At 40.4% G+C, this 70175-nt stretch overlaps 2 protein-coding genes across 5 annotated transcripts; one reads left to right on the forward strand and one right to left on the reverse strand.

The window, feature by feature from the left end:
* The first annotated feature begins 22517 nt into the window (after positions 1-22517).
* LOC130544275 (acyl-coenzyme A synthetase ACSM4, mitochondrial-like) lies at positions 22518-44563 on the forward strand. The gene is given in 15 exon segments (XM_057315304.1): positions 22518-22693; positions 26383-26632; positions 28597-28807; positions 29802-29874; positions 29876-30007; positions 33917-34060; positions 34880-35036; positions 37205-37284; positions 38982-39105; positions 39823-39903; positions 40039-40140; positions 40617-40744; positions 40841-40940; positions 43207-43326; positions 44468-44563. Coding segments are annotated over 14 exon segments (1740 nt in total). The 5' UTR covers positions 22518-22693; positions 26383-26431; the 3' UTR covers positions 44555-44563.
* Positions 41077-54174, reverse strand: THUMPD1 (THUMP domain containing 1). 4 transcript variants are annotated; one of them, XR_008960446.1, is made up of 6 exons: positions 53633-54174; positions 51569-51743; positions 50346-50594; positions 49141-49589; positions 43130-43164; positions 41077-41708 (listed from the first exon to the last, which is right to left on the reverse strand). XR_008960446.1 is itself a non-coding variant. In XM_057315306.1 (5 exons), exons 1-4 carry the CDS (start codon positions 53861-53863, stop codon positions 49168-49170), a joined length of 1077 nt encoding a protein of 358 aa, XP_057171289.1. In that variant the 5' UTR covers positions 53864-54174; the 3' UTR covers positions 41077-43164; positions 49141-49167. The 4 variants fall into 4 exon arrangements, 2 of the variants coding, with proteins under 2 accessions (XP_057171289.1, XP_057171288.1); XR_008960445.1 differs by having other exon boundaries at positions 41077-41910; XM_057315306.1 differs by having other exon boundaries at positions 41077-43164.
* Between the last annotated feature and the right edge of the window lie 16001 nt (positions 54175-70175).

Raw genomic sequence — 70175 nt, forward strand, 5'->3', positions numbered from 1 at the left:
GTTCTCTAATCATAATGGAATAAAATTGGAAATCCACAACATAAAGAAATTTGAAAAATTTACAAATATGGAAAAATCAACGTGAATACACACTACTAAATGATGAATGGGTCCAAGAAGAAATTACAAGAGAAATTTGAAAATACCCTGAAATGAATGAAAACAAAATACAACATACCAGAACTTATGGTATGCTACTAAAGCAGTGCTAAGAGGGAAATTTATGGTTGTAAATGCCTACATTCAAAAACTATGAAAGATCATGAGTCAATAGCCTAATCTTTCATTTTAAGAAACTGGAAAAAAAAAGAGAAAACTAAATCCAAAGCAGCCATAAGGAAGGAAATTATAAAGTTCACAGTAGGAAATAAATGAAATAGAGAATAAAAAAACAATAAGGAAAGTCAACTACAGTACAAAGGAAAAAAAGAACAAAAGAAAATCAACTGAACAAAAAGTATTTCTTGAAAAGATTAACAAAATTGACTAATCTTTAGAAAGGATGATCAAAATAAAAAGAAGACTCAAATTACTAAAATCAGGAATAAAATAGAGATGCTGTGTTTATACTCCTACCACAGTGGAATTTGAATAAAAGTTGAATAAAAGTTCCATTTGCATAATTATGCTAAGTGAAATAAGTCAGTCAGAGAAAGACAAATATCATATGATTTCACTCATGTGTGGAATTTAGGAAACAAAACAAATGAGCATAAGGAAAAAGAGAGAGAGGCAAACCAAGAAAGAGACATACTACAGAGAACACACTGATGGTTACCTGAGGTGCAGGGATGGGTGGGCAGTTGGGTGAAATAGGTGATGGGGATTAAGGAGCGTACTGTTGTGATGAGCACTGGATGTTGTTTGGTGTGTTGAATCACTAAATCCTATACCTGAAACTAATATTATACTATATGTTAACTAACTGGAATTTAAAGAAAAACTTTTATAAAAAGTTCTATTTACTCCATACCCTCAACAACACTTGTTATTATGAATCTTTTAAACTTTAGTCGTCCTGGTAAGCATGCAGTATTATTTCATCATAGTTTTCATATAATTTTAAGGGCCATGTAGTAGTTCATTCTGTCAAGATGATAAAATTTTTTAATTTACTAATCCCTTATTGTTGGAGGTTGGTTTTTGTTTTGTTTTTCAGTTTTTTACTTTACAAAACACTTGGACAATCATCCTTCAACATAAAATTTTTTTGTGTGCCGATATCAGAAATAAAAAAAAGAGTTATCACTATAGATTTTACACATATTAAAAAGATATGGGCGCCTGGGTGGCTCAGTTGTTTAAGTGTTGGCCTCAGCCGGTTTTGGCTTAAGTTGTGATCTCAGGGTCATGGGATAGAGCCCCACGTCCGGCTCTGCACTCAAGAGGGAACCTGCTTGAGATTCTCTTTCTCCTTCTCCCTCTACCCCTCTACTGATCTCTCACACTCTCTCTCTAAAATACATAAATCAGGGAGTTAAGATGGCGGAGGAGTAGGAGACACCGTTTTCAGCCGGTCCTCCGAGTCGAGCTGGATAGGTACCAGACCAGCCTAAACAACCACGGAACCAGCCTGAGACGCAGGAAGACGCATCTGGATCTCTACAAATGAACATCTCCGGCGCTGAGTATTGAGGTACGAAGCGGGGAGACATGAAACCGTGCACAGATATCGGAAGATAAATGGAAGGGGGAGGGAGCCGCCGCCTTCGGGCGCTGGGAAGCGGTAGCCACTTGCACGGGAGAGTGGGTGGGGCTCACGGACTGCACCCGCAAAACAGCAGACTGAGACCGTGAGCCGGGTGCGTGCCACCAGGCATCTCGCGGAACACCGGAATCCCGGTGCGCTCACTGGATCCAGACTGAGACCGGGAGATCCGGGAGCGGGCGCGGGGCGGCTGGCGGCTGGCGGCATTAGAAACACAAAGGACAGAGACGCGCCGGCCCTGGAAGTGAGGGCTGGGACGCCGGGTGTGGGGCGCACATCCCGGGACGCTGCAGGGTTGAGCAGCACCAACAGAAACAGAGTTAAAGTGGCCAGAACATTAGTAGAGAACGGGCCGCAATCCCTCTGTTCCGTGACAGAGGCTGAAATTTGGCCGCTGCTGCTCTGACTCTCAGAAGAGGCACAGCAAACCGCCAGGGAAAGCCGCCAGACAACAAAAGCCTGGAAATACCGGCTCAGGGAGTGCCCATCCCCATCCCCCCTCGCCGGGACGCCGAGACTCTACCCAAACAGGGCTGCCTGAGTATCGGCGCGGCAGACCCCTCCCCCAGAAGGCAGGCTGAAAAATCAAGAAGCCCACAACCCGGGCGCCTGGGTGGCGCAGTCGTTGAGCGCCTGTATTCGGCTTAGGGCGTGATCCCGGCGTTCCGGAAAGGAGTCCCTCATCGGGCTCCTCCGCTGGGAGCCTGCTTCTTCCTCTCCCACTCCCCTGCTTCTGTTCCCTCTCTCGCTGGTTGGCTGCCACATAAATAAATAAATAAAATCTTTAAAGAAGAAGCCCACATCCCTAATATCCCTATAAAACAAGGGGCACGGCCGGGGACCCAGTCAATAATTTGGGCTCTAGAAACCCCGCAACCTCTCTTCATCAGAATGACAAGAAGGAGAAGCCCCCCCCAGCAAAGAAAAGACAGTGAGTCTATGGCCTCTGCCACAGAAATAATGGATATGGATGTAACCAAAGTATCAGAAATGGAATTCAGAGTAACGATGGTCAAAATGATGAGTAGAATTGAAAAAACTATTAACGAAAAGGTTACTGAGAATATAGAATCCCTAAGGACAGAAATGAGAGCGAATCTGACAGAAATTAAAAATTCTATGAGCCAAATGCAGGCAAAACTAGAGGCTCTGACGGCCAGGGTCGCAGAAGCAGAGGAAGTGAAGCAGGGTTAGTGAATTGGAGGATGGGTTAATAGAGGAAAAAATGAAAATAGAAGATGGTCTTAAAAAAATCCACGCCCACGAATGTAGGTTACGGGAGATTACTGACTCAATGAAACGATCCAATGTTAGAATCATCGGCATCCCCGAGGGGGTGGAGAAAAACAGAGGCCTAGAAGAGATATTTGAACAAATTGTAGCTGAAAACTTCCCTAATCTAGCGAGGGAAACAAACATTCGTGTCCAAGAGGCAGAGAGGACCCCTCCCAAGCTCAACCACGACAAACCTACGCCACGTCACGTCATAGTGCATTTCGCAAATATTAGATGCAAGGATACAGTATTGAAAGCAGCCAGGGCAAAGAAATTTCTCACGTACCAAGGCAAAGGCATCAGAATTACGTCAGACCTGTCTACACAGACCTGGAATGAGAGAAAGGGTTGGGGGAGCATTTTTAAAGCTCTTTCAGAGAAAAACATGCAGCCAAGGATCCTTTATCCAGCAAGGCTGTCATTCAGAATTGATGGAGAAATAAAGACATTTCAGAATCGCCAGTCACTAACCAATTTTGTAACCACGAAACCAGCCCTAGAGGAGATATTACGGGGGGTTCTATAAAAGTAAAAAGGCCCTAAGAGTGATACAGAACAGAAAGTCACAGCCAATACAAACAAAGACTTTACTGGCAACATGGCAACATTAAAATCATATCTCTCAGTAATCAATCTTAATGTAAATGGTTTGAACCATCCCATAAAACGCCACAGGGTTGCAGATTGGATAAAAAGACATGACCCATCCATTTGCTGTCTACAAGAGACTCATTTCAAACTCAAAGATGCATTCAGACTGAGAGTAAGGGGATGGAGTACCATCTTTCACGCAAATGGACCTCAAAAGAAAGCTGGGGTAGCAATTCTCATATCAGATAAATTGGATTTTAAACTACAGACTATAGTTAGAGACGCAGAAGGGCACTATATTATTCTTAAGGGAAGTATTCAACAAGTGGATATGACAATTATAAATATATATGCCCCCAACAGGGGAGCAGCAAGATACACAAGCCAACTCTTAACCAAAATAAAGAGAAATATAAATAAAAAAACATTAATAGTAGGGGACCTCAACACTCCACTATCAGAAATAGACAGAACACCCTGGCAAAAACTAAGCAAAGAATCAAAGGCTTTGAATGCCATACTCGACGAGTTGGACCTCATAGATATATATAGAACACTACACCCCAGAACCAAAGAATACTCATTCTATTCTAATGCCCATGGAACATTCTCAAGAATAGACCATGTTCTGGGACACAAAACAGGTCTCAACCGATACCAAAAGACTGAAATTATCCCCTGCATATTCTCAGACCACAATGCTCTGAAATTGGAACTCAACCACAAGGAAAAATTTGGAAGAAACTCAAACACTTGGAGACTAAGAACCATCCTGCTCAGGAATGACTCGATAAACCAGGAAATCAAAAATCAAATTAAACAATTTATGGAGACCAATGAGGATGAAAATACAACAGTCCAAAACCTATGGGATACTGCAAAGGCAGTCCTAAGGGGGAAATACATAGCCATCCAAGCCTCACTCAAAAGAATAGAAAAATCTAAAATGCAGTTTTTATATTCTCACCTCAAGAAGCTGGAACAGCAACAGAGGGACAGGCCTAATCCACGCACAAGGAAGCAGTTGACCAAAATTAGAGCTGAAATCAATCAAGCAGAAACCAGAAGTACAGTAGAGCAGATCAACAGGACTAGAAGCTGGTTCTTGGAGAGAATCAATAAAATTGACAGACCACTGGCAAGACTTATCCAAAAGAAAAGAGAAAGGACCCAGATTATTAAAATTATGAATGAAAAAGGAGAGGTCACGACGAACACCATTGAAATTGGAAGGATTATTAGAAATTTTTATCAACAGCTATATGCCAATAAACTAAGCAATCTGGAAGAGATGGAATCCTTCCTGGAAACCTATAAACTACCAAGATTGAAACCGGAAGAAATTGATTCCTTAAACAGGCCAATTAATTATGAAGAAATTGAGTCAGTGATAAACAGCCTTCCAAATAACAAAACTCCAGGCCCGGACGGTTTTCCTGGGGAATTCTACCAAACATTCAAAGAAGAAATAATACCTATTCTCCTAAAGCTATTTCAAAAAATAGAAACAGAAGGAAAGCTACCAAACTCATTCTATGAGGCCAATATTACCTTGATCCCCAAACCAGGCAAAGACCCCCTCAAAAAGGAGAATTACAGACCGATTTCCCTAATGAATATGGACACCAAAATCCTCAACAAGATACTTGCTAATAGAATCCAACAGTACATTAAAAGGATTATCCATGATGACCAGGTGGGATTCATACCTGGGATGCAAGCGTGGTTCAATATTCGCAAATCAATCAGCGTGATACATCATATCAACAAGAAAAGACTCAGGAACCATATGATCCTCTCAATCGATGCCGAAAAAGCATTTGACAAAATACAGCATCCTTTCCTGATTAAAACCCTTCAGAGTGTAGGAATAGAAGGTACATTTCTCAATCTCATAAAAGCCATCTATGAAAAGCCTACTGCAAATATTATTCTCAATGGGGAAAAGCTGGAAGCCTTTCCCTTAAGATCAGGAACTCGACAAGGATGCCCACTCTCGCCACTATTATTCAACATAGTACTAGAAGTCCTTGCAACAGCAATCAGACAACAAAAAGGGATCAAAGGTATTCAAATTGGCAAAGAAGAAGTCAAAATGTCTCTCTTTGCAGATGACATGATACTCTATATGGAAAACCCAAAAGAATCCACTCCCAAACTATTAGAAGTTATAGAGCAATTCAGTAACGTGGCAGGATACAAAATCAATGCTCAGAAATCAGTTGCATTTCTATACACGAATAACGAGACCGAAGAAAGAGAAATTAGGGAATCCATCCCATTTACAATAGCACCAAAAACCATACGTTACCTTGGAATTAACTTAACCAGAGACGTAAAGGACCTTTATTCTAGAAACTATAAATCACTCTTAAAAGACATTGAGGAAGACATAAAAAGATGGAAAGATATTCCATGCTCATGGATTGGAAGAATTAACATAGTTAAAATGTCCATGCTACCCAGAGCAATCTACACTTTCAATGCTATCCCGATCAAAATACCAAGGACATTTTTCAAAGAACTGGAACAAACAGTCCTTAAATTTGTATGGAAACAGAAAAGGCCCCGAATCTCCAAGGAACTGTTGAAAAGGAAAAACAAAGCTGGGGGCATCACAATGCCGGATTTCGAGCTGTACTACAAAGCTGTGATCACAAAGACAGCATGGTACTGGCACAAAAACAGACACATAGACCAATGGAACAGAATAGAGAGCCCAGAAATGGACCCTCGGCTCTTTGGGCAACTAATATTTGATAAAGCAGGAAAAAACATCCGGTGGGAAAAAGACAGTCTCTTCAATAAATGGTGCTGGGAAAATTGGACAGCTACATGCAAAAGAATGAAACTTGACCACTATCTCACACCATACACAAAAATAAACCCCAAATGGATGAAAGACCTCGATGTGAGACAGGAATCCATCAAAATTCTAGAGGACAACATAGGCAGCAACCTCTATGACATCGGCCAAAGCAACCTTTTTCATGACACATCCCCAAAGGCAAGAGAAACAAAAGATAAAATGAATTTATGGGACTTCATCAAGATTAAAAGTTTCTGCACATCCAAGGAAACAGTCAGAAAAACTAAGAGGCAGCCCACGGAATGGGAGAATATATTTGCAAATGACACTACAGATAAAGGACTGGTATCCAAGATCTACAAAGAACTTCTCAAACTCAATACACGAGAAACAAATAAACAAATCAAAATATGGGCAGAAGATATGAACAGACACTTTTCCAATGAAGACATACAAATGGCTAACAGACACACGAAAAAATGTTCAAAATCATTAGCCATCAAGGAAATTCAAATCAAAACCACACTGAGATACCACCTTACGCCAGTTAGAATGGCAAAAATAGACAAGGCAAGAAACAACAATTGTTGGAGAGGATGTGGAGAAAGGGGATCCCTCCTACATTGTTGGTGGGAATGCAAGTTGGTACAGCCACTCTGGAAAACAGTGTGGAGGTCCCTTAAACAGTTCAAAATTGAGCTACCCTATGATCCAGCCATTGCACTACTGGGTATTTACCCCAAAGATACAGACGTAGTGAAGAGAAGGGCCATATGCACCCCAATGTTCATAGCAGCAATGTCCACAATAGCTAAATCGTGGAAGGAACCGAGATACCCTTCAACAGATGACCGGATTAAGAAATTGTGGTCCATATATACAATGGAATATTACTCAGCTATCAGAAAGAACGAGTTCTCAACATTTGCTACAACATGGACAGCACTGGAGGAGATAATGCTAAGTGAAATAGGTCAAGCAGAGAAAGACAACTATCATATGATTTCTCTCATCTATGGAACATAAGAACTAGGATGATCGGTAGGGGAAGAAAGGGATAAAGAAAGGGGGGGTAATCAGAAGGGGGAATGAAACATGAGAGACTATGGACTATGAGAAACAAACTGAGGACTTCAGAGGGGAGGGGGGTGGGGGAATGGGATAGACCGGTGATGGGTAGTAAGGAGGGCACATATTGCATGGTGCACTGGGTGTTATACACAACTAATGAATCATCGAGCCTTACATCGAAAACCGGGGATGTACTGTATGGTGACTAACATAATATAATAAAAAATCATTATTAAAAAAAATAAAAATAAAAAAATAAAATACATAAATCAATCTTTTTTTAAAAAAAAGATAACAGGGGCACCTGGGTGGCACAGCGGTTAAGCGGCTGCCTTCGGCTCAGGGTGTGATCCCGGCGTTATGGGATCGAGCCCCACATCAGGCTCCTCCGCTTTGAGCCTGCTTCTTCCTCTCCCACTCCCCCTGCTTGTGTTCCCTCTCTCGCTGGCTGTCTCTATCTCTGTCAAAATAAATAAATAAAATCTTTAAAAATAAATAAAAAAAAATTTAAAAAAGATAACAAGAAAATACAATGAACAGTCTTATGTCAACAAATTCAACAACATAGATGAAATGGAAAGATGCCTTGAAAAATGTAACTTACCACACAAAATAAAACAAAAATCTGAATGCTCCAACATTTATTTTAATAACTGAAATAATTATTAACAACCTTACCAGAAAGAAAGCCCTAGACCCAAGTAGTTTTACTGGCAAATCCTATCAAACATTTATGGAAGAAATAACACCAAAATTACAAAAACCCTTTCAGACAGTAAAGGAAAAAGTAACACTGGATATTATCAGGTTTTAACTCTTTGCCAATGTGAGAAGTGAAAAATATTTCATGTTAATCTTACTTGTTCTTTGATTACTAGTAAGATTGAAGTTTTTCTTATGTTTACTGTCTTTTCCCATTTTAAAATCTGAATGTTTATCTTTTTCTGACTGATTTTTTTAAAAGTTTATTTATTATTTGAGAGAGAGAGAAAGCAAGAAAGAGAGCACACAAGATCGGGAGTAGGGGTAGAGGAAGAGAGAATCTCAAGCAGACTCCCCACTGAGTGTGGAGCCTGACACAGGGCTCAATCCCACAACTATGAGATCATGACCTGAGCCAAAATCAAGAGTCAGACACCTAACTGACTGAAACTGAGCATAGGTGTGCTGATTATGAAATTAAAAGTCCTCAATTTGCAGTCCTTCCACCTAAATGGTATGGCCTAAAATACCTGTTTACCATTAGAGCACTTTTGAGTTAAGCTATCATTGCAAAGATCAGAACTGTGGGAGGAATGGCACTAATCCAGTCATTCTTCTATACTGGAAATCGCTTACTAGATTTTCAGCAGTGCTCTGAGGCACAAGGAAACAGGATAGTTTGGTTTTGATGGAAAAAGGTGATAGGTCATATAAAACATGAAAACCATAAAACTCCACAACATAGAGGAGGCCCTGTGTAGCCGGATAAGTGGAGATAATGAAGCAAAACAAGACCTTTTGGCAAAATATTTCATTACAGACCAGGGCCTCCAGCATATTTGTTTGGGGCATAATCTGTTAAGGGAACCAGAAAAGTAATAAGACAAAGAAGCATGCAGTATCATAATTCCTCTCAGAGAGACTGAGAGTGTGTGGCTGGAAGTAATTTGGGATACTGTGGAAGAATCCCATAAAAGACACATGAGTGAAAGGAGGTAGTTGCTAACCACCCACCTAAGGAAAGCAGATCAGACCAACTGCAAAGCTTTCCTTCTGACTGACAGGGGCATGCAAGTTTGGGGGCAGAGCTGCTTTGCTTGGAACTCTGGGGATGAGGCTGCACACTGTCACCAAATATTTCTTTTTCATCCTTCCGCCATACAGCAAACAGCCTTTCCTCCAAACACATGTTGAACAAGTGTATAAAGAATATTGGTTAAATATTGGTTATAAAGAATTTTGGGCTACCAGAGGGGCTGTACATCTAAGTCTCACCCTGGCTGCAGGAAGGTGGAGAGACGAGAAGTGGAGAGATACCACAGTTTTTATTGTACTTACTTGAATCCTCAAGCTCTCCAGCTTGCTCCCTCCTCCCTTCTTAACAAAACAGAGAGAAAAAGAAGAAAAGGATGAAAGGCAAAGGATGTATTTGGTTAAAAAACAAACACCAAAACGCCTTTCCCCTGCTTATAAAATAAGGGTGATAGAGTTCCAACATCTCTTATTCACCATTCCAAAATCTGAGAAGCTCTGAAAAATAAAAGTGCTTTTCATATCTCATTTGGCTGCATAACCTGACCTATCAGGAAGTGAAACAAACTGAGGGTTTCAGAGGGGAGGGGGGTAAGGGGATGGATTAGCCCTGAGGGCAAGTATTGCAAGGAGCACTGTGCGTTATACACAAATAATGAATCATGGAACACCACATCAAAAACTAATGAAGTGCTGTATGGTGACTAACAGCACAGTTAAAAAAAAAAAAAAAGGAAGTGCAACTATCTATAGTCTTTATTTTTCCTAATCAGTAGGAATATTCATATATTTCAATGCAGAAATATTTATTAGTATGATTTCAAGATGCAACTCCAGATCCTGCTAGTGGAGTAGCATGGTTCCATATACCATATCACCTTTATAAAAACTGAAAAATAATGAATTCTTTTTCTTTTAAAGATTTTATATATTTATGTGACAGAGAGACAGCCAGTGAGAGAGGGAACACAGCAGGGGAGAGGGAGAGGAAGAAGCAGGCTCCCAGCCCAGGAGCCCGATGTGGGACTCGATTCCGCAACGCCGGGATCACGCCCTGAGCCGAAGGCTGACGCTTAACGACTGTGCTACCCAGGTGCCCCGAAAAATAATGAATTCTAAAACACATTAGCCATATACATTTCGGGTAAGGGACTTCATCAAGATAAAAAGCTTTTGCACAACAAGGGAAACAGTCAACGAAACCAAAAGACAACCGACAGAATGGGAGAAGATTTTTGCAAATGACATATCAGATAAAGGGATAGTATCCAAAATCTATAAAGAACTTATCAAACTCAACACCCAAAGAACAAATAATCCACTCAAGAAATGGGCAGAGTACATGAACAGACATTTCTCCAAAGAAGACATCCAAATGGCCAACAGACACATGAAAAAAGTGCTCCACATCTCCTGGCATCAGGGAAATACAAATCAAAATCACAATGAGATACCACCTCACACCTGTCAGAATGGCTAAAATTAACAAGTCAGGAAAGGAGAGATGTTGGCAAGGATGCAGAGAAAGGGGAACTCTCTTAACACGGTTGGTGCGAATGCAAGCTGGTGCAGCCACTCTGGAAAACAGCATGGAGGTTCCTCAAAAAGCTGAAAATAGAGCTATCCTATGACCCAGCAATGGCACATCTGGGTATTTACCCCAAAGATACAAATGTAGTGATCTGAAGGGGCACCTGCATGCCAGTGCTTATAGCAGCAATGTCCACAAGAGCCAAACTATGGAAAGAGCCCAGATGTTCATTGACAGATGAATAGATAAAGAAGATGTGGTATACATATACAATGTAATATTACACAGCCATCAAAAAAACCAAAATCTTGCCATTTGCAGCCACGTGGATGGAACTAGGGGGTATTACGCTAAATAAAATAAGTCAATCAGAGAAAGACAATTATCATATGATCTCACTGATCTGTGGAATTTGAGAAACAAGGCAGAAGATCACAGGGGAAGAGAGGAAAAAAATGAAATAAGACGAAACCAGAGAGGGAGACAAACCATAAGAGACTCTTAATCTCAGGAAAAAAACTGAGGGTTGCTGGAGTGGAGGGGGGGTAGGGGAATAGAATGGCTGGGTGATGGACATTGGGGAAGGTATGTGTTGTGGTGAGCGCTGTATACTGTGTAAGACTGATGAACCACTGATCTGTACCCCTGAAACAAATAACTCATTATATGTTAATAATAATAAAAAAGATTTTACATATAAATAAATAAATAAATAAATAAAATGTTGAAAAAGAAATAATATTCAAAGGTATTTCATAAGTTGCAAATGAGAAAATGTTCACAAAGCACCCAGAACAGTGCCTGACATCTGAAAAAAAGGAGTTCCATTTTCTTCTGCCCGTGTTTTGCTTGTGTGAATAAGGAGCCCTTCTTCAGAAATGAGCTCCAGGCAGGTTAATGGGGGTCAGATATTACAAATGAGGTATTGAGTGAAAATTCTGCAACTTATATAACAGACATAGATATATCCCTAATATATACAGAGTTCTTAAAGAAGAAAAAAGACCAAACTTGGTAGGAAAATAGGCAAAATACATGAATAAGTTTATAGGAAAAGATAAACAAATGTTCCTTAAACATTAAAAAAAAAATGAACTCAGGGTTACAGAACAGAGGGGATGGGGGAAGGGGTAATCGGGTGATGGGTATTGAGGAGGGTACATGTGGTGATGAGCACTGGGTGTTATACGCAACTAATGAATTGTTGAACACTACATCAGAAACTAACGATGTACTATATGTTGGCTAATTGAACATAATAAACAAACAAACAAACCACCCTTGGGCTCCTGGGTGGCTCAGTTAAACATCCGGCTCTTGATTTTGGCTCAGGAATGATCTCAGGGTCGTAAGAGCCCCACGTCGGGCTCTATGTTCAGCAAGGAGTCTGCTTGGGATTCTCTCTCCCTCTCCCTTTGCCCCTCCCCCTGCTAGCTCTCTCTCAAATAAATAAATCTTTTAAAAAAACACAAAAATTGTAATGCTAAATTTGATTTGGAAATTGTTTTTCCCAGTTCTGTGTACTAAAAAGGTCCTCAAAACAATGGCATCTAACAGTAATGAATCAACATAGAGCCTAGATCATGACTTCTAAATACCATTTCTTATTCAAGGAGATCCTATGAGACACTGATGTTTCCAAGTATAGAGCAGAGCAAATACCAGGTAAGCCTGGGACCTCTTGTTAGATCAGAAAGTAAAGAAGTAATGAAATAATGATGGGGTCATGTCAGAGGGACACAAAAGTCTGTTAAAAGGGCTCTCATTGATCAAATTTGAGAAAATGTAGGCATCAAAAAGAATAATCACTGCAACTGGTTAAAACATTGAAGTTTTAAAATTCCATGACTCAATAGTGATACAGGGGGTAGGAGGAGGAAGGAAAGTTCTTTTTAGAGCAAATGGCAGTTAGTAAATGTAGAAAAATGACAGAATTTGGAAATCAACATTTTGTAACCTCCAATGCAGCGATTGATTGAGATAAGGATCATTTTTGGACACTGTATCTTCTAAATGAAAGTTATTAGGAAATAGGATATTCACACAGACCCAAGTATTATCCCACAAATTACATGCTTACCTAAACATACCTTTAATTGAGAAATGTGTCTTATACCATCTAAACCAAGTAAACCCATTTAATATCATTAACAGAGGAACAATCTGACAGCATATGCCTAGTGACATGATGCAATGTATTGTATGTGGATTGCCTATGAAATGTTCTTGTCAAAAATATTGATTCTGGAATCTGATCTATTCCAATATAAACCTAATCTCCAATTCACATTAACAAGTTAAATGATACCATGAGGGTCTTAGTCCATTTGGGAAGCCATAATAAAATACCACACACTGGGTGGGCTTATAAACAATAGAAATTTATTTCTCATGGCTCTGGAAGCTCAAAGGTCGAGATCAGGGTGCCACATTGTTGAGTGTGGGCCCTCTTCTCATATCCTCACACAGTGGAAAAGGCAAGAAGGCTCTCAGGCCTCTGTCATAAGAGTGCTAATCCTATCCATAAGGGGAAATCCTCATTAAAGTAAACTATTAGCCTCAAAACTAGTAGGCTCAATTAAACTATTAGGTCATCCCTAATAACCTCCCCGAATTCCCACCTCCTAATACCATCACCTCAGGGGTTAGGATTTCAACATATAAATTTGGGGTAGGGGATGCAAATATTCAGACCACAACAATAAGGAAACAATCACACACATGCAGTATGTGAGATATTCAACAAGACAAAGGCAATGTCATGGGAATAAAAGCAGAAGAATTCCTCCAGGTTCGAGAAGACCGACAAGGCATAACAACAAAATGCATTACATGGATCTTGTTTGGATCCTGGATCTTAAAAAAAGACTATAAAAGATATTTTGAGATAACTGAAGAATTTTCGGTGTGGAATGGATATAAAGACATTCAGAAACTATGGTTAATTGCCTTAGGTGTGAAAACAGTATTATTGTTATACAGGAGAATGTCCTTATGTTTTAAGGATGAATGCAGAAGACTTTAAATGTGAAGTAATGTCTACAACTTACTTTCAAATTGTTTAGAAAAAAAATGTGTGTGTATACATATATAAACATATGTATATATTCATATGTGTATGTTTGTGTGTATATGTAAATAATGAGAGAAATAATGTAAATAAGGTAACAAGTTAAAGTATGCCAAAATGATTCTGATTCTAAAGATCTCCAAAACATACTTTGAAAACCATTAAGCTAGGCAATGTTCAAACTGGATTCCCCAAATTAGTATTTGATGTAATTAGATGGTGGCTGGTGGAAGCTCCTAGAAGCCAAAGTATAATCCATCTCTCCATCTGTGTCTCTCCTAGTGCCTCAATCATGGTAATATGTGAGCTTTCTTAATGCAGTTTCATGAATGGACTTGTTCCCACTGGTTCTCTTGTCTGGCACGTTGTGAAAGCTTTTATAATCTTAGCTCCTGCTTTATTTCTCCTGCTTTGTTTTTAATCTTACATTAAAAAAGACTTCCCTCATCTTGTATATCAATACAGAGAAAGTCTGATCTGCCTCAGAGACGTGTCTCAGGAAAATCAGTAATTCTTGACTGCAATTGAGGTGTGGGAGCAGGTGACTTTTTCCTTTGACTTCACAATCTCTCAAGGTAAATAGATTATTATTTCCTTCTCTTCTGTAAGCTAAAGGGTCTGGAACTCTGTGGTGCCCTCTACTTCTAAAGGTCCATCCCTCAACACCAACTGATTCAAGAGAAAACTGTACTACAATGAGAGAGCATGAACAACTTCCTGAAACATGAAAATAAAATACACACACTTTTATACAATATTTTAGAAGAGTAGGATGGTATAGTGGAAGAGATCAGAATTTATGTTTATGGCCCAGAGGAGGGAAGGATGGAGGCAGGGAGACTGTGAAGGAGGTCCCTTCCCCCATTCTTATACAACAGCAAGAGGGACAGAAAGAAAATGGCAAATCTAAGTGGCATTTGAGTGGTATATTGTTTTTAAACATATTTGCTGAAATCCCACAAAATACAAGGTAATTTTACCTACGGCGTATCATTTTTTTAAAAAGATTTCATCTATTTATTTGAGGAAGAGAGAGCACAAGCAGGGGGGAGGGGCGGAGGGAGAGAAAGAAGCAGACTCCCCACTGAGCAGGGAGCCCAACATGGAGCTAGATCCCAGGACCCCGAGATCACAACCTAAGCCAAAGGCAGACGCTTAACTGACTGAGCCACCACCCAGGCGTCCCTCTCCCTTTATTTTTATACAGTTTTTTTGAGATAGGAGCTATTAGTGTCCTTACTTTGTTAACAGGCTTGGGGAGTTAAACGGTTTTCCCTGATAAGCTGCTGAGTCAGAATTCAAACTCAAACTTCTGACTTCAAGTCCCATACGTTTTCTTCTTAATGTTCATTAGAGAGAGTAGTTTAAGGGAAAGAAACCTCAATGCTTTCCAACCCAGATGCACTCCAGGCTAAGGGAACAGTGCATGCAAAGGCCCTGAAGTAGGAACAACTTTTGGCATGTTCAATGAACAAAAAAGATGCCTGGAGCATGGTGAGCAAGGGAGAAAATGTGATGGTAGGTGAGGCTCGAGAGGTGAGCAAGAGCAAGAATATGAAGAGCAGTGGTTCTCAAAACCTCTCTGTTCATTAGACTCACTAGAGGTGCTTTCTAAAAATACAGATGACTGGGTCCCCTCTCAGAGAATCCGATTTAATTGGTCTGAGGTGGGACTCAGACACAGGTGCTTTGAAAAACACCCTGGAGATTCTGATAGATATCCAAGGTTCAGGCTTTAAAATACTAAGATTTCCAGAGAGTCTGAAGTAAAGAGAATACATGTGTAAGATTGAGGGTGGACACAGAAAATTAGTGAAATTTAAACAAAGTAAGCTGAAGAATCATTTCAAAAGAACTGCTCTTTCAAGAACATCCTCCACAGAGAAATGTGAACAATCTTAATTGCCTGACCTCCTGAGAACATAAAAGCATTGCCTGCCAAGAAAACTTAGCCCAAGAGGCACCAACTCATAAAATATCAAGGCATTCCAACTTTCAAGCTAGCTAACGTATATTGAATCTGAATGTGCCAGACGTGGTGTGCTTGGCACCTCTGTACAGAATTTCACTTTATCTTCACAATAATTTCATCCTATCTGGTAAATATTTTAGAGATGATAATACTAATCTTGGAGAGACTAAGTGTTTTACATAACGCCACACAGCCACTAAGTGGCAGAGCTGAAATTTGAACTCAGTTCTCTCTGATTCCAAAAAGTCTATGATTGTCACCACTCTCCTCTATGTGAACTCTAGTTTGCTAAGGTTACAAAATGGTCTGTCTTTACCTTTTTTAAGTACTGCTCCTCTAGGAAAGTTCTTTTGGGTTATGTTATGAAAGACTTTCAGAAATAGAAAGAATCTAACATATTCTGGTAAAAGGACAACTATGGTAGTCATTACCCAACTACCCAACCCCCAAGTAATGCGAGAATATGCACTCTGGCCAAGTGACAAGTTCTGGCCAATAAATGGGAATGATGTCTATCATTTCTAAGCTAGAACACATAATTGCTCACTCTTCCACACCTACTGGCAACCCTTCAAATAATGGTTGTTCCATCAGCCAGGTCACAGAAGACCCACGATAGGCAAGTAGCATGCGCAAAAAATAAGCAAACCTTTGTTGTTCTATACACCAGGGAGATCTGGGTGGTTATTTGATATACGGCATAGCATAGTTTATCCTGGTACAAACGGGATTATCTCTCAGTTTTATCAGGGAGGATAAATTACTAGTCCTACTAGGGAGGACAATTCACTAGTTCTATTTATGTAAGATACAGGCCTGCGAAGACCATGTGTATGCGTGTATATGTATGTGCGTGTGTGTGTGTGTGTGTGTGTGTTGCTAATAAGTACATTCAAAATTAAAAACTCCAAGTCCATTAGTGGAAAACACTCCTATAAATATTCTTTCAGTATGATCAGTTATTCAACCTGACAAGGCAGTTGATAAATGAAAAACCAAATAACAGCCGCATTCAGACCACAAACACTTCCCTGGAAGGAAAATGTGTATGTGAGCCAAGCAAGGGGAAAAAGAAGGTCTCCCAAAAAAGAGCCTACCCATATTAATGTTTCTGTGGGAGAAATACATGAATTCAGTCAACAAATACTGGGAAAGCTACTATGTGCTAGGCATTATCCAAAGTGCTGTCCCTCCTTTCATGAAGCTTATATTCCAATGGAGTAAGGGAGGATAATGACATGGCTCCAAAGACACTTAATTGTGCCAGTATGTTCTCTTCTTATTTCTCATGATCTGAGCATCCAACCAAACAAATGAGAAATGTGGTCAGCCCAAAACCTCCTTCTTGACTCAACATTTAGGGAAAAGTGTGAAGCAATACGTGTGATAATCTAACCTACACTGTCTGGGGCCCTGAAATGCAGGTCACTAATTTGGCTTAAACTCTTAAATACTGGTTTTCATTTCCCTTCATAGGAAACAATAGCTCTTTCTTCTTCTGGCTGCACCTGGTGCCCTGCCCACTGGACTAGAGAAAGAAATGGAGTCAATGTTTTGATCATTACACCTGGCATCTAAGGTTCCCTCACCCCCTTGGGAATCCCTGAAGAAATGACTCTCCCTAGGGCAATTACCCACTCAGGCCAGAAGGCTCAGGGGGTAGAGTTTAAAGTCAATGTTAACACCATTTTTTACTCTAACTGGTACGTTTGCATGAAAATACTGCAACTCAAGGTCAGGTATCGTTTAATGTATGTGCCATCTCATCCAAGGGTGAGAAAGACAGTAACAAACCCACCTCATTTCTTTTATTCTACTCTGAGCTGTGTGAATCTGCAACACGTATATGCCCAGGATCCTGCACAGAGTCTGGTACAAAGTATGTTAATGAGTAAATATTTGAGGAATAAATGTATCCTAAATAATCGTAGGTGTGTGTGTGTGTGTATTTCAGTTTATAATCTTACTTTAAAAATTCGTTAGTCCAAAAAATTCATTAGTCACCATTACAGGTTGCAAGAGCACCAACTCAATAGGCTGACAATTGATGATGATAACATAGAGAAAGAATCAAGTATTAAAATACGTGGCCTGAGGCAACTACTTAAACTCTCTGAGCTCCAGTTTCCTCATTTATAAAGTAGTACTAGTTGTACCTACTTCATAGGATTTTTGTGAGGATTACCTGAAATAACAGCATATGAGATCTCAGGAAATTATAAACTGCTGTACACATGTAAAGGATAGCTGTTATTACCATGTAAACAGTTTCTGTGCAAAACAGATCTCTGAGGATTTTTAGACTCCTCACATTTGGATTGTTGTGCTTATACAACCCTGAGGAGTGATTCAACATTCCCAGCCTCTGATCCAAGCAGTTTACCTAAGTGGGTAATTATAGCTTCTCTATTCTGATAGGATGTACAATCTCCCCCTTAAAACCTATGCTGGTGATCAGAAGGGGGAATGAAGCATGAGAGACTACGGACTCTGAGAAACAAACTGAGGGCTTCAGAGGGGAGGGGGGTGGGGGAATGGGATAGACTGGTGATGGGTAGTAAGGAGGGCACGTATTGCATGGTGCACTGGGTGTTATACGCAACTAATGAATCATCGAACTTTACATCAGAAAACGGGGATGTATTGTATGGTGACTAACATAATATAATAAAAAAAACATTAAAAAAAATAAAACCTATGCTGGATTATAATTACCATCTCACTTGTCAGGGATGAAGTATGCTCCCTAAAGGCCCAGCTAATGGTCCAAGCTGCATTGTTCATATAGTCCCTGAGGTCTTCTGCATAACAAGGTCCCTGGTGATTGTCAACACTGGAAGAAATCTTGGCCCTTCCAAAGGAACCATTAGAGGGCTGGTAGCAATTTAACAGTGGTGGCTTGTTATCTTTCCTTCGTAGCTTAAGTAAAAGGCTCCCATAGGACACCTGTGTAACCAAGTAAGAAAGCATAGAATACATAGTACCCCTTGTAGGAGGGAGAATTCAGCTCTTACAATCCAAACAAAGCATTCAAAGACCTCAGAGATGTTCAAAGAACCAAATGGATCCCAAGTGACTATGGCTGGATGACTGCACTCCAAATTTTGGATGAAAGCACTAAGGAGAGAGAATAACTAAGAAGTGGAATTCAGGAGTGAGTTGTCCGGGAATTAGTGATTGTTTTTCATGACATCCTTGGGAGAGAATACTGAGTACTATCTCATATCCCCAGGTCCTGGCCCTGATATTGGTGTATAACAAGGATTTAACAGGTGACACAGATAGCTAGGATTGTCTGCCTAGCAACCAACTTCTGAGAATAGCCTATCTCCTCAACTATATGACTATCATGACAGTGTCCATATGGAGAAACCTGAAAAACACTACCTCAGCCAAGTGATCAAGGTTAACATCATCAGTGACAAGTCACGTTAATAGCACGCACCCTTGATATGATGCAATGAGAATGGCATTTCACTGCTCTGACCTTCTTCCCCAACACCAGTGACCCCAGTCTAACCATGGGAAAAACATTCCCTGCAACTCTCTGTACTGTCTTTGCAACTTTTCTGTGAATTAAAACTATTCTAAAGTAAGAATTATTATTACAATTTTATTTAGGGAAATAAAGAATGGATTAAATCTGTTTTTTAAAAAGTACTGTATGAAAATCATTGTGGAATGGGAAACAATGGTAGGTATTGCCAATATAATGCCAAGATTTGAGGAAGTTGTGCAGGGTCTAACAGGTAGATACCTCCTATCAGGAAATAATTGTGCTTTCTGAGGTATGGGATAAAATATTTTTCTTAAAAAAAAAAAGGGAGCTGAGGAGGGGCACATGGGGGGGCTCAGTCGGTTAAGCATCTGCCTTCGCCTTAGGTCATGATCCTGGAGTCCTGGGATTAAGCCCCATGTCAGGCTCCCTGCTCAGTGGGGAGTCTGCTTCTTCCTCTCCCTTTTCTCCTCTAGCTCTGCTCCTCCTCCCTGCACCACCTCCTTCCTTGCTCATGGTAGTGCTTTCTTCTGTGTCTCTCTCAAACAAATAAAATCTTAAAAAAAAAAGGGGAACTGAGGAAATGAAGATACATACAAAGTAGAGTAGAAAAGCAAGATAAAAAACTAGAGTAAGATAAGGCCATAAAACACATGCCACAAAGACCTCTCCATTTGCTAGAAGTGTGTCGGAAACTTGGCTAGAGCTTTCCGCCAACGAGCTGAAAGAGGGAAGGAAGCACGATTGGGCACAATGAGTGTCCATGCAACAAATACGCACCAGTTGCCTAGAAAAATCCCACTTTTTCCTGATATTTAGGCCAGAGAGAAAGTTTTCTCCTGTATCTTTCTGTGAACATCATCTTCAATTATCATTCCCATGCCAAATTCAGCAATGAATTTCTGTTTGGTTCGTTTCTATGCCCAAGGCAATACAGCATTTCAGCAGTATACAATTTGATAAAAGCAAATTCTATGAAGGTTTAGGGGCAGAGACATAACTGGACCACATCGACAAAGTTCAGATAGTCTGCTGAGGTGGGAGTTGGATTAACATCCTCTTCAGAAAGTTGAGGAAACTGATAAGGATCATATCACCTCTACATAGAGACAGGCCAAGGGGGGGCGAATAATCACCGGACACTCCAATATTTCAGGCTATGCACTAGGAGCAGAGGTGTCACAGATGAATAAGACATGCACCTGTCCTGAAGGACATTACATTCTAGGGAAGAGATATGTAAAGAAGTTAGTCACCAAAGTGTTGCATGTGGCATGTGAATGGTTTAAAGAGGGAGTAGTTGTTTATACCCTGGCAGTGGTGAGGAAGGCGATATGTAAGCCAGAAACTGACATTCACAAAGGTACAAGCAGGCAAAGTTTAAGGGGAATCTTTTGCACTGTTGACGAATGCAAACTGGTATGGCCACTCTGGAGAACAGTTTGGAGGTTCCTCAAAAAGTTAAAAATAGAAAACCCTATGATCCAGCAATTGCTCTACTAGGTATTTACCCAAAGGATACAAAAATGCAGATTTGAAGGGGTACATGCACCCAGATGTTTATAGCAGCATTATCAACAGTAGCCAAACTATGGAGACAGTCCACATGTCCATCAACTGATGAATGGATAAAGAAGATATTGTATATATAATATTACTCAGCCATCAAAAAGAATGAAATCTTGCCATTTGCAATGACGTGGATGGAGCTAGAGTGTATTATGCTAGGTGAAATAAGTCTGTTAGAGAAAGACAAATACCATAGATCTCACTTATAAATGGAATTTAAGAAAGAAAACAGATGAACATATGGGAATAGGAAAAAGAAAAAAAGGACAGAGGGAAACAAGTCATAAGAGACTTTCAATAATAGAGAACAAACTGAGGGTTGATGGAAGGAGATGCTGGAGGGTGGGGGAGATGGGCTAGATGGGTGATGGATATTAAGATGGGCACTTGTGAGGAACACTGGTGTTGTTATGTAAAGGATGACACACTAAATTCTACTCCAGAAACCAATATTGTACTCTATATTAACTAACTAAAATTTAAATTTTAAAAAATGAGGGGAAAAAAAAAGAATATATTGATTAGCCAAACCACAGGAAAATCCAGGTACAGCTGGGCTTCTCCATGTTGTGGTCCCTTTCTGAGATGCCTGTTAGCTCTCCTTTCCACCTACTCATAGTCTTGCCATCCTCCAAGGCCCAATTCAAACTTCATGTCCTCCAGGAACATCTCTGCACCCACCCCGCACACCAGCTCAGCCTGTGTTGAGCTCTATTGTTTCCTGTAGGACTAGGGGAATAGAATGTCTGGGGTGGGGGGGTGGGGAAGGATGCCACCTCCTAATGAGCACTATTATTTGTTGAGCCTGTGCTATTGGCCAGGGGCTTTCTTCCCTCTTATGATTACATCAGACCCACCAAGATAAACTAGGATAATCTCCCCATCTCAAGGTCCTTAACTTAATCACTTCTGCAAAGTCCTTTTTCCCGGATAAGCTAACATATTCACAGTTTCTGGAGGTTAGGACATGGATATCTTTGGAGAGCCTTTATTCAGTCTACCAAACTGGTCTTAGCCTCGGGACTTCATTCGTTAAAGGACCAAGGAGCCCTGTTGATGTCTGACCCCATGAGAGATACACTCTTCTGGATATCATGTGGTGTACCAATGAATACTGAAGGTGAAAAGTGTCACTGTCTGATCACTGTCATCGACAAGCAACACTTAGGCACAGACTTCACTAAACTCAATTCCTGTTCCCAGCAACTGACATGCACAAAGGTACAAGCAGGCAAAGTTTATGTCCAAACCAGTCAGCAACACGGTCTCAAAATTATTTCCAAATGAGATCATGTCAGGACGGACACCTTGTAGTGGCTAGCGCATAGTCAATGCTCAATAAAAGCCAGGAGTTTGAAGGATTTCTCATAATCTACTCTAATCAATGAGTTGAGACTTCAGTTATGATTCCATTAGCTGTCCTTTGCCAGGATGCCAGGCTATATCCAGCTATGCCACAGAGTCAAGCATGCCAATATTCCAGGCTACTTGAAAATCATGGGAGACTGATAATAGGCCATTGAGCAGTATGGATCTTGATATCATCAGCTCCATGGACAAGAATAATCCGCTAATGTGCTGGGGCTTAGCACTGAACCGTAAGAGGAAGTTGCTCCTGCATTTCCTCTCTCCCCTCCCGGCTGTGTCTTATAAATTGCTGTTGCTTTAACCACAGGCTGTCCAGAGAAACATCAACTCTCCTCCCACAGGATTATGATCCTCCCAACTGTGCACCAGAGACTCGGGACTATAATGGCATAGATGCCACCAAAAGAAAAGAAGGAAGGAACCAATTTTTTGGCAGATACGGAGCTGAGTCTTTGTGAAGAAGCTGAAGCCCTTTCTGGAGCAATAATACCATTTTCTGGTAAGGAAAAAATGCAATGTGGTAACATGTAAGTGATTCTAGTGAATGAGAAGTTGTGAAAGTGTGTTTAAATGTATAGAACAGAGCACTAAGAGTCCCATCGTCTTGCCGTACTTGGATAACTGCTGATTCAACCCTGGATAAATGTCTCTTTGACAGGAAAATGGACTGTTCTATTTTACTAAAGTTGATAGAAATATAGCAAAAATCTGTGATAGCATTTCCTTGCATTGGCTTTGGAGACAACAAATGCAGGCTAGAATTTGTTCTGCGTGTTCCATGAATGGCTTTTGTTAACTTCTCACCTCTCAGAACCTCAGTCACTTTATAGGTAAAACAAAATGCCTAGGGTGCCTGGGTGGCTCAGTCTGTTAAGCGCCTGGACTCTTGATTTCGGTTCGGGTCATGATCTCAGGGTTATGATCTCAGGATTGTGAGATCAAGCCCCATGTCGGACTTGTCAGCCTAGCCTGGAGCCCACTTAGGATTATTTCTCTCCTCCCTCTACCCTCACCCCACTCCACTCACTCTCTCTTTCTCTCTCTCTCTCTCTAAAAATTAAAAAATAAAAATAAAACAAAATGCCTGCCTCCGAAGGATGTTGAGAGAATTAAACAAGATGGTGCATAAAAAATACAGTGTTGAGTGCATACCAATTGCTCAAACATCTTTCCACTGGTAAAGTTTCCCTTAACACACTGGAAATCACTAAGACTTTAGAAATCACCTACTGAAATTCTCTCACCTTTTAGATATCTTCAGGAAATATTTTGTTACATATGTGTATATACAAATTTCTACATAGATAATGTCTTGACCTAAGAGTCAGTAATTCTCATATTTGACCCTGGAATCATATGAACTTCCCACAGGATCCAAAGTCAGGAAATGGCTGTGTTCAATGCAAAATGGCAGCTCTTCAGAGTTTCATGGTCTCCCTATAGGCCTATCTGTACAAATCTACCCAGAAAATCAATAGCAGACCAAAGAGATAGAAAGAAGAAATGTTACTGGCAAAAAAAATTTTAGTTTAATTGAAAAATCCTACTCTGTGATATCTTGATTAGTATTTTATTAGTAATGATTGTGTTTGCATATGCAAGACCTATTTCACTGATTATGCACATAATGCAGGTAATGCTGAAGTGTATATTCAGATCAGGTCTATTTTATGATATTTAGTTTTAGATTTGTTGGTATGTTAATCTGATGATATGGCAAATTTATCTATGGAGGTATGGGAAATCAGAACAATTCATGAAAAATAATTTTTCAATTTGGAGGAGAAGATGAAGGAGATTTGCATTAAAAACTATCTGCTCTATTATCTGCACTATTCTCCTTAGGAAGCAAGAATGTTCCAGGTATCCCATGTCTTGATAATTTTTCCAATTCATTATTAAACCAGGACCAAAAAAGGTCAAAATGATGGAAGTGAAGACTAGAATGCTTCAGACTGATGGGGGCTGAGCCTGGAGCCTGGAGCACAGTGACAGGGCATTAAAAGAGGCAAAAATAAGTCACCAAAATGTTGGTGGCTCCAATCCAATAGCTTTTCTAGTTTTTTGGGATATCGAACAGTGAAAGCCTCTGCCATAAACAATTGTGAAGATTGATTTTTAACATGCAACGTTTACTGAGTCCTAGCTACCCACCAGGCACCGTGCTAAGGTGCTCACTTAAACGCCACAACTAGCCAATGAAGAAGGTGCTACCATTACTCTTATTGCACAGATGAAATGAAACTTGGAGATATTAAGCAATTAGGCAAAGGGCATCCAGAGAGGCAAGTATGAATGCAAGTATGTGTGTTGTATAAGTGCACATGCACGCATGTGTGTGCGTGTGTGTGCGTGCGTGCGTGTGTGTGTGTGTGTTTAGGAGAGAAAGGGGTCTCACTTTCAGCAAAATGCTAAATTATAAGCATGGCCCCCACTACTTTCCCTCTCCCCACCCTTCTCTATTCTTGCTACTTCCACCACGCTTGCCCAGGTGGTCCTTCTTCTTTCTTCCTTGACATAATGGAGATTTTAATACCAATGGTATTGCTAGAAATAGCTCTTCCTGAGCTATGGTAAATTGCATTTGCACCAAATGGGCCTCTTGCTTCTCCAGATGTCACTCTGAGCAGCAAAGAAGGTTTGACAACAACAACGAGGGGATGGTACACCCTGCACCCTTTGTTTCGCTGTTTATGTTATTACCATGCGGCAGACTCAGGCACTCTTTGCACCTGCAGATTTTTCCATTCCATACAAGGCAACTAAGTCGGACTGAAAGGCAAAAAGATAAGGGTATTCATCTTCAGCAAGAAACCTTTATCAAAGAAGGCAACACAAAGGAGGCTGAATAGCAGAGAGGTTGAGTACACAAGCTCTGAGGTCAGACCATATGGGTCGAAACCTGGCCTCTGCCACTATGAGATTGAGGACCTTGGGCAAGTTACTTAAGTCTACATAGGTCTCAGTTTCCCCGTCTATAAAATAGAGATAATAATGGCACCAACCTCACAGGTTTGTCATGTATGCTAAATAATATCAGGAATGCAGAATGCCTGGTCTACAGCAAACACTTAATAAACCCTGGCCTCTGTTATTGAAGACAGCTCTGTAAGTCATATTAAGTGCTAAGGATGAAATGCACAGCCTCTACCCACACCATCTAGGTAGGTTAGGGAGACAAGGCACATATATTGAAAACGATTAATAATATAAGGTAGAAAACTGTCACGTGAGGAATATTGATGCATATTATGGAAATTCAGAGGAGGAAATAACAGTATTATAAAAAATATGTTAAATTACAGATGGCAGTAGGAAGGTGACTTTACCAATGTCACAAAGCTAGTTTTGAAGAGTTCAGAGTCAAGTCCAGGCCTCCTGATTAATAAAGTAAAACTATTTCATGAACCTATGCCACCATGGTACTAATGAAAATAATCTTAACAAAAGCATTAGTTAACACTTTGAGGGTACGGTCTACATGCTGGGCATTTTACACACATTATCTTATTAAATCCTCATAATAACCCTAGGAGATAGGTATTATATTCCTCCCCTCCCCCATTTTACAGATGAGAAAAATGAGGTGCTGGAAGGGTATGCGATTTCCCCAAGGTCCTACCATCAGAAAGTTGCTGAGGCAGGACTTTAATCAAGGTTCCTAACCAATTATAATTAAGAACTGAGGGGAAAGGAAGGCAGAGAAGCCAGAAGGAAGGGGAATGACAGACTAAATCTTAGAGCTAGAAATGGACATTCATGAAAAGTGAGTGGACTGCTTTTACTGGAAGAGGAAATTCAAGGAGAGGAGTTCGAAAATACAGTTAGAATAGAGCATGAGGCAGACAGAAGTGGGGCTTGAATGTCCATTGTGGCAGCAAATATTCTGTTTGTCTATAGTTTGGTTGGGGGAGAGGGTAGGGACACAAGATGGGAGCCTGACAATTCTATAGTCATTGGTTTTATTTTGTTTTTAAGTATAATCTGATCATAGAATGAAGAGGGAGAGGCCAGTGGCAGGGAAACTGGTGAAAAGCTGACTGCCACAGCTCTAAAGAAGAATGGGTCTTTTCCAGGTGTTCCCCAACTTCCCTGCGGGTGGGGGGAAGCACACAGCCACAATCCACTTCCCAATCTCCCACACAGCATCCGGAGAAACTAACGCTCTCCACTCATCTATCCCCACAGGCTGCAGAACTTCCACATCCATATCAGTTGACAAAGCCCTTCGGGAATCATGATGATTTTTTTCCGCTACCAGACATTCAGATTCATCTGGCTTGCAAAGCCAACTGGCCGGTACCTTCACAAAGATCACCAGCTTTGGGCACCTTTGACTCTTGCTGACTTTGAAGCCATAAATCGCTGTGAAAAGTCACTGCCTAAGAACTTTAACTTTGCTGGGGATGTGCTGGACCAGTGGTCCCAAAAGGAGAAGGTATGGCATGACAGGCTTCTATTAGATGCTTGGTATCCACATACATCTCAGGCTTCCATTTCTTGTTCCGTGGTCCATTTACCACTCTTAATTCATTTCTTTCATCCTTCTTGGTTTCCTTTGTTTGTTTTCCCCTTGCCCTCCTCTCTCCCCAGGGAAGATCTTTGATCCACAACTACACATGCTGTCTTTCTCTGGAGCCTCCTCGGTCTCCCTTACAGTGGTTACTTAAAGAATCCTGCCTCTTTTCCTTCATTTTCTCCAAGTCCCACGCAGCAGCTCTTTGCTCTCTATTCATCTGTCTGGGCTGGTCACAGGCTTATCCAAAAAACAGTAATTTGAACTTTGGTGTCATAATGATAGTCATCATTGGAGTGATTAGGAAAGAATCAGATGTTGAAAAGAATGAAGCAAAAAGCCTTGCATGTTTGCACTGTAGCCTCAGGTCAAGTCCCTGCTTACTGACCCCACCCCATGGCAGGCACGGAGCTAGATACTTACCTATCAGTGCTTACCAAAATTCACTGCAAGGACCTGTGCCTCAGAAGGTATACAAGGTTTCAAATAATGTTGAATCAATCTTTCCTATTAAATTGAGGGGAAAGTCTTCCTTTAAATCCATTTACATCTTTAACAGCTCTCTTATACTTGCTAAACTCTCTTTTGAACAAAAGAGCAGGTAGAAGTTGAAAATCTCTGGGCATATTTTGTTTTTAATATACTTATTTTTCAGTAACCTACTTTTAACAAGCAGTACTGGTTCTCCAATTATGGTGACGAGTAAATGCATTTTCCTTCTTAAGTAAATGTGTACAAGAAAAGTGAGTGAATGTAAAGAAAAATACAAAGAACAATAGCACAGGTGTAGACAGATCTGGCAAAAATCGTGATACTCCAATGACTAAAGATTGAGAAATATTGACCTATATTATTTCATCAAATCCCCATCGCCACCCTGGGGGGGGGGTTGCAGATAAGGAAATTGACCTCACAGAAGTTAAGCTCCTTATCCAAGCTCACCAGTCCCAAGGGTACAGGAAACAGCCCCTGATCTTAGGGAGCTTATACCCATAGAGCAGGGCCTATGATACAGTGCAATGGAGTCATCTGGCATTTGAGCATAATGCTGGAGAAACACAGAGAAGTCAGAGAGGAGAAGAAGGGGAGCCTAAGGAAAGCTTCCTAGAGGAAGTAAAATGGAAATTAAGTTTTGAAATATTTTCCAACCAGGGAAGGTAAAAGGAGCATTCCAGATATTCCAGGTAGGGGAAGAAAGGAGAAGTAATTTTTTTCCCCAGGTAACACATAAAGCAAAGAGGTTCTGCAGCATAGACAGTGTACTTGCAGAATCATATGAGAAGTTTCCTCCAGAAATCAATCACTTGATGAACTCCCCCCAAAGGCCCACTATTTTGTTCTTTGTTACCTATGAAACCCATACTTCAGCCTTTTGGGTAAAAAAAAAAGGATGTTAAGTTCCTAATCAACTTTAGCACACAAATTGTGGTTATTTGGATGGAACAGAATCTAAGTTAAGCAAGAAAAAAAATTTATTGGACAAGGGAGTGCTCACAAAACTGGGTTGCAAGCTGGACAGTCAGTCTCAGCAAGACCAGGAAATAAGGACAGCTTCCTGGAGATACGTAAGCACCAAAAGCCCATACACAGGTTTTGTTTCAACCATATTCTCTTTTGGTTCTTCTCAGAAAACTCAAAATCCGGGAGAGAAGGTCTGACTCGTCCAACATGAGTCACATGCCACCCACTGGTGGGTGGGCAATTACCCTGATGGGTTGCTCACCTAGGTTGTATTCAACAGGAGAGTTGTTCCCCCAAAGACAAACTGGGGTGCTCTTACCGGAATCCACCACCACGGGTACTGAGGGGAAGTAATGGCAGATGTCCCATCTATTTGGTAGACCAGTCATGTAAGCTTTTTTTCTTTCCCATGTGCCCATGGCCAGACAGGAGAGAGACCAGCCAACCCAGCCCTGTGGTGGGTGAACGGCAGAGGGGACGAGGTCAAATGGAGCTTTGAAGAACTGGGCTCCTTGTCCCGAAAGGCTGCCAATGTGCTCACCAAGCCCTGTGGCCTAAAGAGAGGAGACCGAGTGGCTGTGATTCTGCCTCGTATCCCAGAGTGGTGGCTTGTAAACGTGGCTTGTATGCGAACAGGTCAGTGCCAATATTTAACATTTCTTTTAAAAAAAAAAAAAGATTTTATTTATTCATTTTAGAGAGCACGCGCATGCAAGTGGTGGGGGGAGGGAGAGGGAGAGAGAATCTCAAGTAGACCCCGCACTGAACACAGAGCCAGACTTGGGGCTCCACCTCACCACCCTGAGATCGTGACCTGAGCGGAAACCAAGAGTCAGATGCTCAACCGACTGTGCCACCAGGTGCCCCAATATTTAACATTTCTAAATCATGCAGAAAGAGAGAAAGAATGAAATTTGAGGTTTTTCTGAACTGTTAGTTCCGACTGAAGCTATGCTTACAAAGAACAGAAAAATAAGAGTTGAGATGAAGAACAACCATGATGGAATAATAATAGCAACTATTATTATTATTATTAAGAGGTGGGTGTTGCCAAAAAAAAAAAAAAGAGGTTTGCGAGAGAGGAAACTGAGGTTCAGAGATGTTAAGAAGCTTGTCCAAAGTCACACAACTAGAAAGCTATGGAATTGGAATTTATTTATTTATTTTTAAAGATTTTATTTATTTGTTTTTTGAGAGAGAGGGGAAAGGGGCGGGGAATCTCAGCATGGAGCCTGATGGGGGGCTCAATCCCACAACTGTGAGATCATGATCTGAGCTGAAATCAAGAGTCAGACACTTAACCAACTGAGCCACCCAGGAGCCCCGCAATTGGGATTTAAACACAAAGCTCTATCAAAGCAAATGTGGATAGTAACGTCTCTTGGTAGAGTTGGTTATGATACATTTCTCTAGATGATCCAGAATTTACTTTCTTGAATATAGAATCTCTGAAGCCACTGATCTAAGGATCTCCTGGTGACCAGGGGCCTGTGGGATGTCCCTGGGGACAAAGACAGGAGTAGCTAAAGGCTGTATTCCTCACCCAAGCACGAAGCCTGTTTCCACGGTACATAATCTTACCAAAGGGACAAGAGTTCTATTTCAGCTCAGGGCTCTCTCTCCTTCCCAGGGCTGGTCTTCATGCCAGGAACAACCCAGCTGAGAGCAAAAGACATTCTCTATCGGCTACGAACATCCAAGGCCGTGTATTGTGGCCAGTGACGAGGTGGTCCCAGCAGTGGAGTCCATCATGTCAGAATGTCCTGACTTGAAGACCAAACTCCTGGTGTCTCCACGCAGCCAGAATGGGTGGCTCAGCTTCCAGGAATTATTTCAGTGAGTATCTTCTCCTGCCTCATCTGCAGTACCAGCAATAACATCAATTCCAACTGTATCTCGGAGTCTCCTTGCCTCCAAGGACTTAGCAATACTGTCAGTTGATCCAGACTCCTTCCCATAAAAGAATCACCTAATGGAAGCTTTGATTGGACTTAGAGAATGAAGGAAGGAGTCAAAGTTGATCTGCTTTTTAAGATGGGTGACTGAATGGGTGGGCAGTATCAGCTGAAGAAAGAGTTTAAAGTTGGACATATTAAGATTTGAGGGGTCTGTGAACATCCAAATGTTCAGCAGGTGGTCAATACATGAGTGTCAGACTTAAGGACCTAAAGATACAAATCTGGAAGTCATCAACATATAATCAGTTCTGAAAAATCCAGAAAGATAAAACTCAGGCGTCCAAAGAAACAGAGTCAGTCAGACAGTGAAATCACTAATTGAAAATCTCCTTGTCACCCACAGATTGTAATGTGTCCTCTTTTGGTAAAAGAAAAAAGAAAATTTAAAGCCTTACATTAAAGGGTTCCACACTGGATTGAGAAACATTAAAAATAATAGTATTTTCCCCCCCACAGTATTAGATACTGTGAAGAAATCCCCCTTTCTCCAGCCCCCACACACCAGCTTCACTATATATAGATCTATCTATCTATAGATCTATATATATCTATATATATATCCCATGAACATAGTTTGATGCTCTTTATTGATTGCTGAATTATAGAATATCTTTAAAAATAATTATTGAGGGGCGCCTGGCTGGCTCAGTTGATAAAGCATGTGAGTCTCCCGGTCGCCCATGTTAAAAGCAGATCAGCCTTGCCTCCTTCCTTCACCCTTCAAGTCCAATCAATCTCCAAGTCCTGCTAGTTCTTTACTTTGCCTCCTTCCCTCCATCCCATTCGCTCTGGTGAATCAATAAAATTCTTTTTAAATTCTAATTTTTCTTCTAATTTTTAAATTAGAAAAAATTCTAAATTTTCTTCTAATTTTTAAATTCTAATTTTTCTTCTCATCTTCAGTGGATTACCTTGCAGAACTCACTTTGGAGACCCACATCTTCTCCCACCTAGATTAGTCCCTCGGGTGGTTCCTCTGATTCCAATTTGGTTCTTCTCAAATTCAGTGTGTGTGTGTGTGTGTGTGTGTGTGTGTACACAATATACACATACATACACACACACATATATATATACACATGCATGCATATATATATAAATATATATATATTAAAAAAATATATATATATACTGAAAAATATAACTGAGTGATCTTTTTTGGGGGGGAGAAGGCAAATTGCCAAGAAAATCATATTAGTATTTCATGAAACTATGTTTGACAATATAGTGTATGTTTATATATTAATCCTCATTGCTTTACCATTTTAATGACAATCTTATTCACTCATCATCAAGATGAATTAAAATAGCATCCTTGACCCTATTTCCTTAAACTCAGGAAATGATACACGAGTCTCCAAAATTCTCAGGTATTCTATCAGTTATCCAATACTGAGCTATAAAATATCCCAGAATTTAGTGGAATAAACCAACAATCATTTCATTTGCTCAGGATTCCGTGGGTTAGAAGTTCATGCAGGGTTCAACAGAGGCAGCTTGTCCTTCTTCACATCAGCTTGTCTGAAGCTGGAGGACACAAGAAGGGGTTCACTCGCAAGTCTGAAGCTTCTGTGTTAGCTGAAGCACCTCACTTTGCCTACACATGGTCTATCTCTCCAGCAGAACAGTCTGAACATTTTTCTATGGTGGCTGCGTTCCTCCCAGTGAAAAGTGAAAACTATAAAGCCTAAGACCTAAGCTGAGAAGTCAAAGAAATTCTGTCACACTCCACCCATGAAAGCTAGCCTTAAGACCAGCCCAGAGTCAAGGAGAGAGGACATAGGCTCCATTCCTCAATGAGGGAGTGGCATGCTTACACAGGGATGGAAGGAAATGTTGAAGCTGTCTATACAGACAATCTTATACAGATACTGTTATTGTTATCTATTTAGAGAATGCTCTTGTCTTTAGTACTAGGAAACCCAAGTATAAGTGGCTTAAACAACACAATTTTATTATATGACAAATAAGAAGTACGGAGGTAGAGTGGAATGAGAGTTGGTTATTCAGTACTACGATGAAGTTAGCATGGACCCAGATTCAGTCATCTTTCCATCGTGCCATCCTCAGTGTATCTACTAATCCGTCCCTACCCTTCCTGCACCCCACGCCCTCCCAGCGATTCCAACATACCTAGGGTAGTTCCAGATATAATATACTTTCACAACAATATCCAAAGTCCAGAAAACAAGATGGGTGGGGAGGAGAAATGCAGCATTCCTTCCTCATGACTCTTCTGAGAACAAGAAAACATTTTCTTCCTTTTTGTTTTTTGTTTTTTTAAATTTAAATTCAATTAACATATAGTATATTATTACTTTCAGAGGTAGACTTCAGTGATGCATTAGTCTTATATAATTCCCAGTGCTCATTATATCATGTACCCTCCTTACTGTCCATCACGCAGCCACCCCAACCTCTCATCCCCCTTCCCCTCCAGCAACCTTCAGTTTGTTTCCTAAGATTAAGAATCTCTTATGGTTTGTCTCCCTCTCTGGTGTCATCTTGTTTTTTTCCTTTTTCCCCAATGATCCTCTGTTTTGTTTCTTAAATTCCACATATCAGTGAGATCATATAATTGTCTTTCTCTGATTGACTTATTTCGCTTAACATAATACCCTTTGATTCCATCCACATGGCTACAAATAGCAAGATATCATTTTTGATGGCTGAGTAGTATTCCATTGTATATATATACCACATCTTCTTTATCCATTCATCTGTGGATGGACATCTGGGCTCTTTCCATAGTTTGGCTCTTGTGGACATTGCTGCTAGAAACATTGGGGTGCAGGTGCCCCTTCGGATCACTACATTTGTATCTTGGGCTAAATACCTAGTAGTGAAATTCCTGGGTCATAGGGTAGCTCTTTTTTCAACTTTCTGAGGAACCTCCATGCTGTTGTCAGAGTGGCTGCACCAGCTTGCATTCGCACCAACCGTGTGAGAGGGTTTCCCTTTCTAGGCATCTTTGCCAACATCTGTTGTTTCCTGACTTGTTAATTTTAGCCATTCTGACAGGTGTGAGGTGGTATCTCTTTGTGGTTTTGATTTGTATTAAGGAAACATAAATCCTTTCCATAAAGCCTTTAAATTTCATTGACTGTAACTGTATGTGTGCCCATTCCTAAATCAGTCTCTGGCATGAGAATTACCACAATTGGTTTAGGATAATCAAGATTCAACCCCTGGAGCTATATAAGGAACAGTCTCCCCTGAAGCATATAACTGCTGATACCAGAACAAGCAAGGAAGAAGAATGGTATGCTATATGGTAAGCACCTAACTGTGTCTGCCAGTGATGAAGATGCTGAATAAAAAGTATTAAAAAGTTTGATTCAAATGCCAAAGGATCTTCCTTTAAATCATAAAACCTCCTGAAATGTTAATAAACAATTCACAGACTCATGACTGATTTTTAAAAATCACAGATTTAAAAAAAAGCACTTAGAAAAAAAATATTTAAGTAAATAAAATACACATCTTTTTGTCACTGATATTGAAAGTCATCTTGGTTATCAATGTGGCCTATACAGAGGTGGTGCTTAAAAAGAGAGAGAAATGAGTTGTTAAAGCTTTGCATTGATCTCCAAAATCCCTTTAAGATTTATTGAGAAATTCCTTTCAAGGAGGCTTTGGATTAGGTTTTGTTCTATTAACTGTTTTCTGATATTAAGAGGGCACAAGTAGCAAAGGAAAAGAGAAAAAAATATATATATATAGTCTCAGAGTTAAACTTGTCTGCCATCTTCAGCCACCATGTTGGGTTGGGACCCATATTTTACAGATCTGCCTCTGCAGAGCATAGCTGTGTGGAGACAGGAAGTCAAGAACCAATGGCCATTTATTTCACCAGTGGGACCACAGGCTCTCCCAAGATGGCCCAGCACTCTCAGAGCAGCCTCAGAATTGGGTACACCCTCTGTGGAAGGTAGGGAAGAAAACCGTTTTTGCTAAACTCTCCCCTGAGCTGCCAACATGTATATTCAACTGCCTAGCTCACACCCCCACTTGGATGACTATTCGATTTCTCCAGTGTAACATCTATAAAACAGAATCCTTGATGCCCCTGCCCAGCCTTAGCTCAGTAAATGGCACCATCTCACCAGCAGATCAAGCAAGAATTTATGGGTTAAATAGGTCACGGGATTAAGGAGTGCACTTGTGTGATGATACACAGGGTGATATACAGGAACCAACCTTGACCCCATCTCCACAACAGCATGCCTGGTTCCTTCTCATTGCCAGGTAAATTCACCCACCTAGAAAGACTTTCCTAGGTATCCTAAAACTATCACCTTACCTTGTTTTATTTTCCTCAGAGCACTTATCACTATTTGAAATTATGATACTGATTTATATTCTTACTCATTTTATTGTGTGCTTATCCACTATCTGTCTTGCTAAAGTAAGAGCAGATATCTGGTCTATCTCACTCACTATGCTAGGGAGAACAGTGCCTAGCATATATTTGCACAATAAATATTTGTTGCATTAATGAACAAATATCATGTCAAACCCAGCCTCCCTCTCTACTTTCAGATTACCTAGATTCTGAGAAAGTCCTCTAACAAAAGTGGGAGATAGAATCACTCATCCTGCCTTTGGGCCTCTCTCTTTTGATGCTTCTCTGTAGCCATTGAGATTCTAGCCAGTTCTCAAAGATTCCAGTTTGTTTGCTTTTCTGCTTTTTGTTTTGTTTTGTTTTGGGGTTTTTTGGTCTGTCTTGTTGCTTCTCCATATCATTTAGGTATTGGCTAGACCTGAAGTCCTCAGATATCATATGGAATATGTCTGACACTGGTTGGATCAAGGCTGCCATTGGCAGTGTGTTTTCATCCTGGCTTCAGGGAGCCTGTGTCTTTGTACATCGGATGGCCCAGTTTGACACTGATACCTTCCTGGATGTAAGTCATGGTTTCTAGCTACATCCTTCCCTTGTCTTCCCCCCACCCCACCCCACCCCCTGCCAAAACCACAAAGAAATGATTCTTCAGAATACAGTTTCCTGGGCTTGTGGAAATCACTCCTTTCTAAAAAATGAAGTCTCTGGGGATTTGGCTCTTGAATGTATTTAACAGAGAAGGAACACCCACAACACTCTCATGCTTCAAACTATTCAGGACTCTAAAGGTTCTGAATAACAGATTACAAGACTCAAGTCTAAACAAATCTTTGATTTCTGATTCCGTGAAACAAAAACAATAGATGATAAATCCAAAACCCTATGTAGAGAAGACTGAAGGTGGGGTCACCTTTCTCCCAGAGTAGCTCCTTCCATTCTCCCCTCACCCTGTGCTTTTCACTTTGTTAATTCTCAGAACCCAATACTTGTCTTGAGACCAGTTATGTCCCTCCTTCTTAGCCAGACACAGCTAGACTGAGGTATCAGATTGCTCGATTTCTTTAGCCTTTAGAAAGATGTGATTCAGGCCAATTATTTTTCAACCATGAAAAACCAATTATGTTTAATGAAATACATATTAAACACCACACCTGTGTGTGAGTAAAAGCTATACTCACCCTGTTATTTTGCTAACTGGTCTGACAAGATGGCTTGAGGGTCTTAACAGAAATGGTGGGTAACATAAGAACTAGGATCCTTATGTCAGGTTTACAAAGTGCCCTGAGTAGATAAACTAACTTTGCAGTTCTAAATCCTGCATTTTTAAAAATAAGAATATTATTTTTTATAAAACAGTAAATACTATATAATATTTAAGTAATAAATATAATATATTCTTTTTTAATAGTCTTATTTAATATCATACTAAATAAGATATATTAAGATATATGGCATTTATATTAAATAAGTCTATTAAAATAAGAATACTCTTATTTTACAAAGATAGTATGTGTATTTTAAATGCTCTAAGAACTACACTATTCTTAGTTACATGCATTTACACTTATTAAGAACAGCTGGAATCCAGGGAGCAAGTACAGATAGTAGAAAGGCTCACTTATGAATCAAAAGTTTTTCTTGATCTTTGACAATCCAGATAGCCTAGAAATACATCTTGAAAATACTCTCTCAAATGCTTAAATTTAATACAAACTGTCAATTCATTATGTGACATAGTAGAATCTCTCTAGATATAGCACATCTAAAACATGAGTATCTCTCTAGATTTAACATGCCTAGGTCATTATTTTTCTGTGAGGAGCTGGAGGTAAAATGAGCCCATCAAATCTTAAACAGTTAAGGAAAGTCCTGAAAAATGGCCTTACTAATGCATTTAATCAATCCACTCAAAGGGATTGTTTTTGTTTTTGTTTTTTTAATTTTAGAGAGAGAGAGCACACAAGCAAGGGGAGGAGCAGAGGGAAGGGGAGAGGGAGGAGGAAAGAATCCCAATCAGACTCCGCGCTAATTGCGGAGCCTATGCAGGGTTCAATCTTGCGACCCTGAGATCATGACCTGAGTGTAAACCAAGAGTAGGAGGCTTAACCAACAGCACCACCCAGGTGCCCCGGGACTGGTGTCTTTTATAGATAAAGTGTTGGAAGGTTTTGGTAGGTTAATTTACATCCAGGGTGAGTACTGTGTAGAAATATATGGGCAGAAGGTTTCTTTTTTTGTTTGTTTTTAAGGTTTTATTTCTTTATTTAAGAGAGAGAGAGAGCGCACAAGCAGGGGAGAGAGGGAGCAGCAGGGAGCCTGATGCGGGGCTCAATCCTAGGACCCTGGGATCATGACCTGAGCTGAAGGCAGCCATCCAGACGCCCCAGGCAGGGGGTTTCAAAATTCCACCATGAAAGGTAATTTGCAGCCCTAAGGTAGAATAAACCAGTTCATACTTTGGGGCTGGTCTCAAGTTCAACAATTTACTTTCTGTTGAAGTTGATTGTGTATGTCTGTTACTGTAAGATACACATGTTCTTTCCAATAATTGGAAATTCCCAACAGACATACAGTCACTAGTGACAACTAATAAATACTTGCTTTCTTATTCCTAGTAGTGATCATATGATGGAAACATGTCAATGAAAGAGGATGAGGGGTTGCAGACGTCAGCTCTAGTTGTGGCCTCTAATCAACCGCTTCTGACAACTGTCTTTCTCCATCATCCAGACGTTCACCACTTATCCCATCACGACCCTGTGCAGCGCTCCCACTGTGTACCGGATGCTTGTGCAGAAAGATCTGAAAAGGTACTTGAGTGGAAATCTCCATTTGAAGCACAAACAAAAGCTGCAGTCCAGCATCACACATCTCCCCATTTCAGGGCAGGTTTCCTCAGTCTTGCCACTATTGACATTTTGGACTGAATAATTCTGTGCTGTCGGGAGCTGTCCTGTGCATTGTAGGATGTTGAGTAGCATTCTATGTGGCCTCCACCTACTAGATGCCAGTGGAACCTCCCTGGTGACCGTCAAATATGTCTCCAGATACTGCCTAAATCACCTCCCAGTTGTCCCTAAGGATAGCCTCTAGGGGCAACTCCATGTTTTCTCAGGGACAACCAGAACCCTACAGTCCGAGAACTAACTCCCCTCCATCCCAAAATACAACTGCACTTATACAGCCTTGAAGAAAAGCTAATGAAGTCTTATGACTTGAAGATTATAATCAATTTATTGAAATCAACTGAACCCCTAGAGGACTTGCAACGTACATTTACTTAACCAATATGAATTGAATACATGAGGACAGAAAGGAAGAGAGAAACAATGTAAGTAGTAACAATTTAAGTAGTGCAGACTGGCACATCCTCTATCCCCCCACGTGTGGATGTCCAGGAGGGAGAGTGCTATGAAACAAAATAAAGCAGATCTGAACCTTCTCTTATCCTAGTCAGGGTCAACGCCCTTGTGGCCCTCAATATATGAGCATCTTTTTTTTTAATTTATTTATTTGACAGAGAGGGAGAGAGGGAGCACATGGGGGGAGGGGCAGAGGGAGAGAGAAACTCAGACTCCGCACAGAGCATGGAGCCTGACATAGGGCTCGATCTCACGAACCCGAGATCCTGAGAAAACAACCCTGAGATCACGACCTGAGCCAAAAACAAGAGTCGGACAGTCAACTGACTGTGCCACCCAGGTGCTCCTCAAAATGTGAGCATCTTGCTCACATCTCAAGAGTAGTTCAAGGGCTTTCAAGCATTATTTTGAATAAGCACAATTCTGGTCCTGCCCATTGGACCCTCAATACATTAGAGCCAGGCTGTTCCAGACTTTCTCACTTGAGAAAGCGGGAAGCAGAGTAGTAAGGCCAGTGGTGAAAACAAGTGGGGCTCTGTACCTCAGACATTCGAGATGACTTTGCTAAGTAAGCCTCCCTTAATTCCATCCACAAGAGAGGATTAAGAGCTGCCTCATGTGTTTGTGTTGAGAATTCAATGTAAGTGGCCTATTTGATTAGACACCCAACAAATGGTAGGGGAAGAGTAGTCAGCTCAGGCCTTCATGAGGCCTTGGTCAACTTCTTTAAGTTCTCCCAGCCTCAATTTCCTTATCTGTAAAATAGGGCGTGAGGATTATGAGAATGCTCCTAAAGCCCTCACAGTCCTGTAAATGCTCAATTAATGTTAGTTGTTTTATCACTTTGTTCATAATAAGTGCTTAAGATCATTATCAGCATTTTCTCTTACCTTCACCCCTCCTTTAACAGCCTGCTAAAATGCAAGCTCTGTCAGGAAATTTACTTTAATCACAAATATGCCCCACACAACCTACAACCATATCTGGTAAGATAGTAGGTGCTCAAAAATATTTGCTGAACAAACCTTCCTAAAACTTGCCTTTCCTAGCTCGTTTGCTTGTTGCTAGAACATCCTAATAATTTTTTAATGAAAGCCACTCAGATTTCTTCTCCCCAAAGACCCCATGAGACTCTGTGTCTGCAGATACAAATTCAAGAAGCTACGACACTGCTTGACAGGAGGGGAGCCACTCAACCCAGAGGTGCTGGAACAGTGGAAGGCACAAACTGGGCTGGAACTGTATGAAGGCTACGGACAGACAGAAGTGGTATGTTTAATGGGCAAAGTTTAAGCTTAGCATATTGGGGCCTTTCTACCCCAGGAGGAGCCCCTAAAGAGCCCCCTTGGTGCTCTAAATTTTTATGTAGTTTCCCAGAATACCTTACCTTGCCAGTGACTACCAAAACCTCTGAACTGCCCAGTTTGGCTTGGCCAGAGGGGAATTAGGATTATTCACTGCAGTCTTCCTGTCTTCTACCCATGCAGAAGTCTCAGAGGTGTTAGGGGTTGGATAGGGTCAGAATCAAGTGGCTCATCTTCTCAGCAGCACTGAGGACCCCAGAGAGCCCCAGTGGGGAATTTATCCCAAGGTGCATTAAATGGGATCTTTAGTCTAAAGAAGTAGTTTTCAAAGTGTGGCCCCAAAACCAGCAGCAGCAGCAGCAGCATGTGGGAATTTGGTAGCAACACAAATCCTCAGACACCCCACCCCACCCAAGCCAGAGCTACTCAATCAGAAACTCTGGCATGGGGCCTGGCAACCTGTGCTTGAAAATTAATGTTCCAGGTGATTCTGACACACATGTTTGAGAAGTACTGGTCTAAAATAGTGTGTGTGTGTGTGTGTGTGTGTGTGTGTGTGTGTGTCCAGAAGACAAGCATGGGAAAATCAATCCAGTCAAAACTGAGTCTTATATTGTCATGATATAAATAGCTACAGAAAATGAATTTTTACATTCTTATATAAAACATGTTCTCTCAATAGGGAATAATTTGTGCCAATCAAAAAGGACAAGAAATTAAACCGGGTTCAATGGGGAAAGGAGTACTACCCTATGACGTCCAGGTGGGTAATATCTGACTATTTCAATAAAGAAGAATGTTTTACAGTTTTCTGCTAGTCATTGTACAACTATTCATAACCTGTTTTCATTTTGTAAAAAGAAAATTTTAGAAACCTAAATTGTTTCTTTCATTCTAGATTGTAGATGAAAATGGCAACATCCTACCACCTGGCAAAGAAGGGGAAATTGCCCTCAGACTGAAGTCCACACGGCCCTTCTGTTTCTTCTCTGAATATGTGGTACAAAAACGTAGAATGAGCTCATCACAAGTTAATAGAAAGGCGGTATAGGGAGTCATACAGACTTGGGTCCAAATTTCATATCCACCATATGTTGCTGCGTAACCTTGGGCAAGTCACAAAATCCAAGTCTATTTCATCAACTGTAAAATGGGGAGAATATCACCTATCTCCTAAGAGTTTTGTAAAGATTAAATTCTATGTGTAAGAAACAAGTTGCTGTGCTTGTCCTCAGAAAAGACAACTAGGCAGGCTGCAGGGGGCAGGGAGGGGGTGATACAGGGCAGAAGAGGTGCAAGAGGGGTTTCCTTTTCACTATATTCTTGAACCTCTGGTATTCTACAGTAGGAACTACCTTTTTTTTAAAAAATGAATTTTTTAGAAATAGAATGTGCAAGGTACTAGTCACTTCATGGGTGTCATACACCTTTTTCTATCTGACCAAATTAATGTCCAAAGTCATCTTTGATTCCTAGGACAATCCAGAGAAAACTGCTGCCACAGTAAGAGGGGATTTTTATGTCACTGGAGACAGAGGAGTGATGGACAATGATGGGTATTTCTGGTTTGTTGGCAGAGCTGATGATGTCATCATATCTTCTGGGTTTGTACATCTGCCACTCTTAGAGAGTAACAGATTGCCAGGGGGGATCTCCTACTTGGGTGATGTAGTGATCAAGGGCTTCTTTTCCTCTTCTAGGTACCGTATTGGGCCGTTTGAAGTGGAGAGTGCGCTAATTGAACACCCAGCAGTTGTTGAATCAGCTGTTGTCAGTAGTCCGGATCCAATCAGAGGAGAGGTAGTGAATGTCCTTAAACTAGCAATTTCATATTTTCCAGTTCTATCCATTTGACTCCTCTGGAGAATCAAGTAGTAGTCATGTAATTCTCATGATGAAGCACACATGTGCCAAAAATGTATACTAGGCACGCAACTTTATTTTTTTCTCATTTTTTTAAAAGATTTTATTTATTTATTTGACAGAGATAGAGACAGCCAGCGAGAGAGGGAACACAAGCAGGGGGAGTGGGAGAGGAAGAAGCAGGCTCCTAGCAGAGAAGTCTGATGTGGGGCTCGAACCCGGAACGCCGGGATCACGCCCTGAGCCAAAGGCAGATGCTTAATGACTGAGCCACCCAGGCGCCCCTTCTCTTCATTTTTTTAAATTATGTTCAGTTAGCCGACATACAGTACATCATTAGTTTTTGATGTAGCGTTCAACAATTCATCAGTTGCGTATAACGCCCGGTGCTCTTCACAACACATGCCCTCCTCAATACCCATCATCCGGTTACTCAACTTTACAAATGAGTTGTGTTCCAATGGGGATGTATTAGGATTCATTTAGTGGTAAGTGACAGAAACTCAACTCAAAGTGACTTAAGTTAAAAAAAAAAAAAAAGGAATTTACTGGCTCACACGTAAGTGAGGTCTTCAACAGCTACATCCGAGGGTTCATGCGAAGTTAGCAAAACTTTTTCTTCATTTCCTGGCTGTTGTTCTTTAGGTTGGCTCCATTCGGGCAGGTTCTTCCTACTTGGTAGCAACTGATTCCAAACGTACATAGCTTCACAACCAGTAAAGGAGACAGTTCCTTTACCAACAGTTTCAAGCGACTCCCAGAATAACATTTGCCTATCTTAGATCACGTATCTAACCAATGTGGTCCAGGGAATCGTATATGCTCACTGGACAGACCAGGATCATATGCTGGTCATTGAAGGTAGAAGTTAGTGTCAACACCACCAGAGAGAGGTTAGAGTAATACTCTGTAGGAAAATCAGGGTACCATTACTAAAAGGGGAGAACAGATGCTGCATAAGAAAAAGCAGATTTTACTGTACGTATGATTGTCATGGAAATCAGAATGCATTTTCTCACAGAAACAATGCAAATAGGAGACTGTGGCCAGGTTCCCAAATAAGTCCCACAAGCCTACCCAGGACCTAATGAAAAGGAACTTGGGGAATGACAGTAACAGCCTCAGTTTTAGGAGGAAGCCATGTAGTATGGAAGGGAGATGTTTCCTTTCCTCATGGAAGTTTCTTACAGACTCAGTAATAGCAAAACTTCAAAAACAGTTTGTATATCAGCATCCTCCCACACCTCTTTCTCTGACACCTTTTTTTAAAAAAAGATTTTAGTTACTTGACAGAGAGAGCACAGCAGGGGGAGTGGCAGATGAAGAGGGAGAAGCAGGCTCCCCACTGAGCAGGGAGCCCACTGTGCCGCTCGATCCCGGGACCCTGGGATCATGACCCAAGCAGAAGGCAGATGTTTAACCGACTGAGCCACGCAGATGCCCTCTCTGATGCCTTTTACACACCAGTGACCCTCTGCAGTGACTCTATGGACCCCATACTGAAACCTCCATTACCACCTCCACACCCAATGGATTCCATTCTCCAAAGTACTTTTCTCCTGCTACCATATTCTCATTCTCTCCATATAGTTGGTTTCATCTGAATATTAGAAGTAAATACCAATTGGAATCAATGTATGAGTAATTAATAACTTAAACTATAATTAACTAATCTCAATAATTATCTAATTGGTGGGTTTTGAATAGTATTCCAAAGAGAAGCAAGAAATATTAGGCAAAAAAGACCTTTTACGGGTAGATCGATCCTTCCCAAGAGTTCATCTCCCAGCATACAAAATCCCTCCACCAAGCCTCCTCAAGTCCCTTTAAAACCATATTCTCTGGAACCTCCATTTGTCTCCCTATTACACACATCTAATAGTGTAGGTTTGAGGGGTCATCTGCAAATCAAGGACTGCCCGTATAATATATAGGACTAGTCTGACTGAAATGTTAAATACATGTGTGACATGTAAATAAAACTCAACTTTTTAGCTTTATTGAAACACTGCACTCCTCACACTCACAAACCACTCAAACCCCACTTGTACCCAAGCTGTGTTCAGAGGTGATCTCTGGATTTGCATTCATCACTCAAGCTGCTGTTAACAAATAATTATAAGTACCTGTGTTCAGCATTGATTCCAAACTCCTGATGTGTCTGAAAAACAAACATCGAAATAAATTGACTTTTCTCCTGCAGGTAGTGAAAGCTTTTGTTGTCTTATCTGCACCCTTTAAATCATCCAACCCAGAGAAATTAACTCTTGAACTTCAGGATCATGTGAAAAAGTCAACTGCACCTTACAAATATCCAAGGAAGGCAAGTATTTTTTGCCCAAAAGTTAAGTGTGTTACCAAACAAGGGTCTAAGCTATTGAGTACATAGATTTTATTAGCTTTCGACTTTATGGTAGCTCATTATATAAGTAGAAGACACCTATTCCAACTTGCTTAGCCCTAACAATTTTGCTTTAAAAAATTTATTTTGAGACACTTAGATGTTTGATAAACTAGTTTTGACCAGCTCTGCAATACTGAATAACTACTAAGGATCCTTATAAGACTAATCAGTCCCATTTCGTGAGGGGAAAAAAAAAAAAAAAAAAAACAACTGTGGAAAAATTTAAAGACAGCCCCTGATTCAGCTATCGGTACTCTCAAGCCATAATACTCTTCAAAGCGCAAGCCTTTATGTATTAACTGACCAAACTTAAGGCTCAGAAAAAAAGATGTTATCCAAAAAAACGGAATCTTCCCTGAAAACTTCAAGGGAGGATTTAAGAATAATTCTGTATAAAAGAGAAGACACTGCAACTTCTTTCCTTCTCATCCTGGAATACTGTTGGTTGATATTGATCCTTAAGATGAGAATTCCATTTCAATTGGTATTGCAACCAAAAGGTAGTTAACTTCAACCTAAGAACTAGCTATATTTTCTCCATTAAATTTACTAAATCAGTCACCAGTTGATTTTCAGAAAAACGTTGTTTGAGAAAATTTTAAAATAGTAACATCTTGAGGGAGGGAAACAAAGGGAGGATTTTTACCATGGACGTAAGGGGAAACTTGTACTCAAAATTAAGTATCAAAATTCTCCCTCCGAAAGGGGGAGGACCCAGCTCTTTAAAGCCCAAAACCCAAGAATTAACTTGTTTCTTTGTGCATTTAGGTGTGGCTTCTATTTCTTTAGGGCAGTAGAGGCCCAGGTCTAGTTTCAACTAGAAGCAATGGAGTAAGGGGTTTATTATATTCTTCTGACAAAGCATATAGCCTCTGCACTAAAAACTCCTGGTGTAGGTCCAATGTCAACTGGACGATAAACACAAGAATTTCAATGAGTTTAGACTAGACATCCCCAGACCCAAACTCGCCAGTTACATGAAAGCTCTCCCTATTGTACTGACAACTGGGATTGTCACAGTGGCATCAAGTGTCTCATAGTATGTTTCTCTATTAATTAGGTGGAATTTGTTCCAGAACTCCCGAAGACAATCACTGGGAAAATCAAACGCAACGTTCTGAGAGACCATGAATGGGGTCGAACATAGCCTGATAAGAAATTATAGCATTAAGGAGTTACAGGCTTACTTTTAGTCCTTGCTTCCTGATAATTTAGTGACTACTCTCTTACAGTGCTGAAGACTTTTCCTGGCTGAAAAACTCAATTTTTTGTTCTGTACTTAGCCAAAAATTAAATAAATAAAAATCCAAAAATATTTGGAAAGAAAACGGTTATGATGACCAAACTGACAAAGGCAATGATTTTAATGACTTGCAGGGTTCAAAACAGCACATGATTACTTAGAAAAGCACAGTGGACAATGAATTTATCTTGGGTCTGATTAACTCAAAATAAAGTTTAAAACTATTCTAAGGAGTGTTCAATACAGAATTTCTTCTGCCTAACATCTTATATTACTAGTTCTTTAAAGTGAATTAAAGGGGTGCCTGAGTGGCTCAGTCGGTTAAGCATCTGACTCCTCATCTCCACTCAGGTCTTGATCTCAGGATCATGAGTTCAAGCCCCACGCTGGGCTCTATATGATAGGTGTGAAGCCTGCTTTAAAAAAAAATAGAGTGAATTAAAATACTAACTTTAAAATAAGGAACATAAATAATTCAAAACCAGTAAGTGAATTTAATTAAGTACTGTATTACTATATCTTTTTTAAAAAGATTTATTTATTTTAGAGTGGGGGGGGGCAGAGGAAGAGAGAGAGAATCCCAAGCAGACTCCCCACTGAGCAGAGCCCAACATGGGGCTTGAGCTCACAACCCTGATACCAAGACCCAAGCTGAAATCAAGAGTTGGACGCTTCACCAACTGAGCCACCCAGGCACCCCTATACCTCCTTTTGAAGCAAGTTCACTGTAAAATATCTAAAGTTTGGATTACTTAAGAGTAATTAATCAAGAGCAATTATTAAAAGTTTTATATCTGTACTTTTTTAGGACAATGTACATGATTTTTGATACATAATTTGGCATGTAAGTATCTTTTATGAGATATCTATTATAAAGCCAGAGATTTACTAAAAGGCAGGAAGAAAAAGCACAGAACACCAATCTTTAGGGAACAAATTTATTTTGATTTTTCTGAAAATATCAGTAACTATGAAAAACAAGCTAAAAATTTGGCCATACCAAAAGCAAAATACAAGTAAAAACAACATTTAGAAATCATGTTTAACCTTAAACAAACATGTTTCAAGATACCAAGTTTAACACACTTTCCTCCACAGAGCAAAACAAGTTTACTAAACCACAACACTGGAGTTTTTTTTTAACTGACATAACTTTAAAAAAAAAAAAAAAAAAAAAGGAAAGAAAAGAAAAGAAAAGAAAAAAATCACTCAATTCCCACCCTGGAATCTTGTCACTTATAAAACAACATGCTCAAATGTCAACGACAATAAAGTTGGGAAACCTGAAAATACATCAATGAATGAATTCAGATTCCAACAGAACACAGTGCTTCACAGCTGGGGAAGAATAGCTTTTGTTGCACTCAGGTCTTACCAAATACGAATAAACACAAGATTAAAAACAAACTACTAAATCAAAATCTTTCTGTAGAGTAGCAGCTTCCACAAAGCAAAAGGAATCCAGTTTTGCAGAGTTAAATATTCGAAAAGCGTATGTATGGCCAACTTTATTCCCAGAGTCCCAGAGTCTTGCACTATCAAAATAAAAGTATCTTTGTCTTGGAGCAAGTCTGATGAAGGCACCAAAATCCTATCCTCCCTGTTCATGCAAATGACACTTAAAATGCTCTTATCATCCTTTCAAGATGACCTCAACACTCAAATACCTAAGATCTAGAAGAAAGTTCCAGCCTCATCTGCATTACCAAGGTCCAGTCCATAGCCTTTACCCCTCCCCCAAATCCTTCTAGTCTGGACCACTACTTTAGGAGGATAAAAATATATTCCCATATTCCCTAGCCATTAAATAAACACAGACATTGGTGCAGGAAGACTCAACATTTATAATACTACTGAACTTTTCAAAACTTAGTAAACCTATGTCCAAAAGTGACTTTCACAGCCTCTTAATATTTATTCTCAATATGGACTTAATATGCAGCCCTCTTTGGTGTCTGTCTCTTCAGCTTTTTTCTGTTGTTTTACCCTGGAGGAAACCTTGAAAAAACTTCCAAATTAAGGGAACCCTCATTGCATGGGAGTGTGAGCACTAAGTTAAGGATATTCTTACTTCACGGAAACCCAGAACTATCAGACTATGACTCACAGAGTTCTTTTTCTTCTGGGGAAAATCTCAGGCTGAGATTCAGAGAAGAGGTTCCTCACCCAGTCATACACCAGTTTTAGGAAAAGGAGGGAAAATGCCATTTAATTTGGCGTTGCAGTTCTTCATGGAGAGTTTTAGTAAAGGCTTCAGACTTGTTGCTATCTTTTCTTCATTCTCAAGCCCAAGGGCTGTGGAAACATTTCAAAAGTTTGGCAAAGTGATAGTTCCAAAGAGACTGTTTCTTTTTAATCTGAGAATCTTATCACTTTCAAGAAAACATATTTTATCCAGGACCTTGCAGAAACTTGTTTTATTTGTTCATGTGAAGAAAAATGTCTACTAAATAGCCTAGTTTTTGTAGCCATCCTTCATCTCCAAAGCACTCAGCAAAATCTGGCCTAGTAGCTCCTTGTGTGTACTCTAGCAATTCACCTTTCAACTCAAATATCCTGTTGAGAACTCTTCCTCTGACAATCCACTGGATTTCTGTATGTAGATTTATGTGCCCTTTGTTCAGACTTTAGTTTTGTTTCGTTTGTTTTTTTAAACATTCTTGTATAAATGGGTCTTTAATAAAGTTAACAATTTCTGCAGCATTATCCAGAACTTTCTCCATTTCATCTCCAAGTGTTTTATATCAGCACCTCTCTGTGAAGAAACCGGTGTGCTGTAACATCAACATCAGATTTTCTTTTACCAAAATCAGCAAAACTGATGAGCACCAGGAGTACGGATGGCAGACCTTCAGTCTTCAGATATAAATTTATACTGCCTTTGTTTTGAGAGGCTCCTCACAGCAGAAAAAGCTTTCTTGAATTTCATCATCATTTACCAATCTTACTAAGGCTCCAGTATGACAAATATTCGTGAACTGCTAACGCATCAACCCAAACAAAGAAGCTGCTGCTTTTCAGTTAATTACACAAACCTCGTTAGCATCAGGTGGCATAAGTTATTAAACTGAAAGTGAAGGCTTTTCAATTTCTCGTACTGTTTCTTGCCCTAGCATTTTTTTTTTTTAAAGATTTTATTTATTTATTTGACAGAGATAGAGACAGCCAGCGAGAGAGGGAACACAAGCAGGGGGAGTGGGAGAGGAAGAGCAGGCTCCCAGCAGAGGAGCCTGATGTGGGGCTCGATCCCAGAACACCGGGATCACGCCCTGAGCCAAAGGCAGGCGCTTAACCGCTGTGCCACCCAGGCGCCCCTTTGCCCTAGCATTTTAACATTATGTTGGTACTAGATTCTTACCGACTATGTGAAATTTTCTTTTCCTAGTATAAGTGCTGTTACTAAATAATTTGCTTCCTAAACCTTTCACTGAATGTGATTTTTTATTTTTTTAAGATTTTATTTTTAAGTAACCTCTACACCCAACACGGGGCTTGAACCTACCACCCCGAGATCAACAGTCTCATGCTGTACAGACTAAGCCAGCCAGGGTGCCCCTGAATGTGATTTTTAAAACAAAACTTCACTGTTTTGATATTCCAGATGCCATTTAAAATAACGAACATCTTTACTCATCAAATGGTTATGATTTATAGTTACAATTGCTGGAGCAAATGCTAGGTTTGTAAGTTGCATTCCACCGACAATATATAATGCAATAAAATAGCTTGGATTTAAGTCCATATAAGACCACTGAAAAGTAGCTTTCACTATAAAGAAAGAATTTGTGTTTCTTGTTGCACTGGCATACTGAAGAAACTCAGAAGACTAATTCTTCATCACTAACCTTATCAGCAATGTCTATAGTTCTATGTCTAGAATGGTCCTCTTCTATCTCACACCATGCCTTCAAAAATTGCAGCACTGGACCATCAGATTTGTAACAAATGTTAGTAAAATATAACTGGCATAATAACTAACATAATCGCAAAAAATAGAAAGGTTCATAAAAACAATTCAATTCTAAATCTGTAAGACCCATGTTTTTGCAATGTTTACAACAAAGTGGGAAGGGACAGCTGAGTTGCAACACATAAAAATTCCTTCCTTAGAATGAAAATGTCCCTATGTGTTTCTCTTTTAGAGTTTGTTTGCTCCCATAAGTCAGATGGCAGCGCAGAAGGGGAGGCTGGGGAAGGTAATCAGGAAGGAAAGGCCAACATTATCTTCCTTCCACCCTCCCCACCACGAAAGTGTCCATCATTATCCACAGCTTCTCCTAGCTCAACCAAATGCATGTGGGCCTAACTGTACCTGGCACAGGGGGCTGAAAAGATCTCCAACAGAACTGTTAATGGGGCTGCTCAATCACTGTTCACTATTGTGAGGTCAGCATTATGCAGTGCAGAAAGGTCAAAAACAATATATTTTTAGTCACAATTTTATACGGAATCCTAGCAATATCTCACCGAACACCATCTGAGAAACCCACCTGCAACACCAAATGAATTTTTTTTTCTTATGAGATGTCATTTTCATTCGACTCAGATCTTTCTGTGACTTGACTTTCAAGTTCAGGTTTAGCTCCTCCGTCATTCACCACCTGTGTCTCAGATCTTGGTTTTATCTGCCCCAGTTCCTCATTATTTTCTGGTACCACCTGCTGGTTATTTTTTCCTTCTACTGGGTCATGTTGACTTGATTTGTCACCAGATTCCAATTTAGCTTCTTTCCCATTTCCTGCTTGCACTGGCTGCTTTGGGTTAAGTTGTGATGGGTCCTTAGCACTCTTCACCACCTCCTGGAGATTATATTTTCTGAACAACATATAATCTTTCACAACACTCAGGCAACAGACAGCTTTAATGATTTCTACTACCACTGTGTACTGTGGATTGGTAAGATCCACTTTATTTTCCGAATTGAGGCTGCCTACTATTCCTGTAACAAGAAGAGGGAAACACTTAGAGGGAGAAGGATGCCATGAAGCTTGACAGATACAAATACAATCTTTCATCTTTCCGTTTGGGACTTTCTAAATCAATATATATACTAGTCTACTCTTCTACATGGACCTCAATCAAATTCTCTGGGCCCCTGGGTGGCTCAGTTGGTTAAGTGTCTGCCTTTGGCTCAGGTCATGATCTCAGGGTCCTGGAACTGAGCCCCATATCGGGCTCTCTGCTCAGTGGGAGTCTGCTTGAATCCCTCTCCTTCTCCCCCCACTCCCAGCTCGTGCTGTCACACTAATAAATAAACAAATCTTTTAAAAAAATTCTGTGAACGCTTTCAATAAATAAATAAAAATGAAATCCTGAGACATTTAATCAGAGTACTTTTTTCCCAAAGAAAATTCAATCTTGATGTGGAAGATTTCATATCTACCTACCAGAAAGTCTCATATCCAACATATCACAATCTGTTAGGTTTGATATTATTTTAAGGATTTTTTTTTTTTTTTAATAATCTCTGCCCCCAACGTGAGGCTTGAACTCACAACCCTGGGACCAAGAGTCACATGCTCTGCTTGCTAAGCCAGCGAGGCACCCCTATTTTAAGGACATTTTAATATACTTCTTTTACACCCAAAAATAAAAGCCTTAAGTTGTAAAAAAAAAAAAAAACCAAAAAAACCATAAAATCAAGAATAAGTATTTAGTATTGCATACTAATGTAAAATTACTAAAAAAAACATACCTGCCAATTCTTTGATAACTTCTTCTCTATTCGTGTGACTGTTATTTCGAGATTTATACACAATCTGAAATGTCCCTTTGTTTGGAGCTTTAAACCAGGGTTCCAAAAATGTTTCTGCATATTTTTTCATATCTTCTAAGAAAGCCTTGCATGTGCCTGAAATGGGTAACATATGTAGAATAACCCGAGTCTTCTTCTTTTTGGTTTTGTACATACCCTGGAGAATATGATGTACCAATTTCTCAGGTTCTAAAGGAAAAAATAAAAGAGTCAGCACAAAGCAAACAAGTTAAGAATATAAACTCTCGGGCATTTTAGAACCTCTTCAAACTCTCTAAAATGAATTGTCATTGGCAGTGACCCACATCAACAGTATAGAAGAAATTACCATAATGAATATTAATAAGTCTAATCAAACATTTTTTCCAACTTTCTCCACTGCCTATGATGATTATTACTATATCTAATATGTTAACTCTTCAGCATTGTTACTGCTTTCACTAAAAACAATCGTTCATGAAGACACTGGAGTTAACATTTTTGTGATGTCTCATTTGTCCAACACCACCATACTACTTTCTTATAACAATAGCAACTACAAATGTAACATTAAACAGTACACTTTTTTACAAAACAAAAAAACCTGCAAGTCACTTTAAAAGATTTAATTCATCCACTAGTTAAGTTTGTACAATAATCTAGATCTCAGAACTCAGAGAAGCCCCAAAACCATGAATTACACAAGATCATGAAATGGTCCTTCAGCCATCCTCACTACCTACAAGTCTGTTTGGGGCCACTCAGTGTTTTCAATACTTTTAAATTAGTTAACAGCATTAAAAATCTAGAACTTCTTCAAATTTCCAACTTCTTTTGAAAAACCAGAAGATCTAGCCCTACAGGACTACATTCCAGATGGCTGGAGCCATTCCAAATTGGCTGGCACTGAAGAGCAGCTGCTCCTCTTAAACAAAGTATGTACTCTTGTCTCACCTAAAGTTACAAAGAAAATGGCAAAGCCAGGTTTCCACTCTTAAGCCAATGTGACGTTCACCACCCATTCTACCTTTCCGTATGTCTAGTGCTAGAACAGTGTGGAAAAGATCAATCAAATGATTAACTGAACCATAACCATCAAGCCATTTTGTAGGCAGTGTTCTGAGGCAAGGAGATGTCCAGATATTATAGGCTTAATAATCTTAAGGTTTATTAGTCAGACATACCTATTCCAAGTGTCCTGATGAAGACTACATTATTTGCTCCACTCTCCACTGACTGGAATCTTCTTAGCTTCATCTCTGTTGATGCTTTAATGTCACCAACTTCTTTCTTCAAGGCAGCCTCCATATCATCATCTTCTCCCTCACTTCCAGAGGGATGCTGATCTTTGTCCATAAACTGCATGAAACAGATGAGCAGAAACGCAAAAATAGCTCAAGTTAAAAGGATAATTAACTACCTATGTGAACTCTCCAGTGGCAGATGGATCAATACTGACAATAAAGCTTTTTATTAAGAAACTGACACATCGCTTCCTACAAAATGTGGAGGAAAAAGGGAGTTCCCTCAGACTGGCACACAGAATTTGAAAATGTTTTCAAAAACATCTTAACATTCTGGGACACAGGGTAATGTGCTCACCAGATGAATTAATTCAAGACAGACCTTAATCCTATCACTAGGTATCTTTGTGCCTAATAAGACCATCTCCTTTTGGTGAGATTATGATGAGGGAGCAGAAGGCAGACAGAGGACAAAGCCCAAGCTGACACCCCACAAACCCCAGCCCCCACCCAGGTGGGATATGTGTGACAAATCTCAGGCACTCCTGGCTGCCCTAAAGCTAAGGGAAGGAAAAACAAATGGTTAACTAACAGAGATCGCAATACAACAAGACATGAGTCTCCCTTGGTTTACAAAATGTCTGAGTGATTTACCAGAAAAAAAGCATTCTTATCAATAACTTAACTTCCAGAAGGAAACTCCCAACTGTCTTACTATTAACGCTTTACTAGAGGGGAAAAACCCTAACTCGATAAAGGCAAGGTCTCTAATCTTGTAGGTCCTCTTTAGCATACAAAAGCTCTTTTGAAAACCTCCCTTTTCCCTTACCTCCCCTCAACTCCCAAGTATATAATCAGTCACCCCTCACAGCCCCCGTGCAGCAACTCCTGCCCACAGGTCCTGTCCCCCTGCTTTAGTAAAACCACTATTTGCACCAATAACGCCTCAAGAATTCTTTCTTGGCTGTCAGCTCTGGACCTTACCTACATTAAAAAACTACATCAACTAGACCAAAGAGTTATGGCATAAAAAACCCCTTACCTCTAGTCTACTAAGGAACAGGGAACAGAAACAGTAAAGAATTTTATCAAAGTACCAGTGTTAACAGGGAACTCACTTGCTGTGCAGTTCTCTGCCCCACCATTATTAGTCTGCAAGACATGCACTAATTAATAATTATACACATTTATGGAACCTTTATGCCAGTATGTATTTTATATACATAAGCAACTTTTAGGCCAACATTCAGTACATTATCATTTTTCTTTTTTATTTAGCTCAGCAAAATGAAATAATACGCCCATGACCAAGCCCTAAAACTAGTAAATAATGGAACTTGAACCCAAATCCTCACTGTATTATCCTCCCCCTTTTAATTCATTGAGGTGTTTGTGTATGTATTAGTCCAGATCCTAAGCCAAGACTATAACGATTTCCAAACTGTGATGGGAAAATTAGGTTTTAGGTGGTATGAGTACAAAAGCTTTTACTTTTTAAAGTGTATTTACATGCGCATTTGAAAAATAACTAGCACTAGTACTAAATCCACTATTTCAGACACTGCTTAGGACAAACATCATTACAACCATGGTGTAAAAGTCGTGGTAAGATATGGCAAAAACTACGAGGACAAATTAAGTTTCCCTTACGAACTTGGACCGTTTACTTAACCAACTTGCGCTTCAGTGTTCTGGTCTACATTACTTCACAAGTCTAGTAGTAAACGTTTGAGAGCTTCAGAAACACAACACGTGGACCGCAGAATCAACCTATAAATAGGAACCACTATGATTACTAATGGGGGGAACCCCAAAGCTCCTAGTTTTTCAAGCACACGACCCGGCAGGGGTCTGCAACCCAGATATGGCAAAGAGGCGGCAACACAGGCGAGGCCACACCCCTTAGCCAGCTCGGCCACAAAACGCGCGCACGCGTACGAGAAAGCCGGCCTTGCAGCATTCCCTCACTACTCAAAGGCTGCTTGCACTCTCCCGGGCGCGTACCTTTTCCGGCCCATACATGTCGTCGCCGTATTCGTTGAGCAGGCTGTAGGCCTCCTCCACGCACTTGCGCTCGTTCATGTTGCAGGTAATGAGAATACCCTGTAGCCCGGGTTCCAGCTGCCGGGGCCCGCCGCCGTCGCAGCGCCGAGCCCGCTTGGCCTGCACATATTGAGTTTTGCCTTTGCGCTTTCCGCCGCTAGACTGAGGAGGCTGCTGGACGGGGGTCAACATGGCGCGTGAGAACGGAGGCTAGCGAGAAACGTGTTTCTCCACTATTCCCGGCTTCCTCGCCTCTGCCGGCGCGAGCTGGCTTACGTCATGCGTGCGCGACGGCCTCCCCTAGTCCCGCCTCCAAGTTCCAGCCGGTGCTGCGCGGGGTCCTAGAGCCGGTAGGTGGCAGGCTGTGGGGAGGTGGTGCGAGGCCCGCCTCTCGCGACGGTTGACGGGCACTTCTTACTGCTCACCAGCCCGTGCTCTCTGGAGTTCCTAGGAAAGCGGCCTTTGGGTGGAGCCGCTCTGTAAACGTACATGCTGGCCTCCAACTGGATGTAGATAGTACTTGTAAAGAACGGTTTCATTTACCATTCATATTCTCTGATTCCTTCAGTTAATGTTTATTAAGTACCTATGTGCTAGTTATGGACCTATTAAATACTAAGGTTGGCAAAGCAAGACACTTCATATACATCTTGTCCTTCTAGGCCAATGTTTCTTAGAAGTCACTGGGGGCCTTCCAAACCTATTCTACTTACTTTTTGCTCCTGGTGGAATGTGCATAATCAATAGACTTTAGTACTCCTGTTGAAGGACCCCCCCAGAGGTACAAAGAAAGGACAGAAAGTATAAGGAACTCCTAAGTCAGAGACTTGATTACCAGAATGAGAAATATAAAATACAGGGAAACCTGGACAAACTTCTTAGCATTAAATTGTCACTACGGGAACATTTTAACTTGTAAAATATATTTCCATTCATACCCAAGATATTGTCTGTATCAATTTCTTCACATACTTTTGTTTGACGCCGATGTTATAACAAGTGACATTTTGGTGAATTATGGTTCCAAGTGCACTTGGTTGTGGAGTGGATGGTAGCAGAAAGTCAGAAATAAAGAATAAAAAAGTCAGAATAAAGAGCCTGCGTCTCTCTAATTGACATTCTTGTGACTCCCATGACAAAGTAATGCTGATATGAAGTAATAGTCTAGAAATCCATATACATATAAAAGAATTTTTGCTACTAGTAAGGGGAAGTATTCATATTCTTTTCTCCAATGAAATATATCTTGCTATTTTCTTTTCTTCTTATCTGTCCCCCAAAATGTTTAAGAATGCACTTATTAGTCCGGATAGGTAAGCAACCCCTTCATAGTTAACATCATAATATCCCCCATACCCGAAAGTCAGGAATCCAGCTCCTTATATTTCATGCAATTAAAAGTCAACTTGAACTTTATAAATCCCTTGTGTTGGTGTTCTGCCTTTGACAGTGTATTGCTTTGGTGAGCAAAGGCAGGAACACTGTGCATTTTGCTGACCTAGATATTTCAATCTCACATTCTGAGATTTAATTGTTATGTGTGAAACAACAAAATACTAGAAAGAGGAAAAGTAATTAGCCTGATGTTGAACTTGATGGTTAACTGGTTTTTTTCTTCATTATATGTATATGTAAGCACGTATGTATATGTATGTGTATAGTTGTATATATACATATATATGTATGTGTGTGTATATACATATTCTTTGTATAACCGTATCTTTCCTGAGGTTCTTTCCCTTAAATTACTAATATTAATACTACTGTTCCTGATTAGTGCTAGGTGTTAACTGCCCTATTCCACACTGCAGAGGACAAATGGAAAACATTAATCTCCCTTTCAGGGTGCCCCCTTCTGGCCAAATATGGAAGCGATTTCATAAGAAATGGAATCTGAGGAAGTGTTTTCCAATGTCTTTATTTAATACTGTTACTCTAGGGGCGAAGGTAGAGAAATAATGAGATTCTGTCACCAACAGGGGAAGACTGGGGTAGAACACATACAATAACCACCTATGACTACTTCCTCTTGAGTTTTTGTCTACATTATGGTTGACATTTATTGTTTTTGTTTGCTCAATAAATGAACCCCCTTCTGTAGAAGGAGGTAGAATCCATCTTTGGATAAATCTGAGTGGAAAGCAGGCCCACCTTGCATCATGGAAGCTTGAAATCTCAGGTATCCCTTCTTCCCACCCTGTAAAGTGAGCACATCACCACAGCTTCATCAACTGGATGCTTCTGTCTGGGACTGAGAATTGGAAGCAAATGGGTAAAGAGGCAGTGCCTGTTCAGAATTCATCCCGCCAACGGCAGCGGCATCCCAAATCCAGTATCAACAGCTTTGCAGCCACTCCAGAAGTGGTGGCAGTGCCAGACTTTCTAGAACAATGATCTAGTTGCAGCCTCCTAGCTCCCCCAGCCATCCTTGGCACCTGTTCCTTCAGCCTTCCCTATAATTCTGTCAGCTTCCCACAGGATTCCAATAAGTACCTTTCTAGCCTAAATGTGCCGGAATACGTTTCAATATTACTTACAACCAAGAATGTTGGCTTCTGTAAGTGTTTCACACTGCTTTCTCTGGGGTCTTTTTATCCATAACTTTAGCAGCTTCAAAAGTGCTCCCCGTACTCACCTGCAGCTACTCCTCAGACACAGAGTTGCTGCCAGATTTGAGTTCAAAGAAATTCTAAAAGAGGGAATCTAAAATTGCACAGGGGCACTGAAATAATAGTCACTAATCTTTGGTTCTAACCCTGGATCTACCACTATTTCCAAAAATCTTGTCATCATCTTATTTTTTCTTCCATCTATATAATCAGTACAGCCTTTACTTTTCAGAATGGAAATTTCATAGCATAGAGTTCTGGAGGTCCTCAGCTGATTATGAAGAACAGTTTCATTATGCTGGCATTGCTGGTGGTATTTACAGGCATAGAGCTGACTGAAACTCGTTCTTATTTTTCTTTTCATGTTCAGTGCCTAGCGTAGTGCCTGGTCTATAGTAAGTACTCAAAAAATGCTACTGAACATTTGAACTCAACCCCAAAAAATGTTCAGTAAAGGAAAAAGGTTAAGACTCATGCTGTTAAGAAGGGAAGTATACCAAATCCAGATCACATAAAGCCCCACCATAGGAGCTAAAAAAGAAGCTAGGAATTAAGAGAGAGATTTCCCTGACAATGCTGGAAACACATTTGTGTAAAGTTTCTAGTCATGTGAACTTTCACCTCCTTCGGTTACCAGTCATGGTCAGTGGTCTGGTGTCTATCACTGGGCACCAAGGGCTCTGTGATATGGCTTGTAATGGTTTAAGGAAGGAATGGAGGAATGGTTTAAGACATTCTAAATTCTCTTTCCCTTTCTCTTCCTAACCTTAAAAGTTACTGCCATGTAGTTTCTACTTGTATGTTGAGGACGGAATCCATCCTGGTCCTGAACACAAACAGCAGACACTCATAGATTTTGCTTGTGTTCTGACTGCACTATCCACCCAGCATTTCCTGCCTTATTCTCTTGTTACCCAGCATTTTCAGGGGATAGATGTCTTGACACAGTAACCCTGGTCACCTGCTGACTTGATTTTTCTACACCTGCCACCCTCAGAGTTGGTATTATGTGTTTAATCAAGAATCCAAATTCTAAAGCCAAACCAGGTTCAAACCCCAGTTCTGCCATGTTCTGGCTGTGGGACTCCAAGCAAGTTTTAAGTCAAATTTCCTTATTAGCTTAAAAAAAAAGTATTTATTTATGAGGGAGAAGGGATAGAGGGAGAGAATCTCCAGCAGACTCCATGCTGACTGCAGAGCCCAACATGGGGCTCAGTCTCACAAGCCTGAGATCATGCCCTGAGCTGAAACCAAGAGTCAGATGCTCAACCAACAGAGCCACCCAGGCGCCCCCCCCAATTTTTTTAAATTAAGGTAATAATAAAATACCCATTTTCTGGGTTACTGGGAGAATTCATTAAGATCAGGCATGACAAGTGCTTAGTTCATAGTCACAGTTCAGTCAATGTGGACTTAAAAAACAGCTGGTTTGGGGCTCAGTTGTGACTCACTGAGGTCTAGTATTTTTGGTATTAGTATCCATTCCTCAACCCAACCCCCTGAATGCATTATTTGTCCCCTAATCTCTTATCTCAGTGTGTCACTTATTGAAAGCAAAATTTAATCCTTCTAGGAAGGAGGCCAGAAGGGAAATAAATTTTAAAAATAATATAGTGTGAAGTGAAATAGGATAAAATACATAACACCTGCATGCCCTTACCTCTGCCACCTGGCTCCTGCCTTCCATTTGATTGAATGACACCCCACACCTTTCACTGGTTCTGTGCCCACAGCACTTGTGCCACACATGCACTTTCATTACACCTCAAGTTGCACAGGAAACATGCCCAACAGCCTGAGCCCCAGATTGGAGCCTGACTCTCAAGCCACGTGAACTTGGGTCTATCCGTGGGGAAGCCACATTTGGTCTGGTTCTTTGTTCCCTCCTGCATCTTTGCTCAGCCCTGCTGCGTGTCCTGAGCTCCTGATCCCAGCGTCCCTCAATGTGCTTCATCCCACCACTGCTGGAGACTCATTTTGACAGGTATGCTTCTCTAAGGCAAACTTGGCATTTTACAGACATAGGTTCTTGAGGGCAAGAGTGAATAAATCTCTTTCCCTCCAATTTTCTTTTCCAGTTTTATACCCTACACTGCATGAGTCTTTCTCCCTAAAACTTTTCCTGAGGATTCATGGGTACTTCCTTCCTACTTCTCTGAGATTTGGTTAAATAATTTATGTCTATGTTAAAATTGAATTGTTTTACTATTTAGTTCCACTTCTTTGACCACTTCTAGATCCTCCTCCTGCTCCTCTTACTTTCCACTTTAGTCAGTGCTCCTAGAATGGATCCCTAAAGGTGGAATTTCGGACAGTTCAACAAGTTAGAAATATATCCATTTGGAACTGAAATCATCTATGAACTGCACACTCCACCAAAGCCTAACCCTAGCACTGGATAAAGTACAAATGCAAGAAATATAAATTTCAGAGTAGGTACAGTACACGTTTAAGAGTTCAGGGTGACTGAGGTTTAGAGGATCTTTCAGCACAGATGAGACCTACATAAGAATCTACATGAGTGGTCAGGCTGAATCATTTATATTTAAATTAAAACTTGGAGGGAAGTCAATGAGAATACAGCATTCAGTGTACAGATGAACAGAGACAAATTGATTAAGAATATACATTGAGAATCAGAGAGTTGGTTTTTTCATTTGAGAGAGAGAGAGCAGGGAAGAAGAAGCAGACTCCCCACTGAGCAGGGAGCCCGACGTGGGGCTCTGATCCCAGGATCCTGGGATCATGAACTGAGCTGAAGGCAGACACTTAACTGACTGAGCCACCCAAGTGCCCCAAGAGAGTCAGATAGTCTTGTGTTTAAATACGAACTCTACCACTTTCCTAGGTCTCAAGACAGTCTTGTGTTTAAATACTGACTCTACCACTTTCTAGCTCTATGACCTTGGGCAAATTAACTGTTCTAACCTCATATTCCTCATCTGTAAAATGGAAATAGCTATAATATATATCTTATAGGCCATTGTGAGTATTGAATAAAATAATTCATACTAATCACACATGGAAATATTCAATAAATGTTAGCTACTGCTGTTTTGTTGTGACTGTTGGTAATTGGGAGGTTTGGTGAGGTTAATTTATAATCAAACAAGAGTTGAGGTGAAGACCCAGGCTTTTTGTGTTGCTCAGTTCGCTTGAAAGGGTCTCCAGCCATCCCTTATTAATTTCCAGTACCCAAGAGAAGCCTTATTTTATCTAAATGTGCTAATATGGAAAAATCTATAAGATACACTGGAAAATGAAGGGGAAAACAGTAAGGTATGCGTACTGTAAGCCGATTCATGTTTTAAAAGGGAATACACACATCCATATGTGAGTATACACATAACATATACACTAACATATATATGTTTTAATCCTACATGTATATAAAAATGATGCTTAGTAAGACTTCAGGTGTTTCTTCATATTTCTCAACTAAAGCCCAAAGCTAAGGATTAAGAGGCATTAAGGCACTGCCCTTTCCATTCTAAAGAGAGAACTATCAAAAAAGACTAAGTTAGGTAACTCTACCTGGTTTGTGAAAATGTGGCTCAACTGGTCCTGCAAACCTGACACCACTCTGCTTTGGGACCTACATCAGAAGCGTGGTAATGGGAAAGCAGAGAGTACTTTCACACCCTTTGCTGAGAAGGACACTAAGGGAATCCCTCATAAGGGTTACAGGTGCCTGGAAGAAGACGTTGGCATCACATTCCTGGGACAATGTCCCCTTCTGCCTGGACAAGTGTTGAAATGAGCCAGAAAGAGAAATAGAGACACATGGCAGAGCACAGAGAGAAAGATGGGGTGGAGAGACAACAGAGGAGAGGCCTGCAGCCCAACACACGGTGTTCTAAAGATGTGTGAGTACTTTGTGTGTCAAGTAGACTCCTAGGAGGTACCTGGGCTTGAACAGGTAGACCCAACAAAGGATTAAAGTCACAGCCAGCATGATAAATCCTCTTGCCCTAGTCTTTTCTCCTTACCCCAACAACAGAGTATCTAGAGCTTAGAAGTGGGAAGGGGAAAGGTGTCTGGGAGACAGACAAGCCATTTGTCTTTATTCGAGGTGACAGAGTGGGAGGAGTGCAGAAGAGTGGCCAGTGCTCCTGTCCACTGCTGGTCCCCAGAAGCACAGAGCAAGCCTATGTTGGGGAGAAGGGAACAGGTGCAATGTACATTGAGTTTGTGATTAACAGTTTTAAGTGGGCAAACTTTTGTAACTAAAAGTGATTGTGAATTGAATTGTGGGATCATCACAAGAAGTCACTAAGGGATAGAAAAGGGATATTGGATACAGCAGGGGGAAAACAGAAATTGGGAGGAAGAATAAAGTTTTGATTTAAGAACTGTTTGAAAAATTAGTTACATATAGATTCTACCCCTTCCCTGCATACACACAAGCCAACCCTTGTTCTGCAACACATTTGGTAACTACTCTTTTATATCATTCTCTTTTATTTTTATCCATATGCGTGTATTATTTTTATGTTAAAATAAACTGTTGCTTTCTTGATGTGGATGCTCACCGAAGTATTTCTCTTCATCCTGGGTCCACAGCTAGGCTAATTTCTCACCTCCCTATAAGTGAAGGTGGAGCACCGAAATGTGGGCAGAAGTGACTAAATTCATATGAGATCCTCCACAGTTCCAAGTAATGCAAGGAGAGGGAGGAGTGGGTGGGGGTATAAATGAAACAAAATTGGCCATGTGTTGACAATTGTTGGAGCAGAGTGATGGATACATAGGGATTCGTTATACTATTCTAGCTACTAGTATATATGGTTGAAATTTTTCCATAGTAATGTAGGAAGAGAGAAAGAGAATAAAGAAGTAAAGATAACAAGTTGGATAACTATTTTGAGAAATTTTGCTATAAAAAGAAGAGGAATGAAGAGGTGGAAGAGGACACGATATTTTAATAAAGGAGATATTACCATGTTTGTGGCTGACTCTCTTTACCACAATTCATAGTCCAAACAAAAGGAAGAAATGGATGGTACAGGAGAGAGATAGAGAGTAATGTTCTTGAGTAGAGGAGAGCAGATGATGTCAAGGACGCAGTTGAGAGGGTGGCCCAAGCTAGGAGCTTGACAATATTCATTGTCACAGGAAGGAATGCAGAGGATGTGGGCAGAGTTGTAGGAGTACAGGTTGATTAGGTGCTATGGGGTTGAGGACATTCTCTTCTGGCTACTTATAAATCTCAGTGAAATAAGGGGGAGAGGAGAGGTGAAGGTTACAGAAACAGAAGGTGTCAAATGGTTATCTCCAACTACAGATATGTAATGGGGTTATCAAGCAGTGAGGAGGGCCTGCTTGGATTTTTTAAGACCATTAGCAAGTGTGATCAACAGCCTAAGTGCAGAACCACGTTTCCGCAGAACCATTTCTCCAGAACCATGTTAAGCTGCTCATGTGCAGTCCCAGAGTAGGGAGATAGCAATCAGTTTTGCAGAGAACTGGGCTCTGCCAGATGAGTATGGTGAGGGAGAGCAGTGCAAAGTCGCTGAGTAGTACCTAGAATCCAAGATGGGCAAGAGGTAAGTGAGGGTATAAAGAAGGCAGTGTTGAGGTCAGTGGACTAAAGATTTTAGTGGTATCGAGGAATTACTGTGATAAAAACAGTAAAGGCCAACAAACTGGGAAGACAGGAAGAAGATACAATTAAATGTCCTTATAATCTGCAGCCTTCAGGAAGTTCCCAACTATCTTCACGTTAATTCCTTACTAGACTCCTAAACAACCTTAACTTGACAATGGCAAGGCCTCCAGTACCCTGTGAGTCTTCTTTAACATATGAAAGTATTTTCTCAACCCCCCTTTTTCCTTACATCCCCCAACCCCATAGTATATAATCAGCCACCCCTCACAACCAGAGGCAGCAGCTCTTTCTGCCCACAGGTCCTGTCCCCGTGCTTTAATAAACCACCATTTTGCACCAAAGACGTCCCAAGAATTCTTTCTTGGTCGTCGGCTCCAGACTCCATCCCACTGAACCTCACCTATATCCCACAACCTCATCACTTTGTGGGTCTCCCTTGTGCTCAAGCATAAGCCACAATAAGAGCCCTGCCTGGAAATTCCCATTTGGCCCCAATTTGTATTGCTTGCAGAGCCCTAGGACCCAAGTCAGTAACATTACCAACAAGAATGATGGAGAAATTATAATAGAAAATGACCATAAACTAGCACAACAGAGAAAGAATCTGCAGAACAATAGAACACATTTTGTTCCAGGTAAGACCTGATATAGTTCTAACAACATCAAAACATCTCTGGCTGAAATTAATTAATTTATGAATAAAGAAAGAATTACATAATTACCCAGGCAGAGTAAGTGAGGCTCTACAATACTACATTTGAATTCAGTTCTGACACTAACTGGCATTAGCGTCAGACCCCACAGCTTTAAAGGCACAGTCCCCACAAGACTTCCCTTACTTCAGATGTTAACTGCGAGTTCAGGGGTCCCCAGCCACGCAAACCTCTGGCCAACTGGCTACAAAATCAGCGAGTCCCAGAACTCCTACATGTTCCTTAAGTCACTAGAACTCAAAGAAGTGTTATACTTAGGATTACAGTTTTATTATAAATGACATAGATCAGGACCAACCAAATGAAGAGAAACATAAAGTCTGAGAGGGTCCCAAATGTAGAGCTTCCATGCCCCTTCCCTGTGGAATCAGGGCATGTCACCCTCCCAGCACATCCGACATGTTCACCAAACAGGAAGCTTCACCGAGTTTTTATCAGGGAATCATTAGCCAAGTGACTGCAGTCAATCTCCAGTCCCCCTTCTCTCCCCAGACACTGGGCTAGCTTCAAAACTCCAACCCTGTAATCACATTGTTGACCTTTCTGGTAACCAGACCCTTCCTCCTGAGTCACCTTCTAGCATAAACTCTCAGGTGTCATTTAAGGGGTTTCATGAATAACAAAGGCACTCCTATTACTCAGGAATTCTAAGGATTTAGTCTCCTGTGACAGGAACCAAGGACAAAGGCCAGTCAAATTTTTTATTATGCAACAGACACATACCAGGAGAAAAGAAATTGGTTGACCTTGGGCTTCTCCAAAGTAATATTTAATGCCAAATAACAAGGTCCACAATTTTCTGAGGGAAAGAAAATTTAACATAAGAAACTCAAACCCAGCCAAGTTATTCCCTATATAAAGTCAGAGGATAGGCATTATCAACTAAGCAAGGGAACACAGTCATAAGCTCTTGTGAAGAAAAAAAAAAAAAACTACTAGATGTCAAATTCAGCTAATGAAGAAAAACAGTAAAGAATACAAGGAAAGAGAAGCTATGTGAAAAAGGCTCTTGGTGAGCATTGACTCCCACTTACACATTAGGTCAGGGTTTCTTAGCCATAGTTGCACTTAAGTTTGGGGCTGGGTAATTAATTCTTTGTTGTAGAGGCTGTCTTGTGCATTTTAAGTTGTTTAGCAGCACTCCTACTCTCCACCCACTAGATGCCAATAGCAGTCCCCCCAAGGTGTTACAACCCGAAATGTCTCCAGACATTGCCCTACATCCCCCTAGGGCACAACTGCCCCCAGCTGGGAATCAGTGACATAAACTAAGGCTTCATAATTGAGGAAGTTATGGTTACAGAAGAGAATGCACAGGTCTCCAAACCTGACAATAATATAACAAAAACCGAGGGGCTAGGGGAAGGGAGATAAGAGAAACAGAACATATCAATTGATTAATTTCTTAAAGTCGATATTGATACAGTTTAACTAGAAAAACGTAGTTTTTAAAATTACTCCAGTCACTTAACGTTTTCTTAACTTTGGTGGGATCTTTTAGGAACTAATGACATGTCTAGTTAAGAAACACCTACCTGGGGGGTGCCTGGGTTGCTCAGTCAGTTAAGCATCCGACTCTTGATCTCAGCTCAGGTCTTGATCTCAGGGTCGCGATTTCAAGCCCCGCACTGGGCTCCACACTTGGCATAGAGCCTACTTAAGCAAAAATAAAAAATAATAAATAAATACCTCCCTGGTATTTGACTATTTTTTAGTTTTACTTCAATTGTTTTTCCATGGGTTAAAGTTCAATATCATTTTACTTTAAATATTATGTGTATCCCAGATCCATTTTTTATCAGTTTATCTACCTACCTTCCATCTGTAAATATGCCTGGTGTAATATGTAAAATGATGTGAGCCCAGAGTTATGAACAGTTGTTTCTTCGTGGTGAGATTTGAAATTGTTTTTTACCATCCTCTTTGTATTTTTCTATGTTGTTAGAATTTTAAAATCAACATGAATTACTTACACGTAAAAACACTTATTCTCCATTGTTTTCCTGGTTTTTTTTAAAGTATATCATTTTCATAGATATGGCTTCTTCACTCACTCATTTAACAAATATTTACTGAATGCCTGTTATGTGTTGTGCCCTGTTCTACTATTTGAAATTCAGTCATGAGTAAACAGTTAAGTACTTGCATTCTAGTTGGCCTGGAATGGGCTGACAAAGACCTTTGGTATAATATTAATTAGGTATAGCGATTACAGCCTTATTCCTGATTGAATGAAACGCCTCTAACATTTCACCATGAAATATTTCTAATGTTTCAATATCAAATTAAGTTGTTGATGTCCATTATTTACCACATACAGAAATTCCCTTCTATATGTATTTACTTTTGGAGGCAATGAGCCCCCCACTTAACTGACTGAGCCACTCAGGTGCCCCTCTTTTTACCTTTTCTTAGGATAAACTCAAACTGGTCGTAATGGATGTTTGGTTTTTGTACATTGCTGATTCCAGTTGTTAATAATTTACTTTTGACTTTTTACTTATGTTCACAGTTTTTCAGTTGCCTGTGATTTTCTTTTTAGCAGTGTCCTTGTCTAAAAAATGCTATCAATGGTATTCTAACCTCAAAAAGTGAGATGGAAGCACCTGGGTGGCTCTTGGTTAAGCATCTGCCTTTGGCTCAGGTCATGATCTCAGGGTCCTAGGATCAAGCCCTGCATTGGGCTCCCTGTTCAGTGGGAAGTCTGCTCTAGATTCTCTCTCTTCCTCCACCTCTGCCCTCCACCCACTTGTGTGCACGTGCACTCTCTCTCGCTCTCTCTCTCAAATAAATACATAAAATCTTTTTAAAAATGAGGATGGGATGACTTCTACTCTGGGAAGATTGAGTTGACAGACCTTTCTCTTTTCTCCTGCTAAGTACAACTAAAAGCGCTGGACATTATATATAAAACAAACATAAGAAGACTCTGGAAGGTATAGAGAGGAAGGCAGACTGGTTACAGACTTTGGGACCTAAGGAATGACACAGAGGTCAGTTCCCTGGGTTTTCTTTTGGCCTCACATACCCTAGACTTGGGAGTTGAAAAAGCCAAAAACCTGGAAACACCAATGGTACCAACAATAAAAGCCACAGAAAAAGCCTGCTGTCTTTCACCAAAGGACCAAGTAAGGAGCAGCCAAGCAAGACAAAAACTTTTAAACATCAACTGCTCTACTCTAGCCAAATACCACAGAAAAAAAATCATGGCTCTACTCATCTTTATCTATGCCAACAAAGGTAGAGTGGGAAGCCTAGACTTCTACTCTCATGAATCTGTAACAAGGTGTCCCAATACCCTCCACTGGGATAGTATCAGAGAATGCCAAGTAGGGGACAAGCCAGTGTCAGTAGAGACCCCATGAGGAGTTGGAACTCCTATCCTATCCAGCACTAAAAAGGAACTCCTCCCAATCCCAGTTTCATTGGAGACTTAGCAGAGAATCTGGACTTCTATATTCATCTGGCATTAATGAGGTGGTACCCTCTCACTTCCCCTGCCAAAACAGTGTCGAATAAAGCCAGCTAAAAAGGAAGCTTTAAATGAGATTGAGAATCTGATTACATAATATAAAAATATCCAGGTTTCAAATGAAAATCACTCATCATACCAAGAACCAGGAAGATCTCAAACTGAATTAAAAAAATAATCAATAGATGCCAACACCAAGATGACAAAGATGTTAGAAGTATCTGACAAAGTTTTTAAAGCAGCCATGATAAAAATGTTTCAACAAGCAATTACAAATACATATGCTTGAAATATCAAAGCCTCAGCAAAGGAATAGACAGTATCAAAAAGAACCAAATGGAAATTCTAAAACTAAAAAATACAATTAGAAAATATGATAAGAGAAATAAAAAGCTGATTGGATGGACTCAACAGCAGAATGGGAGGAAGAGAAGAAAATAATCAGTGAAACTGGAAGATAGAACAATAGAAATTACCCAATATTAACAACAGAGAGAAACCAGGCTGAATGGAAAACAAAACAACAAATAATGACAGAAAACCCCCACAAAAACAAAAACAAAACAAAACAAAACAAAAAAAAAGAAAAGAAAAAAAAAGGAATAAAAAGAACGGAGCCTCAGAGAACTGTGGGGCTATCACAAAAGATCTAACATTGTGTCATCAGAATCCCAAAAGGGGAGAGAGAGAGGGAGGGAAGCCAGGGCTGAAAAAGAAATAATGACTGAAAATTTCTCAAATTTGGCAAGAGATATAAACTATAGAAGTCATCAATATATATAAAAATATATATACACAAGAACCAACAGGGGTTTATTTCAGGGAAGCCAGGTGGTTCAGTGATTAAAAATCAATCAGTGTAGGGGTGCCTGGGTGGCTCAGTTGGTTAAGCACCTGCCTTCAACTTAGATCATGATTCTAGAGTCCTAGGATTGAGCCCCACGTTGCATCAGGCTCCCTGCTCAGTGAGGAGTCTACTTCTCCCTCTCCCTCTCCCTCTGCCCCTTCCCACCACTCATGCACTCTCTCTCTCAAATAAATAAACAAAATTAAAAAAAAAAAACAGTGTAATCCACCTTACTGATAGGCTAATAAATAAAAATCACATGATGATATTAATCGATGCAGGAAAGGTATTTGCCAAAATTCAAGGCTTATTCATGATAAAGACTTTCAGAAAAACAGGAAAAGAGGAGACCTTCCTCAACTTGATGAACAGTATCTACAAAAAACCTACAGCTCACATAACCCCCAAGCATTAAAGACTGAATGCTTTCCCCCTAATATCAGGGAAAATGCAAACATATCTGCTCTTACCATTCTTATTCAACATAATATTGTAATTCTAGCTGATGCAATAAGGCAAGAAAAGGAAATGAAAGGCACATAGATCTGCAGGAAGAAGTAGGGGGAAGTGTTAAGATGGCAGAGAAGTAGGGGACTCTAATTTTGTCTGGTTCCTGAAATTCAGCGAGACACTTATCATATCATTCTGAACACCTGTGAAATCAACCAAAGATCTGAGAAAAGACTGTTAAAATTCTACAAATAGAAAAGCAACCACTTTTTGGAAGGTAGGAGGTGTGGAGACATGAATCTGAGGCAATATATCAGAAGATAAATGCGGGGGGAGGGAGCCTCCATAAGCTGGGTACTGAAAAGTATTATAAGCAGCAAAGCACAAAATCAGAAATTTTAGAAGTCTTCCTGAAAGGTGTTCAGGGTGTGAAGTAGGGGTGGAATCCCAGTTGAGATAGCATGGTCTCGGGATCCCCAGGGTCACAAAAAGAATGGGGGTGCCTGAGTGTGGCAGAGTTCCCCAAGCACTGCAGTAGGGAAGCTGGCTGCAAACAGTGAGTCCAGGTGCCGGCTTTCTGCTCAGTGTTCCATAAACCTCAAACCGCTGCACCTCTGGTGACTGCATTCTCAGCTGGGGCGCAGCAAGAGGCAGAACCCTGGAGAGCCCCCCCCCTCCCCTGGGAGGACTGGCGCAGGTTTGTGCCACAGGAGTCTGTAAGTTTGGAGATTCTAAACAGGGTCGTGTGCCTGAGCTAAAAACGCTCAGTCACAGGCTGAGTGAACCCAGAGTTCAGACAGAAATCAGGGAGACTAGAGTGATTCACTGTTTTCTGTGAGGGCCCACTAAAGGGGGGTGCACAAACTTTCAGCTCTGGGGCTTGAGATCCAGGCACCGCTATTTTCATCCCCGATATTGGCTCCGGAGCTACTTGCACTGAGCCCACCCCCCTGGCAAGGTTGTTGCAATTCCGCACAGGCAAAGACACCTAAGAATCAGTGCAACAGGCCCCTTCCCCAGAATACCAGCAGGAACTTCCAGCTAATACCAAGTTTACCGATCAAATAGAACTGCAAAACTCTAGCTCTTGCAGAAAGCAGTATTAGCATTCATGCTTTTTTCTTATTATTCTTTAGTTTCTCAGTTTTATATTTTTTTTCCTTCTCAGCTATTTTCTTATTTTATCAATTCTTTTTTTAATTCTCATTTTTACATTTATGTTTTATATATGTATTTTTCATTTGTGGTTTCCAACATTGTATTCAATTTTATTTTTGTATATATATAAGTTTATCTTTCTTTCCTATTTTGGGATCTAGTTTCTTCTAACAAACACACCAAAATACACCTAGGATCTAGTTTATTGTTCTATTCTGTTCAACTTCTGTTTGATTTTTTAAAAATTTGGGGGGGGGGTTCTGTTCTCTTTTGATTTGTTTAGTGTATATTTTTCTGGTGTTGTTGCTATTTTTGTATTTTCTCTCTCTTCTATTCTTTTCTGGAAACAATGACAAGATGGAAAAACTCACCCCAAAAGAGAAAACAAGAGGCAGTACTCACTGCCATGGATTTAATCAATATGGCTATAAGTAAGATATCAGAACTAGAATTCAAATGATTATAAAGATACTAACTGGGCTTGGAAAAAGCATAAAAGACACTAGAGAATCCCTTACTGGAGAAATAAAACAACTCAAATCTAATCAGGTCAAAATCAAAAAGGTTATTACTGAGATGCAATCAAAAACAGAAGCTCTGGGTGCCTGAGTGGCTCAGTTGGTTAAGCTTCTGCCTTCAGCTCAAGTTGTGATCCCAGGGTCCTGGGATTGAGTCCCATATCAGGCTCCCTGCTACATGGGAAGCCTGTTTCTCCCTCTGTCTCTGCCTCCCTTTCTCTCTCTCTCTCTCTCTCTGTCTCTCATGAATAAATAAATAAAATCTTTAAAACAAAACAAAACAAAACAAAAAAAAAACAAAAAACAGAGGCTCTAACTGCTAGGATAAACAAGGCAGAAGACAGAGTCAGTGATACAGAAGACAAATGATGGAGAATAAGGAAGTTGAGAAAAAGAGAGATAAACAACCACTGGATTATGAAGGGAGGATCTGAGAGATCAGTGATTCCATAAATCAAAACAATATTAGAATAATAGGGGTCCAGAGGAAGAGGAAAGAGAGAGAAGGAGAAGGTTTATTTGAACAAATGATAGGTGAGATCTTCCATAATCTGGGGAAGGAAACAGGCATTCAAACCCAGGAGGCATAGATAACCCCCTTCAAAGTCAATAAAAATAGTGCAACACACCTCAACATATAATAGTGAAGCTTGCAAATTTCAGAAATAAAGAAAAATCTCGAAAGCAGCTCAGGACAAGAGGTCCTTAATCTACAAAGGTAGAAACATAAGGCTGGCAGCAGACCTGTCCACAGAGACCTAGCCGGCCAGAAAGGACTGGCATGATATATTCAAAGTCCTAAATGAGAAAAATGAGCAGCCAAGAATATTTTATCCAGCAAGGATGTCAGTCAGAATAGGAGAGATGAAGCACTTGCAGGACAAACAGAAACTAAAAGAACAGAAAGGAAGGAAGGAAGGAAGGAAGGAAGGAAGCAAACAAACTAGAAGAATTTGTGATCATTAAACCAGCCCTGCAAGAAATATTAAAGGGGATACTTTAAGCAAAGAGACAGCCCAAAAGTAACAAAGACCAGAAAGAAACAGAAACAATAAACAGAAGCAGTGACTTTACAGGTAGTACAGTGGCACTAAATTCATATCTTTCAATAATTACTCTGAATGTAAAT

Source organism: Ursus arctos, unplaced genomic scaffold (genome assembly GCF_023065955.2).
Source record: "Ursus arctos isolate Adak ecotype North America unplaced genomic scaffold, UrsArc2.0 scaffold_2, whole genome shotgun sequence".
Lineage (NCBI taxonomy): Eukaryota > Metazoa > Chordata > Mammalia > Carnivora > Ursidae > Ursus > Ursus arctos.

Bases quoted from the DNA above. Each gene is read 5' to 3' on its own strand.
- THUMPD1 (XM_057315306.1), bottom strand. From the start codon at position 53,863: ATGTTGACCCCCGTCCAGCAGCCTCCTCAGTCTAGCGGCGGAAAGCGC. The intron at 51,744-53,632 runs GTACGCGCCCGG...TGTTTCATGCAG, and splicing joins ACATGTATGGGCCGGAAAAG to TTTATGGACAAAGATCAGCA. The intron at 50,595-51,568 runs GTATGTCTGACT...TTTTTCCTTTAG, and splicing joins CATCAGGACACTTGGAATAG to AACCTGAGAAATTGGTACAT.